General features: G+C 39.0%; 4 protein-coding genes and 1 long non-coding RNA gene across 9 annotated transcripts; 3 read left to right on the top strand and 2 right to left on the bottom strand.

The window, feature by feature from the left end:
* The first annotated feature begins 29,161 nt into the window (after nucleotides 1-29,161).
* On the top strand, nucleotides 29,162-33,910 carry LOC121975680 (solute carrier family 25 member 44-like). Of its 2 annotated transcripts, none has more exons than XM_042527476.1 (6): nucleotides 29,162-29,384; nucleotides 30,231-30,612; nucleotides 30,811-31,007; nucleotides 32,482-32,626; nucleotides 33,111-33,264; nucleotides 33,436-33,910. In XM_042527476.1, the coding sequence occupies exons 1-6, from the start codon at nucleotides 29,317-29,319 to the stop codon at nucleotides 33,465-33,467; spliced, it is 978 nt and encodes a 325-aa protein (XP_042383410.1). In that variant the 5' UTR covers nucleotides 29,162-29,316; the 3' UTR covers nucleotides 33,468-33,910. The 2 variants fall into 2 exon arrangements, with proteins under 2 accessions (XP_042383410.1, XP_042383416.1); XM_042527482.1 differs by having other exon boundaries at nucleotides 29,173-29,384; nucleotides 30,266-30,612.
* A 4,356-nt stretch (nucleotides 33,911-38,266) lies between these two features.
* Nucleotides 38,267-40,423, bottom strand: LOC121975668 (transcription termination factor MTERF15, mitochondrial-like). Of its 2 annotated transcripts, XM_042527462.1 has the most exons (2): nucleotides 39,847-40,423; nucleotides 39,542-39,677 (listed from the first exon to the last, which is right to left on the bottom strand). In XM_042527462.1, the coding sequence occupies exons 1-2, from the start codon at nucleotides 40,364-40,366 to the stop codon at nucleotides 39,673-39,675; spliced, it is 525 nt and encodes a 174-aa protein (XP_042383396.1). In that variant the 5' UTR covers nucleotides 40,367-40,423; the 3' UTR covers nucleotides 39,542-39,672. The 2 variants fall into 2 exon arrangements, with proteins under 2 accessions (XP_042383388.1, XP_042383396.1); XM_042527454.1 differs by having other exon boundaries at nucleotides 38,267-40,423.
* A 1,471-nt stretch (nucleotides 40,424-41,894) lies between these two features.
* LOC122041418 (protein LONGIFOLIA 1-like) lies at nucleotides 41,895-46,925 on the bottom strand. The gene is made up of 5 exons (XM_042601094.1): nucleotides 46,919-46,925; nucleotides 46,611-46,790; nucleotides 44,853-45,411; nucleotides 43,843-44,691; nucleotides 41,895-42,615 (listed from the first exon to the last, which is right to left on the bottom strand). The coding sequence occupies exons 1-5, from the start codon at nucleotides 46,923-46,925 to the stop codon at nucleotides 41,895-41,897; spliced, it is 2,316 nt and encodes a 771-aa protein (XP_042457028.1).
* Nucleotides 46,926-61,745: 14,820 nt separating this feature from the next.
* Nucleotides 61,746-64,044, top strand: LOC121975656. 3 transcript variants are annotated; one of them, XR_006110389.1, is made up of 6 exons: nucleotides 61,746-61,937; nucleotides 62,069-63,112; nucleotides 63,203-63,264; nucleotides 63,356-63,439; nucleotides 63,555-63,681; nucleotides 63,837-64,044. It is a non-coding gene; the product is annotated as an uncharacterized LOC121975656 (long non-coding RNA). The 3 variants fall into 3 exon arrangements; XR_006110388.1 differs by having other exon boundaries at nucleotides 61,746-61,975; XR_006110387.1 differs by having other exon boundaries at nucleotides 61,746-63,112.
* Nucleotides 64,045-66,658: 2,614 nt separating this feature from the next.
* Nucleotides 66,659-69,381, top strand: LOC121975650. The gene is made up of 2 exons (XM_042527428.1): nucleotides 66,659-67,467; nucleotides 67,652-69,381. The coding sequence occupies exons 1-2, from the start codon at nucleotides 67,309-67,311 to the stop codon at nucleotides 67,916-67,918; spliced, it is 426 nt and encodes a 141-aa protein (XP_042383362.1). The 5' UTR covers nucleotides 66,659-67,308; the 3' UTR covers nucleotides 67,919-69,381.
* Nucleotides 69,382-71,743: the final 2,362 nt, after the last annotated feature.

Here is a 71,743-nt window from a genome sequence, read left to right as displayed (position 1 = left end):
TTGAGAGGATCAATTCCGGGTACAGATAAGGCCTATTTGGGACACCCGTTTAAGTGAGGAAATGTTTTAATTATATATTTCCTTTTCTTTTTATTCCTTCCCCTAAAAACACCGACCCGACTTCCCCCTCCTTCCTTGATCTCCCCTCTCTTCTTCTCTGTTCTCTCCCTCTCTCGCGGATGAAGCAAGCCGAGAGCTCCGGCGATCTCCCTCTGCCGACATCGACACCCTAAGATCAGATCCGACTGGGGTTCCTCCTCTCCAGGCCATCTTCGGTCCAGCGGTCGCTTCTTTGGTGGTGCCTGCGGCCGATCGTCGGCGGCGTCGTGGCTAGGGCACGGTGAGGGGCCAGATCTGGCATCGTCTCCCATCGGTAGACCTTCCCTCTCCTCTCCTCGTGCTGGACACAGGGCGATTACTCTCTTCGCTAGCAGGATTGGACCGAGCGGCGCCACCTAGTGGCGACCTAGGAGGTAAGGTATCGCCGGATCTTTGGTAGATTCTAGGGTTCTTTTCTGTGTTGATCCTTCTTGCTGGAATTGTGATCGTCTTCCGGTTCTGGACTAGGAGGAAAGCATCGGATCAGTGGACCTCCTCCCTGTTGTTGATTGGGATCTCGGTTAGAGGTGAGTTCTTGTTAGAATTAGGTATTTCTGGATTATAGTTCTCCAATTCTTGTTGATATGTGGTCTTTGCTGGATTCCTTATTGATCCGGTTGATTCCAGTAGGTGATGAGGTTCTGTTCTATGGTGTTCTTGATCTCACCTTGAACCGATTGAGTGAGGAGGAGTTCCAGGAGAGTTGCTGTGGTTTCTTTGATCCAGCAAGGAGATTACCTCTCACTGTATCGACAACACTTCAACCAGTAGCTTCTCTGGTTCTAGCAATCAATAGCAGCTCAATTGAGGTATGTTGAGGAGTAATTGATTACATGATCATGTGTAGATTTGGGTTAGGGTGTATGACTAGATTGATTTAGGTATGTTTTGGAATACATGATTACTAGATGGTTAGTGATTATGTTTAGATTTATTTGTTTATATTAATCTAATGAAATGATTAGGGTTAAGGTAATTAACCCTAGTCAACCGTTAGATTTATAATCTATTGGTGATTAGGGATTAGTTAACTAACCCTAATTGACCGTTAGATTTAATTAGGTGGGTTGAGACTGTATTGATTAGGGTTTTGCCCTAATTTAGTTTTAGGGATTTTATTTAGCCATTCATTTGGATTTAGCTAAATAAAATATATATATTGTTTGATACAAGACTTTGATTCGAGACAGGCGTCTCGACGTTGGATTTGGCGTGATACTGTACCTTCTATTTGAGGCGGGTACCCTTTGACTTATCTTTCGATACTGTCTTATGATATGTATAGTTTATATATAATTACTAGTGGTAGATGGTAGATTTATCTCTTACCTGGTCTTAGCTTAGTTGATACCTATCACATGCTTCTTCTGTTAGTTGCTTTACCTTAGAACTGGATGCTTTTATCTTTTGCCATGTGTATATATGTTTATGGAGATGGATAGGTACATTTAGTGTTACTTTCCACTAGACTAGTTGTTGTAGGTACTTGTTATATGTTGTTAGATTTATGTTGCTTATATCTCTGTTATATATGCGTTTACCTTTTTGGCACCAACGGAGGAGGATATGTTCAGGTATGACATACTGTAGCCGCACGCACCATATTGCATGATTGCATGCTGGGTGATTGACGACTCCATTATTGTTGAGCTCGTTGGCCGGCTACATGAGGGCCTACACACAGCGTGACCACTGCATGGGTAGTGGCACAGCACTCGGGGTGTGTATGGCAGGTTGCTCGGTGGTGCACCGCCGGGGTGCTCATGGGTAGCACGATACAGCGGGGTTGCAGCCGGGATCCCTCCCCGTCATCGCGTACCGGGAGTTGAGAGCATTGCGCTCCCTCACTATGTTTGAGGTAGGAGGATAGGTGTACTCCGACAGCATCCCATCCACTCGGCCACTCTTCAGGGGCAGTGATGGCAGAGTGCACGGTGTCACAGCCCTACCCACTCAGTCTCACCATTGTGTGTGAGATGGCTGACTGGTTGACAGAGGTGACCATGTCATATTGCATCATATGCACGGATTGCATTCTTTATGATTGATGCATTTTGGTGATTGCATATGATTGACATGCATACAGGATACATGCTTTTGCTCTAACTATTTTTATCTCTGTATGTTGACAGTCAGTTGCCCAAGCCTCGCAGGTGAGTACAGTTTATTTCAGTTATGCATTTTCTTATTATTCTTGCTATAGACTGTACTTTATGCCTATTGCTGGTTATTACAGTTTATTTCAGCTATGCATATCTGTTATACTGTTAGGAGACCGTACCGTAGGTTGTACTGTTAGGAGACTGTACTGTAGGCTCTATGGTTTAGTGTACTGCACCATAGGATGTTACTGGTGGTTATATGTTGCTGTACATATCTATTGGATTACCTGCTGAGTTCTTCGAACTCACCCCGTTGTTACTATTTTCAGGTTGAGGCCGTTGGGAGATATTCCAGTCGCTAGCCCCTTTGTCGCGAGGATTTCTAGATATCGTTTTCTGTATTCGCTTTTATACGTATACTTGTGATGTAGGTTTGTATTGGGGACTTTATATCGAACATTCGGGTTTGTTACTTTGTTTTCCGCTGCGAATATTTCATTACTTCGTGGATTTCGTTTCTTCGTTGTAGTGGAGTAGGATGTGTACGTATATCTTCGTTGATTTCTATATCATCTTTTCTTTATACAACTGCGTGGATTGTTCATATTATATCTGTGTAGAAATGTTGAATAATATAACTGCGTGGATTGTTTACTATTTGTGTGTATTGTTCCGGCCGAGTGTGGCCGAGGTATAGATATATATATACTGAGATTCATATTGTCACCCGTACAGGGGAGATGCTGCCGGAATTTCTTCAGACAGGGACTACCTGGGGCGTGACAATAACTTAGGTAGTTTTAATTAAACCTAAGGTGGGTTTCTCAATCAACTCCCACAAAAGGGTTATTCCAAACAGACTTTCCCTACACCGAATAACTTTATCCCCTTAAACAGCTCATACGAACTCTGTTTAAATCCCAGAAAATTTTTAAAAATTCCAATAAGATTATTTGTCAAATAATCTTATTATTTAATTATTATTTGAGGATCGTATTTTACAAATTTTTTTAAAAAATAATTAATTAATTAAAAATATTATTTTAAATTTTGATAAATGCGATAATTTGTTAATACTAACCAACGGTGAAAAGATGACAATGAATTTTTGAAAAATAATTTTAGAGGGAAAAAAATGAAAGGGGTAGCTTCGGTCAGATTCACTAAGTCTAGTGCACCAGGTAGAATACACAAGATTCAACGTAGACATGCATTCGACAAATCTTCCTTGACATACTATCATCCCAATCCATTCTGGTGCTATGTTATAGGGTTTAGTAAACCTTTTTAACTAATCATTCTAAGCTAAGTAAACTAAACCTACTCCTAATCATGGAAGGTAGATTGATTGTAACGACCCACCTTCTGGGTACTGGCTGTAAGGCCAGTCGCTACAATTACTGCTGTCTATATGCTGTGCGGAAAACTGGGTTTATTAAAATTTTGCTAATCTAATTGCTGGGAACGCTGAAACTGATTGTTCTACATGTACCTAATAATTGTACACATCAGTGGTGCGCTGTTCGCGATCCAACTATCGGGATTCTTTCTGTTCGCGGCTGGATCGATCTGCCGAACGATCCAGCTGCGAACAGAGAGTTAGGACTGCCGAAACCAGCTCCCTGATCGGTCTACCGACCGATCCGAGACCCCCTGATCGATCTGCTGACCGATCAGGGGTTTCTAATTTCGTATCAGAAACTCTGATATCAGCACTGATACGTGCCAAAATCATTATACAACACTATAAAAGCTAAATGAACGTTCTACTAGATAATGGCTAACATACTAAACATGATGTGGAATATGATTCATTACTTCATGATAAATAACCACGCTAAGTGCAGAAAAACAACTAACAATGTTCTGATAGTTAACTCTCTAAAGTTGTATGACAGTAAACTTGCTAAATATTCCAAACATAAGATAAATTTGCTAGATCCCTCAGATCTTTATTCCAGGTTCCTTCCACACACATCTTGATCTGCATTGCCCTCCAGCCTCCACTAGTCCACTTTTCTTTTACCTGTATCTGCAGTATAAGAAAAGTAGCATCTGTAAGCTAAAAAGCTTAGTAAGAAACCATCTACCTCACAAAAACATACATACGGTGCAGATATGGTTTTTAAAACATGCTATTTGAAATATACTGACTAGGCTAAACATGGCATGGCATGTGATCATACAAGCATAGCAATCAAGAACTGAACATAAGCTATCATAATGTATCAACAAGGAAGAGCTAAACTGAAGCTGAAACTGAAACTAAGTTGATCTCACATAACTGATTGTGAATTTGAAAAGCTATACATATAATAAGTGAAAATACTAAACATGCTGCTAAGGGGCCCTGGCAACTGTACTTGATGTGCGTGCATCCCTATCTAAACCCGGGATTGCAAGTTCCGAATCTAGTAGGGTTACTAGGTTGGCTAAACCTAGGGACGATTATGGGAGTCCAGCCCAGTGGATATCTAATCCAGTACAGTGTCACTGCTGAAAGTAAAATACTGAATGCTATATACTTATTTTGCTGAATCTAGGTTATTTGAACCTAGAACTAGGTTGTCTGAACCTAGAGGCTACTGTGGGAGCCCACCCATTGGACTGTAGTCCTACATAAGTTGAAATAAAACTAATTGCTGTTTTAAATGCTTCTAGTGCATTTAATAGGTTAATTAAATTGTCTATTACTGAGCTAGACCTTTAATCGAACACCTAGGATACTCTAACTCTTCTCCCTATTAGGGAGACCACCTCTAGGCACCCGACAACGTCTAACCTCCTATCTGAAGAGGGAAAATGTGCCCGGCCCATCTAGAGGTGCTCAACTACATCCCTAATCTGCGAAGAGAGTTAAACACACCCTAGATATCAATAAAAATCTGCATACATCCTAACTAAAGCATAAAAACTCAAACGGAAGCTATTATACTGCAAGTGAGGGGTTTCTTACCTCGTATGCTAGATTTCTTACAAATCTAATCGCTAGAAATTCCGGTGGGGACGACTTCTCGACGATTCGCTCGCGTCCACGTGCTCTACTCGCGGAGGGAAACGTCCTCGTGCTGAAATCGTCGTCGAAAAGTGACCTTGGGACCCTAGGGAGAGAACCCTGGGTCTTCCTTTATGTGGCGCCGAGAGAAGGAGAGAAGAAGGGGTTGGCGTCGGTGAGGGTTTTGGAGAAAAAGTGGCGTGAGGCTTGTGAGGAGAGGGCTGTCGAACCAAATTATAGACCAAAACCTACTTAAGTTTTTAATTTATATTAAGTGGGTAACTAGGCCCAACTCAAATATAAATATAAATGTTTCCCTTCTCTTTCAACACGGCCCTGCTGGGTTCACCGGTCACTAAGGCTAACTAAAGGTTTAGCGGACCCGAGAGGTCCCGGGTTCGATTCCCGCTTAAACCATTTTACTTTTCTATTAGTTTTGCTACTTCCGCTACTCGGAAAATTCCGGAAAAATATCTAAAAATTCCAGGAAAATCACAGAATAATTCTAATGCAAGTTTGAGAATTTTCGGACGTTACAATCCCCCATACCTTAATAAAAGTTCATCCTCGAACTTAGAACAATTCTGGGTACTTCTGTCTCATGTTGGCTTCTGTCTCCCAAGTTGCCTCTTCTGCTGTGTGACTGTGTCAAATGACTTTGACTAATGGTACTTCCTTGTTCCGCAATTTCTTAACTGCTCGGTCTATTATCTGAATAGGCCGACTATCATAGCTGAGGTCCTCGCGGATCTGTACCGACTGGGGCTCAATCACCTGGGTGGCATCTGGGGTATGCTTCTTCAGCATAGAGACATGAAATACGTTGTGGACAGCTGACATTTCCTAGGGTAGTTCTAGCTCATATGCTACCTTGCCCACTCTTCTGCTGATAAGGTATGGTCCCACATATCTGGGACTTAGCTTGCCCTTCTTCCCAAAACGCATTACTCCCTTCATGGGAGCTACTCTGAGAAACATTGAATCCCCAACTGAAAACTCCAAGGGTCTGCGCCATGTATCAGCATAGCTCTTCTAGCGGCTCTGAGCTGTCTCTATCCTCTGGCGGATCTGCTGTATAGCTGCTGTGGTATCTGCTACTAGATCTTTCTGAAGCTCTAGTTCTTTCTGTTCACCACTCCCATACCAGCAGATTGGAGATCTACACCTCCGCCCATAGAGAGCCTCGTAAGGTGCCATGCCGATAGTGGCCTGATAGTTGTTGTTGTATGCAAATTCTGCTAAGCTCAGATATTTGCACCAACTTCCCTTGAAGTCTAGGGCACACGCTCAGAGCATATCTTCGAGTACCTGATTTACTCGCTCTGTCTAACCATCTTTCTGAGGATGGAATGTTGTGCTGAACTTTAACTTAGTGCCCAACGCTGACTGTACACACTCCCAGAAGTGTGATGTGATATAATGATGGTTCGTGGGACTCCATGAAGTCTGACAATCTCCTGGAGATATAACTGAGCTAGCTTCTCCATGGAGTAGGATATCTTGATAGCTAAGAAGTGGACTGATTTAGTCAACCTGTCGACTACTACCCAGATGGCGTCAAAACCACTCGTGGTTCTGGGCAGTCCCACTATGAAATCCATAGAGATATCCTCCCACTTCCATTCTGGAATCTGTATAAGCTGCAGAACTCCTCCTGGTCGCTGATGTTCTGCCTTGACCCGCTGGCAGGTGAGGCAGATGCTAACATATCTGGCGATGTCCCGCTTCATCCCGGGCCACCAAAAATGGTTCTTCAGGTCTTGGTACATTTTGGTGGAACCTGGATGCATCGCATAGGGGGTCTTGTGAGCCTCATCTAAAATCTGTCTCCGTAGCTCCTCCTGATCTGGAACACAGAGTCTGTCACCAAAATACAACACCCCGCTATCGGACACTCTGAATTCTCTACTTTCTGATTCTGCTAGCCCTTGCTTGATTTTCTGAATTTCAGGGTCCTGCTCCTGAGCTGACTGAATATCACCAACCAAGGTAGACTCTAAGGTCATAGTAGAGAGCTGTCCAACGATGAGTTCAAGACCGAAATCTACGATCTCCTTCTGTAGAGGCGGTGACATGGCTATAAGAGATGATAGGGTAGCACTGGACTTTCTGCTGAGTGCGTCGGCTACCTTATTGGCTTTCCCTGGATGGTAGAGGATGTCTATATCGTAGTCTTTGACCAGCTCAAGCCATCTGCACTGTCGCATGTTCAGATCCTTCTGAGTGAAGAAGTACTTCAGACTCTGATGATCTGTGTACACTCTGCACTGAGCTCCATATAAGTAATGTCTCCAAGTTTTGAGAGCGAACACTACTGCTGCAAGCTCAAGGTCATGAGTAGGGTAATTCTTCTCATAATCCTTGAGTTGTCTGGAGGCATAGGCGATCACCTTGCCGTTTTGCATCAGTACTGCTCCTAGTCCCAACTTGGAGGCATCACTATAGATGTCAAAGCTGCTGGTGTTGTCTGGTAGAGCCAAAATGGGAGCACTGGTCAATCTCCTTTTTAGCTCACTGAAGCTGTTCTCACAGTCCTCTGTCCACTGAAATTTCCTGTTCTTTCTGGTAAGAGCTGTCAATGGGGAGGCTATCCTGGAGAAGTCCTCTACAAACTTTCTGTAATATCCTGCTAATCCCAGAAAGCTCCTGATTTCACTGGCGTTCTTTGGTCTCTTCCAGTTACTTACTGCTTCTATCTTGCTGGGATCTACCATAATGCCATCCTTTGAGATGATGTGACCCAGGAAGGACACCTGATCTAGCCAAAATTCACATTTCGTGAACTTGGCGTATAGCTGGTTCTGCTGAAGCGTCTGCAATACTAGTTTCAGGTGCTATGAATGTTCTTCCTGAGTTCCTGAGTAGATAAGAATGTCATCGATAAACACAATAACAAACTTATCTAAATACTCCCTGAATACCCTGTTCATGAGATCCATGAATGTAGCTGGAGCATTGGTCACGCCAAAGGGCATGACTACGAACTCGTAGTGTCCGTATCTGGTTCTGAATGTTGTCTTGGGTATATCACCCTCCTTGACTCTGACTTGGTGATATCCTGATCTGAGGTCAATCTTAGAGAACACTGCTGCTCCCTTTAACTGGTCGAACAGGTCATCTATTCTGGGAAGAGGATACCTATTCTTGATCGTGACCTGATTCAGTGCTCTGTAGTCGATGCATAGCCGCATGCTTCCATCCTTCTTCTTCACGAACAGTACAGGCGCTCCCCATGGTGAGTGACTAGGGCATATGAAGTCCTTGTCAAGCAGCTCCTGTAGTTGCTCCTGAAGTTCCTTCAGTTCTGCTGGAGCCATGCGATATGGCGCTTTGGAAATAGGATTGGTGCCGGGGAAGAGCTCTATCTCAAATTCAATCTCCCTGACTGGTGCTAGGCCTGGTAACTCCTCAGGGAAGACTGCTGGGTAGTCACATACAACTCGGACCCCTGCTAGCTGTTGGTCCTTGTCCTGGCTGGTATTGACTACATGTGCTAGGTACCCCGTACAACCCGAATCCATCAACTTCTGTGCCTTCATAGCTGAGAGAAATTTTCTGGCTTTTCTCTTTGGTTCTCCGATGTACTCGAACTGTGCTTCTGCTTCGGGTTGGAATACGACTTTCTGTTTACGGCACTCTATGGAAGCACCGTATCTGATCAGGAAGTCCATTCCAAGGATGACGTCGTAGTCAGTCATTTCCAGCAGGATCATATCACAAAAGAGTTCCCTGTCTGCTATAATGACCGGCACTGCTCTGAGCCAGTGCGTGGATGCCATGATCTCTCCTGAAGGTAGTGCCGTCAAAAACTGACCACTGAGTACCTCGGAGGGTATTTCTAATTTTTCGGAGAACACCCTGGCTATATATGAATGGGTTGCCCCAGTATCAAATAGAGTAGCACTATGCTGAAAAATGCTAATCTGACCTGTGACAACTGTCGAGGCATTGGCTACGTCCTCTCTGGTGAGTGAGTAGATCCTCGCATTCGCCGTAGCTGGAGGGGCTTCTAATCTGCCCTGGCTGATAAGTGGACCTTCTAGAGCGGCCTGCATCTGATATAACTGAGTTGGCTGGCCTGCATACTGAATCTGCTGTGGCTGAGGAAGACCGGTCTTGTTCGGGCACTGCTTGGCCATGTGCCCTTCTTGTCCACATTCAAAGCATCCTCGTGTGCCCTTGCGACAAACCCCTGGGTGAAATTTCCCACAAGTAGCACACTTTGGATAACTGGGTCGCTTGCTAGATGGTCCTCCTTTTGGGTCACTCCCTGATTTGCGCTTGCTGTTGGAGTTCCCTTTCCAGTTAGAGTTGTGGCCTTGCTGTTTTTAAGTGTGAGAGTTTCCTTGGCCTTTGGACTCTGAGGAGACTTGCTTCTGCTGCTTTATGTTATTCTGGTAATGCTCTGTGGTCAAGGCACTGCTCACTAACTCCTCTGTGGTTTGTGGCCTATGTATGCCACCAGCCACGTTCACTGCTATCTCTGGCCTCAGCATCTTGAGCATCAACCGGATTCGTTCCTTCTCTGTGCTGACTAGCTCTGGGCATAGACGAGCCAACCTGTTGAATTTCTTCACGGCTTCCTCAACTGAAAGGTTGCCCTGACGAAACTCAGTGAACTCGTCGTAGTGGCGGTTTGTGACCCGTATGTGAAAGAACTCCTCGAAGAACTCCTTCTCGAAGTCAGCCCATAACATCTGGTTTACTGGGCGCTTCGTTCTGATTCTTTCCCACCACATGCGTGCGTCTCCTGTCAGGCAGAAGGAGGTACACTTCACCTTCTCGTGTTTTGGCCAGTCCAAAAGCTTCATCGTGCTCTCCAGTGTTTTGAACCAGGCTTGTGCATCCCATGGTTCACTAGTGCCTGAGAAGTTCTCTGGCTTGACTCGCTGCCACTGGATCAGATAGGCTTCCTTCCTTGGCTCAGCTGCTGGGACTGCTGGTGCTGGTGCTGGTGCTGTAGGCTGAGCTGGTGGAACCTCTAAGACTTCTGGAGTCGTCAGATTCGGTTCCGGGGTGACTGTGGGGGTACTCTGCTGATTAGCCTTTAAGGTGGCTATTTCCTGTTGCTGTTCAGCTAGCTGCTGCTGTAACTGAGCCACTAATGCTGTAAGGTCTGGAGGAGGCACTGAACTGCTTGCCTCTTGCTGGGGCTCAGTAGCTAGTGCCCTTCTAGCTGGGCGTCCTCGTGCCATTTCTAAAGACATAGAGAACATAACATAACTAATGTAATCACAGTTATATAACTACTGATATCATGTTTAAAAACTATCACATACTAACAAGCAGTAGGCATATAAACATGAACTGTAATAACAAAACAAGGAACATAAATTAAGTAGAGGTATTCTTACTTGGAAGCTGCAGGTACAATGCTGATGTGTGTGTAGGAAGTATGGAACACTGCTCTGATACCACTCTGTAACGACCCACCTTCTGGGTACTGGCTGTAAGGCCGGTCGCTACAATTTCTGCTGTCTATATGCTGTGCGGAAAACTGGGTTTATTAAAATTTTGCTAATCTAATTGCTGGGAACGCTGAAACTGATTGTTCTACATGTACCTAATAATTGTACACATGCTAGGGGAGGTATTTACCACTGATACCGGACTTCTGATCGGTCCACGGACCGGTCCACTGACACTGGCACGGGGAAGAACCTTTGGATCGGTCGACTGACCGATCCATGATTCACTAGAGTTTCTGTACGCACCTGGATCGGTCTGCCGACCGATCCAGGACCTCACTGATCGGTCGGACTGACCGATCAGTGGTGCGCTGTTCGCGATCCAACTATCGGGATTCTTTCTGTTCGCGGCTGGATCGATCTGCCGAACGATCCAGCTGCGAACAGAGAGTTAGGACTGCCGAAACCAGCTCCCTGATCGGTCTACCGACCTATCCGAGACCCCCTGATCGATCTGCTGACCGATCAGGGGTTTCTAATTTCGTATCAGAAACTCTGATATCAGCACTGATACGTGCCAAAATCATTATACAACACTATAAAAGCTAAATGAACGTTCTACTAGATAATGGCTAACATACTAAACATGATGTGGAATATGATTCATTACTTCATGACAAATAACCACGCTAAGTGCAGAAAAACAACTAACAATGTTCTGATAGTTAACTCTCTAAAGTTGTAAGACAGTAAACTTGCTAAATATTCCAAACATAAGATAAATTTGCTAGATCCCTCAGATCTTTATTCCAGGTTCCTTCCACACACATCTTGATCTGCATTGCCCTCCAGCCTCCACTAGTCCACTTTTCTTTTACCTGTATCTGCAGTATAAGAAAAGTAGCATCTGTAAGCTAAAAAGCTTAGTAAGAAACCATCTACCTCACAAAAACATGCATACGGTGCAGATATGGTTTTTAAAACATGCTATTTGAAATATACTGACTAGGCTAAACATGGCATGGCATGTGATCATACAAGCATAGCAATCAAGAACTGAACATAAGCTATCATAATGTATCAACAAGGAAGAGCTAAACTGAAACTAAGTTGATCTCACATAACTGATTGTGAATTTGAAAAGCTATACATATAATAAGTGAAAATACTAAACATCTGCTGAGGGCCCTGGCAACTGTACTTACTATGCGTAAACCCGGGATTGCAAGTTCCGAATCTAGTAGGGTTTACTAGGTTAGCTAAACCTAGGGACGACTATGGGAGTCCAGCCCAGTGGATATCTAATCCAGTACAGTGCCACTGCTGAAAGTAAAATACTGAATGCTATATACTTATTTTGCTGAATCTAGGTTATCTGAACCTAGAACTAGGTTGTCTGAACCTAGAGGCTACTGTGGGAGCCCACCCATTGGACTGTAGTCCTACATAAGTTGAAATAAAACTAATTTGCTATTTTAAATGCTTCTAGTGCATTTAATAGGTTAATTAAATTGTCTATTACTGAGCTAGACCTTTAATCGAACACCTAGGATACTCTAACTCTTCTCCCTATTAGGGAGACCACCTCTAGGCACCCGACAACGTCTAACCTCCTATCTGAAGAGGGAAACATGCCCGGCCCATCTAGAGGTGCTCAACTACATCCCTAATCTGCGAAGAGAGTTAAACACACCCTAGATATCAATAAAAATCTGCATACATCCTAACTAAAGCATAAAAACTCAAACGGAAGCTATTATACTGCAGGTGAGGGGTTTCTTACCTCGTATGCTAGATTTCTTACAAATCTAATCGTTAGAAATTCCGGTGGGGATGACTTCTCGACGATTCGCTCGCGTCCACGTGCTCTACTCGCGGAGGGAAACGTCCTCGTGCTGAAATCGTCGCCGGAAAGTGACCTTGGGACCCTAGGGAGAGAACCCTGGGTCTTCCTTGATGTGGCGCCGAGAGAAGGAGAGAAGAAGGGGTTGGCGTCGGTGAGGGTTTTGGAGAAAAAGTGGCGTGAGGCTTGTGAGGAGAGGGCTGTCGAACCAAATTATAAACCAAAACCTACTTAAGTTTTTAATTTATATTAAGTGGGTAACTAGGCCCAACTCAAATATAAATATAAATGTTTCCCTTCTCTTTCAGCACGGCCCTGCTGGGTTCACCGGTCACTAAGGCTAACTAAAGGTTTAGCGGACCCGAGAGGTTCCGGGTTCGATTCCCGCTTAAACCATTTTACTTTTCTATTAGTTTTGCTACTTCCGCTACTCGGAAAATTCCGGAAAAATATCTAAAAATTCCAGGAAAATCACAGAATAATTCTAATGCAAGTTTGAGAATTTTCGGGCATTACATTGATCAAGTTGGTTGTGTTGGAACCCCAAGGTTGTTTTGATGTGATCAACAAGTTAAGTTAGGTCCTGTGGTGTTTTAATCTTATGTCTAAGTGTGCAGGAGCTTAGAAGCACAGGGGGTCGAGCGGAAGACGCAGCTAGCGAGAAGGATGTGTTGGTGCGGGAAGCATCCGACGATTGAACCCAAGTTTTAATAATGGAAAAGGGATTCAAAGTTAAGTTGTTTTGTTATCTAACATGTGTGAATGAGGTTTTTCAGGAAAGTCCTAACTGTGGTTAGGCAGGCGGAAAAGCCTAAGGGGCGGTAGCCTTAGGTCCTAGGAGGTGGTAATCCTAGGTGGTGGAAATCCTAAGGGGGATAACCTTAGATCCTAGGGGGAGGCAACCCTAGGTGGCGAAAAACCCTAGGGGGTGGTAACCCTAGGTCCTAGGGGGTGATAACCCTAGGTGGTGGAAATCCTAAGGGGGATAACCTTAGGTCCTAGGGGGAGGTAACCCTAGGTGGCAAAAAACCCTAGGGGGTGGTAACCCTAGGTCCTAGGGGTGGTAACTCTAAGTAGAAAGTCCAGTCGGTCTGGAGGACCAGATTGACATCAGGTCTACTCTCCTAAGTGGAGTAGGTGAGGACGCATTCCCCGCTGAGGGAACAATAGGCGTCTGTTCGACCTAGGGTTTTCAGTAGGAAATTCGAAGTCAGAACCGGACAATCCGAAGACTGTCAAACTTATTTTTCTAATATATTATCTGTTATGTTCTAACTCTATTTTGCAGGAGACTAACATTTTGTGTAGGGGTAGAACTGACCGGGATCTGTCGACCGAACGTTTGGATCGATCGACTGAACCCCCCCCCCCCAAGCAGCAGGTTAGATTTCCAGCGAGTGGACCGAGCTCGACCAGGGGATCAGTCGACCGAACCTGGTTATCGGTCGACCGAACTGGATATAGGAGTTAACCAGATCAAAGCGGAGTGAGCAGATCGAGCGGATCGGATGAGGAGGAGATCATCTGATCGGTCGACCGAACATGGGGATCGTTCGACCGATCCGCCTCGGGTCAAACTTGATCCCGAGCTTTGAGGATCTGGATCAATCCTGTGGAGCCTATAAAAGTGTTGGAGTGTATACTGAAAGCCTAAGCTTTGTAAACATTCATTATGAATAAAGAATCACATTTGGTCAAATTGTCTACATTTAGTTGTAGTTGTTCAATTAATTTATATTGTAGATAACATAGTATGTGGTGTCACATGCAGAAGATAATGTTATCAGTACCTTATAAATTATAAACAGTAGCTCACGACCAAAATGGAAAGGAACAAACCATTAGAAGGTCATAGTGTAATTAGGTATTAGTTTATCTTGACTATATAATTACACTAGTACACTCAGAGTGTATTGAGTAGGACCATTTGAGGTCGTTTCTTTTATACTGACTTTATAAAGGAACAAAGACCTCAGTTATTATGGAAGTGTGTGCTCTTAATCCTAATATAATAACAAGCACATATATTTGATATTTATTTCTTTAATTTATCAATGGGTGAGATTTAGTTCGATGAATCAATAAACCCGATAAGTTGGGAAATGATATCACTTATAGTGTGTGTTGTTGATTATAGAAGGAAACTGTGTCCTAGAGATACTAGGTTGATAATGTCCTCAAGAGGAGCTCATAAGGATTATCATGTTAAACCCTGCAGGTGGACTTAGTCCGACATGACAATAAGGTTGAGTGGTACTACTCTTGGATTTAGATATTAATTAAATGAGTTGTCAGTAACTCACTTAATTAGTGGACATTCGATATCTTAAACACAGGGAGACTAACACACTCATAATAAGAAGGAGCCCAAAAATGTAATTTGGGATTGGTGCGGTAGTTCAATAATAGTTCTCTAGTGGAATGAATTATTATTGATAAAATTAAGTTGTGTGTTCGGGGCGAACATGGGATGCTTAATTTTATCGGGAGACCAAAATCAATTCCTCCTCTCGGTCCCTATCGTAGCCTCTTATTTATAGAGTACTATACCCACCTTCTATACCCACCAATAGGGGGCCGGCCAAGCTAGCTTGGGAACCAAGCTAGGGCCGGCCTAGGTATAAATTGGGGTGGCCGGCCCTAGCTTGAACTCAAGCTAGTGGGGGCCGGCCAAATTAAATTAAAAATGAATTTTAATTTTAATTTTTATTATGTGGAAGAAATAATTTATTAAAGAGAATTAAAATTAAAATATCCCTCTTATAAAAGATCTACAAAAGATTAAAGAAAGAGATTAGATCTCTTTCCTTATTTGTAGATTGGTGAGATATTTTATTTTCTCTTTAAAAATTATTCACATGTTGTAAAATTAAAATTATAGAAATTTCCTTTTATCAACCATGAAGAGATTTTTGAAGAGAAATTTTTTTTTTTTAAATTTCCGGAAACAAATTAGGAAGTTTTAATTTGTTGATTAAAACTTGTCTAAATTGTTTCCCCTTGATGTGGCCGGCCAATATAGATTAAATTGGGAAATTTTATTTTATTTTTCTCAATTAAATCATGTCAAGAAAATTAAGGAAATTTTATTGTAATTAAATTTCCTAATTTGCCTTGGCCAAGGAATATAAAAGAAGGGGTGAGGGTGCCTTCACTAGACACAACCTCTATTATTTTCTCTTCCCCTTTTCCTTGGTGTTGTGGTCGGCCATCATCATCTCCCTCTCTTCCTCTTGTGGTGGCCGAACCTCTCTCTCCCCTTGGAGCTCTTGTGGTGGCCGGATACTACTTGGAGAAGAAGAAGAAGAAGGAGAGAAAGCTAGCATCTCTTGGAGCTTGGTTGGTGTTTTAATCTTCTTCCTTGGTGAAGCTTCTTGATTGTGGCCGAACCTAGCTAGGAGAAGAAGAAGGTGGTTGGTGTTTTCTCATCTCGGAAGATCGTTGCCCACACAACGTCCGAGGTTAGAAGAGGAATACGGTAGAAGATCAAGAGATTTTTCTACAAGGTATAACTAGTAATTTTTCTTTCCGCATCATACTAGTTATTTATGGAAATAATACCAAATACAAGAGGCTTACGTTCTAGAATTTCGAATATGTTTTTCGATGTTGTGTTCTTTTATTTTTTTTTTCCTTGTGATTTGATTGTTCTCTTCGGTTAACCTAAAGTTATTTTAGGAAATTAAATATTAGATTTCTATAAAAGGTTTTGTCTAGTCGGTGGTGGTTGCTCCCATATCCAAGAAGGTCGTGTGCCTCGCCACGTCAGTACTGGGAACCAATTATGGAAATTAATATTTAATGGAATTAATAACTTAAGGTGGTTTGGGTCGAACGTGTTAAGTTCCGCAGGAGATCCAAGTCAAAACCTAAAAGAACAAATAGATTAAGTTTTGGATCAAACGTGTTAAGTTCCGCAGGCGATCCAAAATTTAATTTAAAAGAACACATGGTAGCTAGGAAAAGGTTCAGACCTTTGTACAAAATTTTTGTACAGTGGAACCTCTAGGTTTTCCGAGTAGCAACCAACAAAAAGGAGACTCGAGAAGCAGCTTCAACATCAACTCGAACAGAACATCCTGTGCACTTGTACGTTGCTCCGAATGCTTAAACGACGCTCCGCTGCTCCGACAACTGACGACGAACTTTCCTCATCTTTTGTGTTGTCGGTATTGTAATTCTTTATTCAGCACTTGTAATTTTAAGTTGTAAAAGATTTACGGATTGATAGTGATTGCCCACCGAAAGCGATCAACGATTGCGGGCCTTGGAGTAGGAGTCGCCCAAGGCTCCGAACCAAGTAAAAAACTTGGTATCTTTGTTCTTTGTGTTTGTCTTTATCTTATTTTCGCTGTGAGTTTTTCGAAACGCGGGTGAAAGCCACGAGCACTATCCACCCCCCCTCTAGCGTTTCTCGATCCAACAATTAGTATCAGAGCGGGGTCGCTTCGAACAGGTGAAACCACCTTTCAAGCAAGTTTTTCGTGGTATTTTCAATTTTTCAGAGTCGATCGGAATTAGTATAATTGCTATATTCAGATCTATCTTTATCGAATCGATTTTTGCTCGAAGTTGGTACAACACCACTCGAGTTCGTTTGTTTTCTTTTTCTTCCCGCACTACTAATCCAAGACCAATTCTTGGAACAGATTTTTTCTATTTTTATGTGTGCAAATTTTCAATGGCTCAATAAGAAGACTACAGCACTGTCCGCCCACCGCTCTTCACCGGAGAGGACTTCGGCTACTGGAAGGGCCGAATGGAGTCATACATGCAGACCCAGTTCGAGATGTGGATGATTGTCAAGACCGGACTCGAACTTCCAATTGACGGTGTCGGCAAACCGATACCTTGCGAGAACTGGGATGCAACCCTAATCAAGAAGGTAGAAGCAAATGCCAAAGCGACCTACACCCTCCAGTGTGGCCTGACAAAGGAGGAACTCAACAGAGTAGGACCTTTCTCAAGTATAAAGGAGCTGTGGCAAAAGCTGATCGAACTACACGAGGGTACATCAGACACAAAGGTAAGCAAGAGAGACCTTATTTTAAATAAACTATATAACATTAAATTGCAGGAAAATGAAACGACAAGCCAACTGCACACCCGCATACAATACCTATTGAACATACTCCACACAATCGGCCAAAGGGTGGAGAATCGCGACATATTGAGGTATGCCTTAAACGTCTTTCCGAGGAATACCTTGTGGGCATCCATGGTTGATGCGTTCAAGGTTTCTAAGGATCTCTCTTCAATCAAGTTAGATGAGTTATTTGCAGAATTTGAATTACATGAACAGATTAACTCACGTCTGGCCAAGAAGGGTATAGCTTTGGTTGCAAGTACAAGCAGAACCCGAGAAGCTAAAACAAAGTGTAGAACCAAACCAGAATCAGAAGAAGAACCAGATTCAGACGACGACGACGGCGAGCTCACGGCCGAACTCGTCAACCTGGTGAGGAAACTCTACAGAAAGAAGAGTGGCTTCAACAAGAAGGATGTCAAAAAGGTTATCCAGTCCAAGGAGGCCTAACCAAAGGTGAAGTTCGAGGTGACGTGCTACGGATACAACCAAAAGGGGCACATCAAAGTCAACTGCCCGAACCAGAAAGATGCGAAGAAACCAAGAAGGAAGAAGGCCCTGAAAGTGACTTGGGATGAGTCTTCTTCAGAAGAGTCCGACGGTGAAGAACTCGAACAGACGAGTTTCCTCGCAATGATGGCCCGGTACCAAATCAATAAATCCGGAAGTGAGGACGAATCGGAAGCTGAGTCCGAGAGAAGCCACGGATCCGTATCCATTTCTGAAGGGCCGAACCCCTCTGTAACTACATTTCGTTTGTATAATTTAATAAATTACTTAATGCGTAAACTAGCTAAGTCTAATGGTCGGATCAAGTCACTTCTAAAGGAAGTAACATCCCTTAAAGAAGTGATTAATACCGAATCCTTGGCTGACCCTGTTCAGACTGGAACCTCAACTCAAGTCCAAAAACTTGAGGAAGAGAATTCAAGCCTAAAAATTCAAGTCAAGGATTTGAAAACTGCATTGGAACTGTTTACACTAGGTTCCAAGAATCTTGACTTAATTCTTGAAAAATAAAAAGTCGTATACAATCGATCCAGACTAGGATTTAAAGCTAAAAAGAAATATCAATCTTATTTATCGCTTGTTAACAGACCGAATAGAAAGATAGTCCAAGCATGGGTACCTAAGTCCAACTTGGTCAATCAAGTTGGACTTTGTCAATATTGGGCCCCCAAGGATCAAGTATATTATCTTGATAGACCATATCGAGGCTATGATCCAGAGGGACCAATAGAAAAACTATCTTAAAAAATAGATAAAATTGCTTGATGTGTATTTACTTTTTTCTTGTAATAAGCATGTTTAAACTAGGATAGATTAAGGACCTAGGCATAATGTACACTTGTTTAGTTAAACCTAGGGGTTTCAAAAGGGAAATTAAATATATATTTTCTTTGAAAGGCTCTGTCTAGAAGTGGTGGATAATCCCATACCCAAGAAGGCCTAGTGCCTCGCCACAATCTGGGAGCCAATCTTCGAAATGTATATTTAATTAATCAATTGGAAAACCTAAGTTTAACTCAAATGTAAATTAATCCTTAGAAATAATCTAAAATAAGATAACCATCTCACAAAACTACTCAAGGTTCCCTGATTGATAAACTTAGAATCGGGTGAGATAGATCTTGGTTGAACTTAATCTAATCTAATTAAATAATTTAATCCAATCCAATTAATTAACTTAATAATTTAATCTAATTAATTAACAATAATTTAATCTAATTAATTAACTTAATAATTTAATCTAATTTAGTGAATAATTAACTCAATAATTTCTAATTAATCAATTTAATAACTTAATTAACTTAATAATTAACTAAAATCTAATTAATTAACTTAACTAATCGACTTAACTAACGAATTAACTTAATCAACTACTTAATAAACTAAAATAAATTAACTTAATTAACTTTATAATTAACTAAAATCTAATTAATTAACTTAACTAATCGACTTAACTAATAAATTAACTTAATCAACTAAATAAAATAAATTAACTTAAACCAATTAACTTAATAAACCATCTCACAAACACTCATAGGAATACCATGGTTGATCATCTAAACTAGGTGAGATGGAACATTAAGTTAATTTTAGTCAAACTATTTTCTAAATCCATCAAATTGACCCAAATCAAATACTTTATGTAGAAACATAAAGAATTAGATCAATGGATGCTAGATAGTGAATGCTCCAGGCACATGACTGGAGACAGACTGAAATTCACTAAACTGAAACTCAAGAACCTAGGGTCGGTTGCATTCGGCAATAACTGAACCCTTAAGGTAATCGGAATAGGTAATATCCAATTAAATTCTGATTTTTATATTCGAAAAGTGTTATTAGTTGAACAATTTAGTTTCAATTTACTTAGTATTAGCCAATTATGTGACTCAGGATACTTAGTCACTTTTTCAAAAAATGAATGCATAATTAAGAATATTAATAATCCTGAAATCACACTTAAGGGAATTAGGAAAAAGAACATTTATACAATAGACCTACCTACCTCTTCACAAGAGTGTCTATTGACACAACAAGAGGAAACCGAGTTGTGGCACAGGAGACTGGGTCACACTCATACTAGACTCATTTAAAAAATGAGTCAAAATGATTTAGTTAGAGGTTTGCCTAAATTAAAATTTATTGAAAATTTAACTTGTGATGCTTGTCAGCAAGGTAAACAAACCAAGTTAAGCCATAAGTTAACCAACCTAAACAGAACAACTTCTATACTTGAGCTCCTTCACCTAGGCTTGTTTGATTCACACGGAGCCAAGTCCCTAAGCAAAAAACCAATATTGCTTAGTGATAATCGATGACTACTCAAGATTTACTTGGGTAAAATTCATAAAAACTAAAGATGAAACCTTTGAAGTTTTTAAAATCTTTTGAAAATTAATAGAAAATGAAAAAGACACTCAAATAAAAAGAATTAGAAGTGACCATGGGGGAGAATTTGAAAACCATAAATTTATTGAATTTTGTGAAATTAATGGCTATAAACACGAATACTCATGCCCTAGGACCCCCCAACAAAATGGTCTAATAGAACAGAAAAACAGAATCCTACAAGAAGTCGCTAGGACCATGTTGAATGAATACAAACTATCTAACCAATTCTGGGCTGAAGCAATTAATACAGTCTGTTATATACAAAATAGAATTTTACTTAATAAATATCAAAATAAAACACCTTATGAAATATATTACAATAAAATTCCTAACTTAAACTATTTAAAAGTATTTGGCTATAAAGTATTTATTTTAAACACCAAAGACTATTTAGAAAAATTTATATAAAAAACAACCCCAGGAATATTTTTAGGGTACTCAACAACTAGTAGGCATATAGGGTTTACAACAAAAATACTCTAAAAGTTGAAGAAACTACAAATGTAATTTTTGATGAATTACCTAATGTAGTAAATGAAAATATCAATATATAGAAAATATTAACTCAAGAAATTTAGAAGATGATGAAGAAATTCCACTTGAACCTAGTGAATTACAAGAACCAATTACTGACTCAACTATAAGACCAACAAGAACAAATATTAATCACCCATCTGACCAAATTTTGGGTGATCCAACTCTAGGAGTCAAAACTAGGTCATCCTATAGGAACCTAAGCCAAATAGCCCTGATTTCCAAAATTAACCCAAAACTTTACACGAAGCCTACCCGACCCAGACTAGACACTAGCAATGCAAGAGAAATTAGCCCAATTTGAAAGAAATCAGGTCTGGGAATTAGTACATAAACCCATTAACAAGACCATAATTGATACTAAATGGGTTTTTAGGAACAAGTTAAATGATCAGGGTGAAATAGTTAGAAACAAAGCAAGGTTAGTAGCTAAAGGGTTCAACCAAGTAGAAGGGTTAGACTATGATGAGACCTATACCCCTATAACCAGACTTGAATCCATTAGGATGTTGTTGGCCTATGTAGCACATAAAGGATTCAAGCTTTATCAAATGGATGTAAAATCTGCTTTCTTAAACAGATTTATCAAAGAAGAGGTATATGTAAGTCAACCCCCCAGATTTGAGGACTTAGAATATTCAAATCATGTCTTTAGGCTAAAAAAGCCCTATTTGGACTAAAGCAAGCACCTAGGGCTTGGTATGAACGTCTATCCAATTATCTAATATCTAAAGGGTTAACCAAGGTCAAATAGATCCAACCCTATTTGTAAAAACCCTAGAAAATAATATTTTTATAGCTCAAATATATGTAGACGATATAATTTTTGGCTTAACTAATTCTAAATTTTTTTTAAAAATTACCAAATTAATGAAAAATGAATTTGAAATGAGTTTAGTAGGTGAACTTAACTTTTTCCTAGATCTACAAATTAAACAAACCAAAGATGAAATTTATATTATTCAAACTAAATATGCTAAGGAATTAATTAGAAAATTTGGAATGGATAATTCAAAAATTACTAATACACCAATGGCTACCAACATAAAATTGACTCAGACTTAGAAGGAAAACCTGTAGACCTGAAATACTATCGAAGTGTGATAGGAAGTCTACTGTACCTAACTTCTAGTCGACTGGACATTCTTTTTGCAGTAGGTATGTGTGCAAGATATCAATCTTATGCAAAAGAGTCACACTTCACATACGTTAAAAGAATACTTAGGTATATTAAGGGAACCCTAAATGTAGGATTATGGTACCCTAGATCTTTCACCCTTGATCTAATCGGCTATTCTAACTCAAACTATGTCGGGTGCAAACTAGATAGAAAAAGTACAAGTGATAGCTGTCAATTTCTAGGTCAGTGTCTAGTAAGTTGGTCAAGCAGAAAGCAACGCTGTATTGCTTTATCTACCACTGAAGCTGAATATATAGCCCTAGGAAAATGTGCATCTCAATTATTATGGATGATGCATACCCTAAAAGACTATCAACTATAATATTAGAAAATAAAATTTTCAATTGATAATATGATCGTGTAGCTAAGCGTGATATTGTACTTAACTATATTGAGTCAAAATCAAACCTAGCTGACATATTCACAAAGCCCTTACCTGAACTTGAGTTCAGTTCACTTAGAAGACAAATAGGGATGTGCTTAGTAGAATAGAACTTATTTTCTGCTTACTATATTTCTCAACTTGTTTTTAAAATTGGTTTTAAACTCCTAGAATAAATATTTTTCAAAATTTCAACTTTTGTTAGTTTTTCAAAAATCTAGTTTAGCCTAGGATTTCACCCTTAGAAATCATGTACCCCTAGTTTTAGCAAGAGCATCTCGCAAGCACCCTAGGGTTAACTTGCTTGTGTTTGAAAATACTTAGAATGGTGTGAGATGCATAGGGTACTGCCTGAACTTCAGTATGCTTATGTCTGTACATCGATATAAGTCTGGGTTATAAATACCTAACTTACATTAATCAAGTTAAGTTATCCAGACTTAGTCAAAAATAACTGGATCACTAACTTAACTTGACTAACCAAGTGAAAAACTGTTGTCCTCTATGTAGACAGCTAGTAGCTAATGGTTATACATGTGGCCAAGAAATTAAGTATTGAGTTTTATTTTTTTTACTCATGCTTGGACTATAGGATTTTTTGAATGTTTTTTTAGGGTGGCCTTAGCTAAAATTATTTAAATCAAGTGGTGGTGCTAAAATTTAAGCTAAATTTAAATCAACTTCTTAACCCAAAAAAGTTCTTTTCTAGAAGATTTTTTTTAACATTTTATATACTTTAAAGTTTTATCATCTACAAACTTTTTAGCTAAGTTACTTTTCAAATCAAAACTTTCTCTGAGCTAAATCTATTTCTAAAATCAAGTTTTGAGATTTTGAGTTCACTTGGCTAAAAAATCTTACAAGAAAATTTCCTCTAAAAAGCTAAATGTTCTTGCAAAAAGTTTTTCAAATTTAACTAAGTATTTTGTAAAAGCTTTTTAAATTTGGATAAGTATTTTTCAAAAAGTCTTTCAAAATTAGCTAAGTACTTCAAATTTGGCTAAGTATTTTTCAAAAGCTTTTCAAATTTATCTAAGTAAAAAAAAGCTTTTCAAAATTTAAAAGAAAAAGCCTTTTTAAATTTATGATAAAACCTTTGATTTCACTTAGCTAAAAGTATTACAAGAAAATTTATTCTAAAAAGCTAAGTGTTTATCAAAGTATTTCTAATTCTCTATGTAAACATTCTAAAAAGATAAATTATCTCTCAAAAAGAAGTTATTCTTAGCTAAGGCCATTGATCATTTTCCTATTTTGTCTTTACTTTCTTGCTTATTTTGATATATGGCAAAGGGGGAGAGTATAAGAAAATTCAAAAGTATTCAAAAGTATAAGAAAATTCAAACAAAGAAATTAAAATTCAAATTAAATTTTTAAGAGGAGCTTTTATTAAGGGGAAGTTCTTTTTCAAAGTTTATGTTTGTCCTATTTTTATACTGTTATGATTATGTTGTCTTTGAAAATCCTTTATAGTATTGTTTTACTTAACTTTGACTTTTTGTTGTCATAATCAAAAAGGAGGAGATTGATGGTGCGGGAAGCATCCGACGATCGAACCCAAGTTTTGATAATGGCAAAGGGATTCAAAGTTAAGTTGTTTTGTTATCTAACATGTGTGAATGAGGTTTTTCAGGAAACTCCTAACTGCGGTTAGGCAGGCGGAAAATCCTAAGGGGCAGTAACCTTAGGTCCTAGGGGGTGGTAACCCTAGGTGGTGGAAATCCTAAGGGGGGGTAACCTTAGGTCCTAGGGGGAGGTAACCCTAGGTGCTGAAAAACCCTAGGGGGTGGTAACCCTAGGTAGAAAGTCCAGTCAGTCTGGAGGACCGGATTGGTATCAGGTCTGCTCTCCTGAGTGGAGTAGGTGAGCACTCGTTCCCCGCTGAGGGAATAGTAGGCGTCGGTTCGACCTAGGGTTTCCGATCAGAAATTTGAAGTCAGAACCGGACAATCCGAAGACTGTCAAACTTATTTTTCTAATAGATTATCTATTATGTTCTAACTCTGTTTTGCAAGAGACTAACATTTTGTGCAGGGGTAGAACTGAATGTTTGGATCAGTCGACCGATCCCCCAAGCAGCAGGTCAGATTTCTAGCGAGTGGACCAGGCTTGACTAGGGGGGCAGTCGACCGAACCTGGTTATCGGTCGACCAAACCAGAGATAGGAGTTGACCAGATCGAAGCGGAGCGAGCGGATTGGGCGGATCGGATGAGGAGGAGATCATCTGATCGGTCGACCGAACGTGGGGATCGGTCGACCGATCCACCTCGGGTCAAACCTGATCCCAAGCTTTGAGGATCTGGATCAGTCCTGCGGAGCCTATAAAAGGAGCCTCGGGAAGCAGCTTCGACATCAACTCAAACAGAACATCCTGTGCACTTGTACGCTGCTACGAATGCTCAAACAACGCTCTGCTGCTCCGACAACTGACAACGAACTTTCCTAATCTTTTGTGTTGTCAGTATTGTAATTATTTATTCAGCACTTGTAATTTTAAGTTGTAAAAGATTTATGGATTGATAGTGATTGTCCACTGAAAGCGATCAACGATCACGGGCCTTGGAGTAGGAGTCGCTCAAGGCTCTGAACCAAGTAAAAAACTTGGTGTCTTTGTTCTTTGTGTTCGTCTTTATCTTATTTCCACTGCGAGTTTTCTGAAACGCGAGTGAAAGCCACGAGCGCTATTCACCCTCCCCCCCTCTAGCGCTTCTCGATCCAATAGGACGGCATGGGAGAGTGCGTCTCAGGGACGAGGCGCTACTGAAGAGTACACCGGCAGACGAAAAGGAAGCATGCGGTGTTTCCAAGGGATGAGAAGCTGGAGCGGAAGATTGCTCGGAGAGCAAGAGATGCAGCTAGCGAGAAAGTCGGCACAGGGTGCGACCGAGGGACGAAGAGCTGCGGATGAGTACACTGGCGGACGAGAAGGAAACATGCGACGATTCCGATGGACGAGAAGCCGAAGCGGAAGTCTGTTTGAGAAGGCTAACATTGGATTTGGGTGAGCCTTATTTCGGTTGGTTGAAATCACCCAAGCGAGCCGGAGCGGAAGATCTGGACCAAGGCGAACGGAACCGGAGCAGAGGGCCCGAACCAGAAAAAGTCAACTCTATTGACTTTCTTGGTCCGGGCGCCTGAATCTGAAGTTTATCAAGATCGCGGTCAAACGCGATCTATGTGAAAAGGGATAAAGTTTTATCCCCTCCCAAGCGTCTGGAACCCTTTCAAGCGCCCCGACCAAGGCTATAAATATATCCTTGGTCCAAGAAGCTGATCAACTCAAACAATTAGCATTTCCAACACATGTGCGCTCCATTTGTAGTTTAGCTTCTTTATTTTCTGTGCTTAAATGTTGTAAGAGACTTCTCCGCCTGAAAGAGATAGTTAGTGCGCTTCAACTTCCTTGGATTCACAACCTCCCCGGTTGTAACCAAGTAAAACCCCTTTGCCTCTTCTTTCCTGTTTTATTTGTTTACTTTATTTATGGAAGTGTTATTTTGAAAGATCGAGAAGGATTGTGTTTTTAATTTTTACAAGGCTATTCAACCCCCTTCTAGCCAGTCCAGCGGTCCCAACAGGTTGAACTGTTTTTCTACTTGCTCCCCCTGAGTCATAGCTTAGATATGATCTATCTAAGTAATGGATTTGACTCCTAAGAATCAAGTATAAATTTTGTTTGATTGGTTTGATTAAATATTTTATTGGAACTCATGCTTGGACTTGACTTTTAAATATTGTGAGTGTCTAATATTAATATTTTTAAAGTTTAGGAAATAATATTTAACCTAAATAAAATAAAAATAAAAAATATATTAGATTCTCATGAAGTGCCCACAAATGGATACATAAGATAACAAAATTTTTAGGAGGTGTATTCAATGTTGAACTTTTAATTATTTTGAATGACTTTTGTAGATTTTAAAAGTCTAGGCATATTCAATTTAGACTTTTATAAATTTTATAGAAATGTAGTAGTATTTAAATTAGATTTTTATAGAGTTTTAAAAAGTCATATGGTATTAAACTTGACTTTTTTAAAACTCTATGAAAATCTTTTGATATCAAAAGTTTCAATAGATTTTTATAGATTCTTTTAGAATTTCTTGGATACAAATTTTAACCAATAAGAGCTCTCCAAAATACTTAGTATAACTTTTAAAATAAAATAAAATAAGTCTGCTCCTCACCCTTGAGATTTCTATATACTTCAAATCTCCTACGAATAAGTCCTTTCTCTTCTCGATTTTAATTATTTCTTTGATCTTAAAGGACCTATCCTTTTTCAACCTCTTAGCAGCCTACATCACCTTTTGCATGCCCCAATCGTTCCACTCTTCGAGTTCCTTCTCGAGTATGTATTTTATACGAAACTGAGAGTCCTCTGAAATATTTTGTCAAGTGCTCTCACAGCTATATTTGCTCGCTCGATTGCTCGACAATTTGCTCATTGATTGTAGATAGGAGATTTTTCGAGTCCAATTGTGACTCGATTTGAGAGGTAATAAAAGTGTCCAATTGCTCAAGATTCCTAGAATAGGCACAACAAACATCAAGGTCGAGTCGCAGCATCAAGCGCCACAAAACCTCACCTTTACTAAGTGACTTGTTTGCCTTACTGATCACATCATTGACCATCTCTTTCGAGATTCTCATCTTCTTCTTCTTCTGCAATTCGTCATAAGCTTTCAGTTTATAAAAATGATCTGCATTAAGCATTTTTGTTAGGATAATCATGGGATATAAAGGCTTTAATTGCTGCTCAACCCACAACTTGTACCAGCCAACCCGATAATCCATAAGCTCAGATATTTTATTTTGAGTTTCTCTCTTTTTTCTCTTTACATGCATTTTTCTTTTTGGGTCATCGTGAATTTTATTGTTTGTGTTTATCTATTAATCTATTAATTTGAATTAACTTTTTGAATTCATTTTTTTTTTCTCTTTTCCCCTCGTACCCTCTCCTCTAGCAAACCCTTTATCCTATTTCTGTGCCTTTACAGTTGATTCACGATATATTAAAAACTATAATATATTCTATTTTTTCTCAAATTATGATTGTTTTTTTTCTCTTTCAATGCAATACTTTATTAAAAATTTGACCAAATTAAATAGTAGACCAATATTTCACGATAATTTTGATCAAATTTATAAATAAAAAATATTTAAAATTATTATAATATTATTGGATTTAAAATTATATTATTATTTTTTTAAAGTATAAGGTGAGACTTGATTCTCTTTTTGTTTTAGCCCAAGTAAATTAAAAGTATAAAAAGTTGAAAAAATTTCTTATGGACAGTTTGTTATTTATTATTTTATTAAAAAAATAAATTTAATCGTCGTGGAATGATTTCTCAAAATGTTTTGACAACTTGTAACTTTGATTTAGGATTCATATATGTGCTCAGTGGGTAGGAAGATCTATCCATAATTCAAATGGTTGACAGATGTTTTATCAAGAAATAATGGACTTAAAGTTCCGCAAAGTATATATATTTTATTCTATATATTACTTGCTTATTTTATTTTATTTTATTTTTTTAATTTTTCAAAATTGCATATGTTATTTAATTTGGTCTGATTTTATAGGTAAATATTTTTTAGTGGATAGTGGATATACAAATTGGCATCAATTTTTGGCTCACTTTGAGGTATGCGATATTATCTCCAGGAATTCACTGACCAAGGTCGTCATCCAGAAAATGAAAAAAAGTTGTTCAATCATCATCATGCCTCCTTGAGGAACATCATTGAGATGATATTTGAAATATTTAAATCGTAATTTAAAATATTCAGAACAACTCCTCTATTTTTATATACTATACAAGACGAGCTTGTTTTGGCTTGTGCCAGATTGCTTAATTTTTTTCGCAAAGAGTGTCATTCTGATGAATTTTTAGTTGAACCAGATAATGAAGCTTCATCGTCCTTGTCAAAACAAATTCATGCTGTTGATTATTTTGATCAATTATTTGATTCTCAAAAACAACAATGAACAAATGTTAATGCATAAAGAGATATAATAGCGAATCGAATGTGAAATGATATTTATCATATTGGCAATAACGAAACTTAAAATTTTTCTTTCCCGTAAATTCCCAAGTTTTCGTTTACAAATATTTATAAAAGTCTATAGAACTCCATAAAAAAAATTTCACAATTATATGAGATTTTATAAAAGTTAATAAAAATTTATTAATTTTATAAAACTCTATTATTAAAAAAATTAATAAAAATCATTCAATCTCTTAATTAAATACACTCCCTAAACTAACATTAAAGTTATATTTTGAATTTTTTTTATTAAAGACATGTAGATAATCCGTGGAACATCGAAACTCGAAAGGTCAATTTTAAATAACAATTAAATACATTTTATTTTAATATAATATCCATATTAATCTAGTCATATTATTTATATTTTCAAATATAATTAGGTAAATATTAAAATCTTAATTAGTTTTTTTTAATAATAATATTATATAATTAAAAAAAATAGACACTGAAGCTCATGGCTCCGTCTGGCTGGGGCATGGGCCATCTGGACCCAAGCCCGTTTTCGGGAAGGTCAAGAGAGTTTTGAGTTATGCCGGACAACCCGTTTAAAGCGTATCAGGTCATACGCAGCCTGAAAAACGCACCAGTACCCAACCCGACCGGCCTTACCTTTGGCTTCTTCCGGCGGTCAACTTCCTCCCTTTTCTTACTCTCTCGATCGCAGTGTCTTGAGTTGGAGCCATTCCTTCTTCTTCGGGGTTTCTTGATTTGAACTGGTAGCTTAGCAGATGGGTTCAAGAGAGATTGCTCGCCCTGCGGTCCCATCTTTCGATCAGACTGAGATTAACTGGGACAAGTAAGCTGTTATTTCCTTCTTTTCCCTTTGAGATTCGACTTTCTTAGTGCGATTGGATGTTGCTAACACCGTTTGTGTGTTTATTCTCTGTTGATACGCTGATCTTGTTTTTGTTTACTTGGGTGTGAGTTTGCCATTGGGGGTCTTCATGATGTTTTGTTCGGTTTTGTTTCCATCAAGTTTAGGGTTTCTGAGTATTCCTGGTTGTAATTGTCTTCTGGGTCCGGATCTTGCTGATAACCTGAATATGTTCTTGTGAGGTTTGTTCATTTAGACCGTTCTTGTTTTTCTATTTGAAAGATTCAATATGTTTGGCGTCACCCTAGATCTATTACATGTTGAGGTTATTTTGCTGACAACATTTACGCTTCTTGCGTATTGTGCTTGCTGTTATTTTTCTCCGCCTTTTCTTTTTTGAAAAAAAAAAAGTATTTAAATAGATGTAATGATGGAAGCTCGGTCTATCTGATGAAATAAAATGCTCTATTTTGTCATAAACAAACAACTATGATTGAATCATTAGGTTTGAACCTTGAGATGTTATATTAAGAAAAGTTTGTTCTGAAAGATGAGATTTGAGATATAATGTTTGGCATCCATGGGAAATGCTGCAGATTAGAACAAATTGATCCACTTCATTTTCAATTGTACGGAGGTTATTTTGCTATGATTTCCCTACAACTTGCCCATTTCATTATTGTTGAAAGGTGTTCATGCCAAGAACACTGATTTTACTCTCTTCCTAATTTATGTGTCGTAGTTATGTTTCTGTTTGTTTATTACAACCTACGTTTCTTCATCATTCTAGTTTCTTGTTATAGTTGCAACTTGTGTTTTATTCTGCAGGCTTGACAAGACCAAATTATATGTTGTTGGAGCAGGAATTTTCAGTGGTGTTACTGTGGTACTGTATCCTCTATCTGTAATAAAGACCAGGATGCAAGTGGCTTCAAAAGATGCTGTGCAGAAGAATGCATTTTCGGCTTTCAAAAATATTCTGAAGACTGATGGCATACCTGGTCTCTATAGGGGGTTTGGGACAGTAATAACTGGAGCTATTCCTGCCCGGATCATTTTTCTCACTTCTTTGGAGATGACAAAGGCAGCTTCGTTAAAGCTGGTGGATCCATTTAAGCTTTCTGAACCAGTTCAAGCTGCTATAGCTAATGGCATTGCTGGCATGTCAGGGTCTCTATGCTCGCAAGCTGTGTTTGTTCCTGTAGATGTGGTATGAAATTTATTCCAACAGGCAACCACCTAGGGATTTCATCTGCATGCTTTGCCAACATCTTTGTTAGTTTTAAGATTCTATCAAATCACTTCAGGGATTATCTACATTCTACTTTAATGCAACTCTATTCATCTTTAGTACTACGAAAAGGAAGTATCTTTTACTGTTTTTCCTGATAAGTTGGATATCTGTTAGGTTAGCCAAAAGTTGATGGTTCAAGGATACTCTGGTTTCGCTAAATATAATGGTGGATTTGATGTTGCTCGTAAAATTTTGAAGTCTGAAGGAATCAGGGGACTTTACAGAGGATTTGGTCTGTCTATCATGACATATGCTCCTTCTAGTGCTGTGTGGTGGGCAAGTTATGGATCAAGCCAACGGATTATATGGAGGTTTGATGCTGATTCCCTCCCTTTTTAATCATTTGAAAAGCTTATTCTTTTTGAACTAATAGACGAGTGGATAATATACTGCTTGCTTTATTGTCGTAACTTATGTTCATTTGTTGGCATTTCCTTTTGATTGCATGTACAAGCATACCTGAGATAATGCTTTCTATGCTCATTCTTTTTGGGAAATTATGATTCATCACTCTTCCTACGTCCACCAAAGATGCCTTCCTTGATCTTGTCCACTCATGTATTGTCTGGCTTGTTTAAATATGCCAATTCAGGCTTTTTCCCCAGCATGGGTGGACTTAGAGGATTAGATCCAACATCAATAATGTCAATCTGTGTTTGTCACTATCCTCCTATTCTAAAAATTTACATTCCGGGAATCATCTCTATTGCTCTTTGGCATCACAAACCTTTTTATATCTTCTTTTATTCTCTTGAGACTCTTTAGAATTCTATGGATGGCTTGTGATGCCTTTAACAATGAGCATGTTTGTCTTTATCCGTCCTTATCATAGTTGACCACATCGGCAGCCATGTCATCCTTGCTTCTCTCAAACTAAGCATCATGAAATGATTCATTGCTAGTCATTGTGGTCTTCTTTGATAGATTGCATAATGGTTCATAGATCAGGTGGCTCATCCAATATGACATTACGTGGGATTCTGGGCTTTAGTATTGTGGAGATGCTGCATAGATTATATCATCACAAAGTTTGTGAAGGTCATCTTCTAGGCAAGTTGTCTCATACGAGCTGATTTGGTAACCTGGAAACACCAATGTCTGATGCACGTCATATTGTTCAGTTTGAGGGAGAAGAGAGTTGTTAACAACTACAGTGAGTCCATAGTTCAGAAATTATCTACTTTCCCATAATGCTATTGTTTCATTTTTTTTCTCATGATAATTCTGTAGTAATTGGGCTTTGCTCAAGCAAATAAATAATCCAATTCCCCTATCCTGTTGATTCACAAGTCACAACATGCGATAATATTGTAGGTCCCCTATTCTTTTCACAAGGATTTCTTTCCCACAAGAAGGGGAATTCTCCATTGATATCCTCTCTGGTCTCTCTTTCCTATAGCAGGGTCTGGGACATGTTTAAATTCAGTCCCTAACCCTAGGTCCCCTGACCACATCTTTGTTAATCTTTAGTCAATCAATTTTCTTCTTATTTTGCATGTCATGTTTCAACAGTTCTAATTTTGTTGGATGATGACAGGTTTTTTGTCATTGGCTTGCAAGGAAAAACCTCTCATGTTAGAGATTCTCCTCTTGATACAAATGTTTAACCTTATATAATCTGGAAGTGTTATGTTATATTGGCTATACCATTCTACTGCTAATAGCTATAGGATTCTCTCAAGAAAACCATTTTCCTCAGGAAAAATCTGCTTCTTTTGTTGATGCATTGTATCATAACATCTCTTTTTGATGAAATGATCAGTCTATGCTGGATCAATTTTGCAGATTCTTAGGTCATGGCAATGACAAAGAAAATGTTCCTCCTAGTCAGTTGAAGATAATTTGTGTCCAAGCAACTGGCGGTGTTGTTGCAGCTTCTATAGCATCATGTATCACTACACCACTTGACACTATCAAGACCCGACTGCAGGTAGCCATCTTAACTTTAACAGTTCAGATTGGTTTTTAGTACTTCAAATAGTTTATTCTCACTGATAAAGTTTAGTCATCAGATCATAAACTGAAATTGAATGTGTTTAGAACATTCTTGATCCCTACAATACAAACAAGGAGCATCACCTCTTTAATCTCAATTAGTAAATGAATTATAGATCTTGAAATTATATTTTGATTTGTGATAAAGATGCCATACACTGGGATTCACCTTAATTGTCTTATGAATTGTTTTATTGTCCAGTCAGCCTTTTTCATGCTTCTACATTAGTTATTTTCAAGGTAGTTCAGTCAAGATTTTTTTTTTTTTAAGGTTATGGAAATACCCAGATACCTCAGTTGAATCATGAATGTTCTGTTTAGGTATTGAAATACCCATATAGCTCCTGCTCATTCAAAATTTTTGTGTTTAGATTATGGACAATGCCTGTCTCCAGTTTAATTAATAATTTTCTGTTTAGGTTATGGACAATACTCAGAAACCAAATGTAAGACAAGTGATTAGAAGATTGATTGCTGAAGATGGATGGAAAGGCTTTTATAGAGGGCTGGGTCCCAGGTTTATCAGCATGTCAGCATGGGGTACTTCAATGATTGTAGCATATGAATATATGAGTAAGGAGATTCATCTTTCTCTGAAAATGATTGAATATTTTAGATAGGCCATGCATTCGGACTGTAGGACTTTATTATGGTTCACTAAGCTTCTTCCTAGAACATTGATCTTGTTTCTGTTTTTCTGTTAGTGCAATTATTTTTCTAATTTTGATCTTCTTGGTGTTTCAGAGAGGCTTTGTGCTATAACTGAAGAGAGTTGAGTGTGAGAATCCTATTTGAAAAAGCAAGTTATCTGCATCTTCAAAGTGGAGATATACGAGGATCTGATACTATTAGCGTTGTGCGGTAGTGAAATCTCTCTTAGACCATCATTATACCTTAAATTCATTTTCTGAGGGATCCTTGTGAGATGCATTTACGGTCACTAAACAGCTGAGGCCTCATTTTGTTTCATCCTTTTGACGAGGAATTTTACCCAGTTTAACTCTGGTAAGTAATTGATTCTCATACAAAGATATGATTTTTTCCCCCCAACTCAGGATCGTAGTATGAAGAATTCCATTACGGTTTACAGTTGAACCATGTAATAAAACAACTAACAACGTTTTCTTCCTAACATTATTCTTGGTGTCATTATGATGTTTGTTTCTTATTATCGTTTTTAAAAAAGTGATTAAAATAATATGTTACCATTTCATACTAATTTCATTTTCCGATTCATCTCCTTTCAATACCTAATTCAGCTTTGATTTTTTTTATTTGAAATGATATATTTTCATTTAGCACATTAATCTATTATCATATTTAATTTCATTTTCCTTATCATTATGTGCAATCTTTGTGATAATCACTTCCGTCCATAGGTTTTTTGCATAAGATAACCACACTTAAGCTTTTGCTTTGCTTCTTGCGTATAACTGAATTGACATTTAGATTTATGGTTGCCTCTAAAACGAACTTTCGAATGCCTTTCGTGGGACATTTCCTATCCATCTTTGGCACTTTCAAAGCATCTTCTCTTGCGTGGTATCTGTCCATTATAAAATGTCGGTCTTGAGGTGAAATAGACGATGCGTAAAGGGCTGTTTACCATGTTGACAAACAAAAAACATGGTACTGCCATGTTAGTGGTCTCTAAATTGACAAATATATGAGTGGAGATATATAGATTTGATAAAATTCTCTATCAAATTTTGATCTCCTAACTACTGCCATCATTATCACATGTATTTATCAACTGAGTCAGCCCTGACCTAACCTCACCCCTGTTGACAAATAATGGTAGTAAAAAAGTGAGATCCATTATTGACGCAACGGGTTGGTAAGAGGAGAGGGATGAATTACTTGAAATAAAAAAAATATTATCTTCGTTCTTTCAACTCTTAAAATACAACAATAAATAAAAAAAATAAAAGAGTAGACTTAAAGAAGAGACTTAGGGATTTATTTGGTTATAACATACGTGGTTGTTAATCCAAGGCGGTTACAAAGCTCAGAAAGAATCTTCTTCTCTGAAGGCGGAGAAGCTTTTTACACATAATGAAAGCTTAATAGTTGTTAGGAATTGAGTACAAGAGTTATGATTAATTCCCTAGTTCTAGGGCCCTTTTTATAGGGCCTGGAAACTCTATCTTCAGTTTGAGGGCGCCTCCCACAAGTATGGAGGACGCTTCCAGCGTGACATTTGGATAAAGTTTTATCTAAATGCGAAACGATCACTTTGACTGGTTTGAGGACACCCTCAATGGAGGGCATTGAGGCCCTCAATGCTGCAGCGTATAAATAACTCCAACTTTCCTTTAGATCTTCCATTGCTCCGTTCGCTTGGGTGATTGCGGTCAATCGAAATAAGGCTCACCCGAACTCAATTTCCGGCCTTCTCCTTGAGCAGGCTTCCGCTCCGGCTTCTCGTCCCTCGAACGTCGCGTACGTTCTTCTCATCTACCGATGTACTCTTCCGCAGCTCTTTCGTCCCTCGGACGCACCGAGTCTGTCGGCTCCCTTCCTGTGTCGTCCTTCTCGCTAGCTGTGTTTTCCGCTCGACTTCTTGTGCTCTTAAGCTCCTGCACACATAGACACAGGGATCAAAATCAAATAGAACTTAACCTAACTTGGTTGGGGCCCAACAATCCCCCTTTTTTTTTATGTGCATCAACCGATGTTCAAGTTAAGGTAAAAATTGATAAGTAGTAATTGAAAAATAAATATTTTAAGCATAAATTTGCAATAAAAGAAATTACAACATAAAATGTAATTCAAAATTGAAAAAAAAAAATCTTGAATAATAAAAACTTAACTCCCCCAAATCCCCCTAGAACTTGTATATATTTCTCCCCCTTTGATCACATCAAAAAGAACGGGATACAAACATAAAAAAAAAAATGAAATTTTAAAACATAATTGACAAGGATTTAAAAGCATTATCAATTTGTCAATTAAACATTCAATTCGATAATCGGCTTCCAGGCTGTAGTGAAGCACTAGGTCTTCTTGGTTATTGAATCATCAACCATTTTTAGACAAAACCTTTTAAGGAATTTAAATATTTAATTTTTCTAAAAGCTTTAAAAAAAATTTAAACTAAGTACGATTTCGAAATCCAATATAGGTTTCTTCCTATTGAGTTGGTTAAATATCTGAGGGGTACATATCCTCTAGGTATTTTTTTTAAAGTTATCTTTGATGTTTTCTAATATACCAGTTTAATTTTCCATAAATTCTAAGTTTTGATTTTTGAGAGTTATTTGATTTTAAGCATGCATTTGTTTTCAAACTTTCAATTTGCATTTTTAATTTATCATTTTATGAATTTAAATTATCTAGCTTTCTTTTTAAATCAACAATCTCTTTTTCTGAATTCACTAAATCTTTTGTAAGAACCTTGATAAACTTAAAAGACTACTTAGAAGATAGAGCACGTACCTTACTTACCTCAATTTCTGATGCTCCCCGTTCATCGCAGTTTTCTTCTTCTGATCTCCCCTTTCATCGATGCTCATCTCCGAGTTTGTCTCATCTTCTACTTGGTGATTTGCTGTTAGGGCAAGTCTAACATAGGCTTCGACTTTAGATTCGGAGGACGACAAATCATCCCACGTGACTTGGAGGTTATGTTTGGGTCGAACTAGTTTCTTGTTCTTTTCCTTATCTTTGCTCTTCAGTTTTGGACAGTCATTTTTGATATGCCCTTCTTCGTTGCAATTGTAGCAACGGACCGTCTTTTTATTTTGATACTGCTTTCTCGACCGTGATTTAAATTTAATAGTTTTAATAAATTTATTGAACTTTCTTATCAGTAGAGCCGCTTAATTTTCATCGATCGATGTTTCGGAGTCAGGATCGTCTATCTTGACTTTTAGGGCAATATTGAGATTTGACTTTTCTATTTCTTTAGGTTCTGCAATTCGAGATTCATGAAGTTCAAAAGTAGAAAACAAATTTTCTAGCGTACTTACCTTAAAATCCTTAGAGATATAGTATGCATTTACTAAGGAAGCCTATTCTGAAGTTCTTGGGAAGGCGTTGAGCGCATATCGAATTAAATCTCGATTTGTTACCGATTCTCCAAGATTATTTAGTTAAGTAATCAGTTCCTTGATTCGTGCTTGGAGTTGCACTACCTTTTCTCCATTGTTCATCCTCAGGTTCGTTAGCTAGGTTCGGAGAATATCTCGCCTTGCTAACTTTGCTTCCGATGTGCCTTCGTAGAGTTCTAGGAACTTCTTCCAGAGATCTTTGGCGGAGTCGTAGCTACCAATTCGATTGACCTCCTGGGGTGGAAGAACAGTAAGCAGATGGAACTCTGTTTTACCGTTCGCCACGAAGTCAGCTTGCTTCTTCTTCGTCCATTGATATTCTTCTTTATCTTTTGGAACTACAAAGTCATATTTTATAATTAACATAATTTCAAAATCTGTTTTGAAAAATGTCTCCATCCGACGTTTCCATTATCCGAAGTCTCCGTCGAATTTTGGAGGGTGAATGCTTGCACCGGCCATCATCTTGATCTTGATGCTTCAGTCGACGGTTAGTCTTTTTGAGGCGATTGGGCTTTGATATCACTTATTGGCGCAACGAACCGACAAGAGAGGAGGGGTAAATTGCCTGAAACAAAAAAAAAATACCCTCGTTCTTTCAACTCTTAATGTGCAACAATAAATAAAAAAATAAAATAACAGAATTAAAGAAGAGTCTCAGGGATTGACTTGGTTATAACCTAAGTGGTTGTTAATCCAAGGCGATTACAAAGCTCAGAAAGAATCTCCTTCCCTGAAGACGGAGAAGTCTTTTACACATAATGAAAGTTTAACGGTTGCTAGGAATTGAGTACAAGAGTTGATGATTAATTCCCTAGCTCCAGGGCCCTTTTTATAGAGCCTGTAAACTCTATCTTCGGCTTGAGAGCGCCTCCCATAAGCATGGAGGGCACCTCCAGCGTGGCATTTGGATAAAATTTTATCCAAATGCGAAATAGACACTTTGACTGGTTTGAAGGCGCCCTCAACGCTATGAAGGGTGTCCTCAATGCTACAGCATATAAATAGCTCCAACTTTCCTTTGGATTTTCCGCTGCTCCGTTCGCTTGGGTGATTGCGGCCAGCCGAAATAGGACTCGCCCGAACTCAATTTCCGACCTTCTCCTCAAACAGGCTTTCGCTCCGGCTTCTCGTCCCTCGAACGTCACGTCCATTCTTCTCAGTCACGGGTGTACTCTTCTGTAGCTCTTTCGTCCCTCGAACGCATCGAGCCCGTTAGCTCCCTTCCCGTGCCGTCCTTCTCGCCAATTGCGTCTTCCGCTTGACTTCCTGTGCTCCTAAGCTCCTGTACACTTAGACACAAGGATCAAAATCAAACAAAATCTAACCTAACTTAGTTCATCACATCAAAATAAGGATCCAACATCCATCTCCCAAACATAGAAGATCCTATACATGATTGATGACAAGAATCGATTATTTAAATTCCTGTTAATTTCTGATTGAATCCGTTGGCATATGATTTACTTCATGTCTCAAAGATAAAATATTACTCCTTATGGCACACGCTTCTCTTGGGAGGAGACAAAAACCAATACGCATTGTAAACTTGCGAACCGCTGTGATCATAACAGGTTAAACCAACAGAACATTCTGCAGTAGACCACCAAGGCATTCTGCAGTAAACCACTACGAACCTTAGTGGAGCTAATGAAAATAACTTATGCTAAAAGGTGAACAATATTACAGACTAATGAACTTGTAGAAACTGAAGCTGCAGTTGTTCGTGATGCAGAATGGACTTGGCAAGTCACTCATGTCGAATTTATTCTGGCAACCACAGATGAAAGTAGTACAGATTCAGCAAAACTTATCAGCAACAGGATGCAACACCAGACAAATAGAATATTACAGCATCCTTAAAAGATTGAATCAGAGATTAATTTTGAAGCATTGCTGTGACAACCACCTGGCAACCCTTCCTCCAAAACCAAATTGCCTCTATGACCTGCCACAACCCTCAAAACTTCCTAAGACGACCTTCATTCAAATGAACTTAGAAATGAATACAAATTTCCATTGAAGAACAAGGCTTGAACTCACGAGCATGACCCCCTTGCGAAGTGGATGCCCTCTAGTTAAATTGGCGATTTACATAAATGAAGATCTCCAGATGTCTTTAAGGCCACCAATTTCAGATTATAAAAGTTCAATGCCAGTCTTACGTGCTAATGTCAAATCTCTTATTTTTTTTTCTCACTAATCAGACCTTTATCAAGGAGGATTCCACAGCGATACTAAACCAGAGATTTCATCAAAAGCTTCATATTTTTCACATCCTCCTCTGTATCTGTGAATTTCTGGGGCTTTAACAGTTTCCACATGTCAACTGGATGTCTCGGTTTAGCTTCCCTAACAGCTTCCCTAACAAGTCCCCCAAAAATCTTCTCACACTCTGGATACGGCTTCACAAAAAAATTATAAAACTTATGCCTGCTGAGCCTCACTAGATGCTTCAGTCCTACATTAAAACCTAGTCCTCCTCGTGATATTAGATGCTCAACGACATTGAAGCGTGGGATTATTTGCTTGTCAAAATTCACACCCAAGTAATCAGGAAATTCAACCAGGTGCTTGATGCACAAGTTTAACTTGGAAATCAGAAAGTCTATCTTCTTTTCTACATCTTCTAAGTCATATATGAGCACTCTTGGTTCAACAAACAATATCTTGAAAGCTTCGCGACAGATCAAACCATATTGGCACAAGAAATCCACTCTGAGCTTCACGTTGATGCATGCGGCTAATCGTCCGTTACTCAGGATCATCTTCTTGATTGGCACCCTGCATTTCAAACTATTCAAGAGATCTAGGTACCGAGTCAGTTCCCCATGTTCCATGCTTAGAAGCAGTTTGGGGTGGTTGCGAAATGCTTGCTTTACCTCATCCAACCTAAAGTTCAAATCTTGAAGCTCTCCAAACAAAAGTCTCAACCTGCCATTAATATTACATGCTAAGATTCCAGGAAAGAGATGACAAATCCTATCTATATCTTCGTTATTGAATCCAACACTTTTTAGCATATCCATCGTGCGTCTAATATCTCCGGAATGCTTGATGGTCGCCAAAGGAAATTCTTCCAGAACTTTAAAAATGGTCTTACCACTCAAGCTCAGGCTTTTCATCAACTGCACAGCATAATGAAGGTCACTCGGTTCAGTTTTGAGCTTTGCAGACTGCTCAAGTGTTCTCTGCACGAACGAAGGAGCAAGATTCTGACATTCTAGCTCCGAGAATCCCACCTTCCATTTCGTGAGGAACCCTAGTTCTAGAGTTTGAGGGCAGGATGAAATGATCGAGACCAGAGAATTCTGATTCAGACCGTAGGACAGGAGGATCCCAATGCACTTCTCGACATCAGAAGGCGACGAACTCATCAAAAATCGGTGCTTTCGGAAGAACTCGTGCAGCTGGCTTTGGGGGAAACCGTACCTCAGCAGCAGGCTGGCGATGGAAATTTGCCGAGAGTAGTCAGAGGCTGACGAGGATTCTGACAGTATTGCTCCATGACGAGCGGAACTTTCCGAGAAGAACCGAGTGTTATGGGTTGAAGTTGAACGAGTAGGGAGAGATTCGAGGAGGATGCGAGAGAGATGGAGCTTGACAAAAACCCTAATCGACATTACGGCACGACCGGACTCCGGAGCCAGGCGGCGATTTCGGGAGTCAGGATAGAATTGGGCCGGGCCGAAGCTAATTAACAATAAGATAAAGGGTTAATAATTTTAAGTCCCTTGAATTTTATAGTGAGTTATATTTTGTCCCTCTCTATTTAAAAAATTATACTTAACTTCCTTTTGACATGAAGTAAAAAAAATAATAATAATAAATGATCAAAATAACCCTAATCTAAATCAGACTTATAAGAAGAAAATGAAAAATAAAAATAAAAAAAATCTTATAAAACAGATGAAAGCTTAACCTTAACTCAACCTGATTTATATAAGTTCAAAATCTCACTTGTTCCTAAAAAAATATCCTCATAAAATTCATATATGTATTAGCATAAACAATAGAAAATTAGTAACTCTGAATTCTAAATTAATGAATCAAAATTAAATAAAAATAGAATAAAATTTATTATTAAAAATAAAAAATGAAGACCATTTATGATTTAGAAAAAAAAAATCATCCATTTAATTTTTACCCAAAAGTAAATTTTCATTTCAAAACAACACCCTTTTGAAACGAAAAGTATTTTTAACTGCTTTGAAATGAAAATTTACCTTTGGACAAAAATTAAAAGAGTGATTTTTTTTCTAAATCGTCAAAGGGTCTTCATTTTAATTTTTTAATGATAAATTTTGTTCCATCTTCATTTAATTTTGACTCATTAATTTAGAATTTTAACTCTTTTTTATTTGGTAAAATGAGTTTTTGATTGATTATCACTTTCAGAGTTGTTGTTTTTCTGTTGTTTATACTGGTGCATGTATTGTAGCATAAAAAAAAGGCGAATATGCTCCCCCCAGCGTCCCCGCCAACCCGTCCCAGGGCCAACACGGAGGAGGTAAATTTATACTGGTGCATGTATGAATTTTGTGAGGATATTTTTTCTAAGAACAAGTTAATTTTGGACCTATATATAAATCAAATTTGGTTAAGGTTAAGCTTTCAATGGTCTTATGGGATTTTTTTTTTTTTTTTTTTCATTTTTTTCTTAGAAATCTGATTTAGATTAGGGTTATTTTGGTCATTTATTTTCAGGGGGACTCAAAGTTATTAACCCTAAGATAAAATACAGACACCGTTTGATTAATTTTTGACGGTTGATAAAAGTAGAGCAACGAAACCCGGGAAGGGTAGAGAAATACTACTGCCCCCAGGGCGTAGCACAGACGGTGGGCGCATGGTATCTCTGGCGTAATGGCCAGGGGTCGATTCTCAGGAACTGACGACCTGGGGTTTATCCCGCCATGCGCCTATGGCCTGTGTACCTGCATGAACCTCCCTCCATATCCGTGGGGCCGGCACTAGGGGGGCCGCTAAGGTAGCGGATCTACCTTTTTTGGTAGAGAAATACTACTTTTTGAAGTTCTATTCAACAACAACAAAAAAACAAACTTCTAACAAAACTGATAATGCTTTGAATTCGCTAGTTAACAGTCGCTTGGAAGGGAAGCAGATAGCAGAAGATTCTGGTATGCTTGCTTAGCACCAAGCTCTTTGTTTTCTGCTTGCCTTTTCTTGACAATTAAATGCACCTTCCTCACCAAGAACTTCGTCGATCAAATCTCTGAATATACACCTCTCTACCTCTAGGACTACCGTCTGTAATTCAGCACTAGAATAAAGCCAATCTTCTGATTGCCACAGTAGTTTTTCCCATGATATCATAGCGTCACCCTTGTCGTGGTTGTCAGTATTGAAGCTCTCAGATTTGAGGTGTTCGATTTCTGAACACAGCTCTTTCAGTAATCGTTGGCCATTGGCAAGCCTGCCATGCCTGGCTTGAACAAGTTTGTTGGGCAGAGAGCTTGAGCTTGCAATCTTCAACTTTTGAATTAGAAGCTCATTCACCAAATCAAATACCAGCTTCCGGTGAATCTTCTCTGGATTAGTATTTTCTTCTGCAGCCTTTGTTTGCTCTAAGACGTGAAACAAGTCGGGGTGTAACTGGATAGGCATGCTCATGGGCTTGGTCGTTTGATCTAACATGAGAAGGCCAGAGGTTAGGAGTATCTCAGAAACATATCGATGGTCCGTGTTCAGGCTTTCACACAACAAGGCAACGTGGTCAATTGCTGGAGATTCTGCAGGATCTGGACTTTGCTGCTTCGGCTTCTGAACCAAATCTTCAACCTTTGAAAGCCTTTTCTGATTCGATCCAGAGCTTGAATTGGGTGATGGAGCATCATGCTTTCTGTTTGGACTGCAACACTAAATCTTGAATCATGTTGTCTGTAAAATAAAAAAAAGTTTGGTTATTCCACAAGTTTGTATAATTCCTGTGGTCACATGTTAATCAGTATTTGGTGCATGGAGTATAAAGATATTTAATCTATAACTATGTGCTTAAATAGTCTTCATAGATTGTAATCACCTTTTGATTCTCCTTTAAAAGAAAAGAAGTGATAAAAGAAGAAAATGACAATCTAAAAGTAAATATCTAAAGTGGCTTCCCATGGAAGTGGCAGGACATATGTTTATGTTCACAAGTTGTGTTTGATTGAGGCTATAAGCATATAACTAGAATTTGTTAGTTGCTTTGTCTGTAATTCTATAATCTTGCAAGATGGAACGACAGCATTAGTTGCTAGCGTTCTGAAGGAGGATGAGAGTTGACTAGCAATAAAGAATCAATGGAACTAAAAGATTAGCATAAATTAATCAATCTTGTCTGCTTTGTATTTTTCATAAGTTGGACACTTTCATCTAGTAAGAAGTTTGAGAAAGGGCGCCACATTTTCTCTGTCAGATTGAAGAAGCCTAACAAAATACTTGCGACTACAGTTTGATGTGGTGAAATAGATTGTATCGTATTTAGGATATCTGGTATGCAGACTACCAATTTCTATTGTTGAAATAGAAAGAGTAAACTGATTGACTTAATACCTTTGAGTGCATTAGAAGATGTTCTCTCAGGAGGCAACTCATCCCAGCATACTGAAGGATCAATGACAGAGATTGGACCTGACTTCTCATGAGCAGCTGTTGCCGGGCCTGCCCCATCTCTTGAAATATGTGATTTCTTCAGTAGGAACCGGTGACACCCAAGAAAATTCAGTATTACAGATTCATAAGCAATGTCCAATAAGAAATAACAACGTTGTTTCTGAAGTTTATTGTGAGTTAATGGTCTCTTATGTCTTTGTTTCTAGTGGAAATAAACAAGAGAAATTTATTGGCTAGACTGTAATTTTAGACATTAAAACTTTGAAAATAAGTACAGGATAGTTAACATGCAAATGTAGCCACAATTTTTATTGAGGTTTCATGTGCAAATGTAATACTTAAAAAACATGCAGAACTGAAAACATTTGGAGATGGAATCATGGAATGACTCATTTACTGTTAAAATCAAAATATGACCATACTGTAAGAAAGTTTCCAAGTTGTTTTCCTCTCGCAAATGGGAGTAAATCAGGGACAGACTTACCTTTGTTTCAAGGTAGACGAAGCATCTTTAGCAGTTCTTCTAGATGGATTCTTTTTACCTTGAGAAGAAAAGCGAAGTTCAGCAGAGCAGTAGGAGCTTGTTACTTCCACATCCGATTTTTCATCAATCTGCTGAGTTAGACTTCCTGCCCCACTGCTAGTGTCACTCAGTTGATCATCATTTCGTTGTGCTTGGGCTGGTTTTCTTCTGAGCCTGACTCTAGGAGACTGATTCTGAAGAATATACATTAGCAATCTGTTTTCTCTTTCCAGCTGTTTGTGTTGTAATCTAGGGCTGATAGAACTCGATGAATTTGCTAGAATTCCATTTTCTCCTCTAATTTCCCTCAGCAGCCTAGGCGAGGCATGAAACGTACTTGCACAACGTTTATGTGTATCATTTTCATTTTGTGCACATTTCCTGTATGTGGACTGAAGATATTGATTAGTAGATTCTCTGTCAATTGACTCAGGAGCTTTGTCTTCACATATTCTGAAGTTAAGTGAACCAATCTTTCTGTCATTATGAAGTCTTGTCTGTAACCTTTTAAGTTCCCGTAAGCTATTGAGAGGAATAATGGGAGATGGCAATATACCTGATCTGCTAAAAGATCTTGAAGGTTTCATGACGACTATTGGTGATTGAAATGCTCTTGGACTTTTTTCTCCTTCCATCAATGTAGGATGACTAGCAACCATGTTTTGGGGACCAGTGGAACCTAAACACTGATCACTTCTTAGTGAAGTACTGTGAATTGAAGTTCTGGAAGGTTGATCCTCACCTTTATCATTCTCTAATAGACCCTTTGCATGCATAGCATCCAATATGTGCTTAAGTGCTCGAAGGTCCCTGTTGGATTGCTAGAACTCAAGATCCTTCAACTTTTTCTCTACCTCACTATAGACAGACTCTACTTGCTATTTTATGTGAGCTTTGCGAACACCAGATGTCATCTTTTCAGGAGCATGGATCTTACTATGATGCCTCCAAGGAGCAGGTTCAATTGGAACCTTTGAAACTGAGATTTGTTTGATGACAGAATCAGGCCTTTTCTGATGTGGCTTAATGGGTTCCTTGTTGTACTTGTGACTGAATGACAGCAGATCCTCTTTGTCATCTTTCGTGGTTGTGATTTTCTCGGATCAACTTGTTTTAGAGCAATGTTTGGTTTAAAATCAAGATTAGAACTCTTGGGAGAGCACTCCCTGCTATCCAATGACAGCCTAGGAAACTCTCTGAGTTTGGGTGAGAATTTGCTGCTTTCTTGGGAATCCAATGAAGGATGTGAGGCTCTTCCATCATATGAAAGTCTCGGAGCTACTTTTGTAACTGGATACAATGAAGTCTTTTTCCCTTCATAGGATCTTCTTGGTGGTTCATTAGTTTCTGTAAAGTATTGGGAAGATTGTTCAGGCTTAACTAGGATTCGAATAGATTTTCCAAGATCCACATGCATCTTAGATTTTCCATCAAAACCAGTGGAATCCAAAGCATCCATTGACTTTGACAGCTGAATACTCCTTGGGGAGTCTTTATGTTTCCGTACATGGTTCTTAGTATCCTCCTTCACTACATCTCGAAAATTCAAAGACTGGCAATTGGATTGAATTGGTAAATTATGTGGAATAACTAGTGGCTTTATAGCTCATTGCTTTTGCATCAATGTGATGATCCTTGCATTTTGGTGAACCCTTAGTAGTGCGCTCTATATACGAAATTTGATCTCTGGAGGGATGCTCTCCTTGAATAGACTTGTTACAGTCTAGAGAAGAAAATGATGAACAAGACGAAGAAGAGAACGAAATTCTTGATGACTCCATTGAAATTCTTCGATTCTCACTTAAACTCTTCCTCGGACTTCTCCCCTAAAAGGGGTAAAAAAACACAGTCACGACGAACAAGTAATTTAGCAAACAGAAGATCTTTACCAGGAATCATACTAGAACAACTTGAGGAGAGTATCCATTTTTTTCGTCTCCAGCTGAGTTTCTGCTTGAAAGAGCATGTCCTACACAAGTAGAATATTTGACTTGGATAGTTGATCGATTATGAAAAAGTTTATTCCCTAACTAATTCAGACAAGCAAAACATTTGTGCTGAGTATCATAACAAAATTACAGGGTTTTTTTTTATTTTTCAAGAAAGTGAAAAACCTTGGCTTACATAAATAATGTGAATAATGGCAAGAAGTAATATGTATGTACCACGGAAGGTGCATTATGTACAGTTTATACGTGGTGTGAAAGAAAGCGTAACAGCAATTGCATGTGTTTTCACATATCTGATAGGTCCATAGAACTGATGTATCAAGCAGAACCTAACAAGAATACACATCTGGACCATGTAACAGATCAAATTCAGCTTCCATCAGCATTCATATGAGTTTTCAAACTATTACTGCAAAGTTTTAAATATAAATGAGAGAGAACAAGAAATGTCACATTATGATTCATGAAGAGTAGTACCAAGTAATTAAGGACAAAAGGCAAACATTTCAGGTTTAGTGCTTTAGATTTTCAGGCTACAATTTCAGAAATACATATTCTCATAATTTCATATTCTTTAATTGCAAAGCGAGGTGATAATCCTCCCCATTTAAATCATCATCTCAAAGTTTTGGAATAATGTACACTGTGGGAAAACTTGCAAATAAGGATTTAACAGTACCCACAGTTATTGAAACAAACTGCTTCAAACAACAAAAGGAAGGGAAACAAAAAACTAGAACAGTTATCCCTCTGCTGAAGCAGAAAAGAACAAAATGTTACCTGAACAATGACTTTTGTGGTTGTTGCTATTAGAATTCAGGTGCCTCCCGGCGACGATGTGTTGCCGGTACAAGATTTGGAAGATTCCAGTCATGCACCCTATTTGCCTCTGCAACTCTGGATTGTCATCCCCAATTGCTTGCAGAAATTTTGCTGACATACTTCTCTTCGCAACAAAATCTGCAATAGAACTAAAGCACTGGGACTAAGAATTAGGCTTTAGCAAAATGCTTACACCCTTGTTCTAAGAATTCCCTAGGCAGAACTTAAACTGTTCGATAATTCCTGACAACCACGCCAGAATTTACCCTTCATCGTCAATGGCCCTAACGCTGCCTCTACCAAAACAGTCCTACTGCATTAGAATTTTTTTGATGAAAGGCAACCTACTGCATTAGAATGATTCTATAAGAGATGCTCTTTTACAATCCACAGCCAAACTCAGGCTCCCTCCAAATAATGGAAGCTTCATGATCTTCCTTCCATGGTTGAACTCCCAATCCCAACCACAACAAAAACAAAGGATAAGTACCCCTCCACACAGAGAAAGGTACATGAGAAAAAAACTATACAAAAAGAAGCAACTTTGGCCCATTAGTCGCTTCCTGTGAGAGGTGCAGTACCATAAACAAAAACGATAAAGAAGGTGTTGGACACAAACAATTTAATGCCGGAGATTTATGGGTATTAGTTGAGTTTAAGTTATACTGAATTAAATTCAACTTACAGTTGAAATGACCTGAGCGGATAATCTCAGGCTGCCAGCAGGGGATGGTTTCTGCTACGTGCCAAAGAGCGGTTGGGCAGGTCTACAGAACGGTAGAGCAGGTCTGCAGAGCGGCAGACTAGAGCGTCAGAGCAGGTCTGGAGAGCGGCTGACCAGATCTGCAGAGCAGAAGACCAGGTCTGCAAAGCGGAGCGACAGGGCTGGTTTGCAGAGCGGAAGATCAAATCTGCAGAGCGGAAGACAAGGTCTGAAGAGCAGAACGACAGGGCTAGTCTGCAGAGCGGAAGACTAGATATACAAAGCGGAACGACAGGACTAGTCTGCAGAGCGGAATATCAGATCTGCAGAGCGGAAGACAAGGTCTGAAGAGCGGAACGATAGGGCTAGTCTGCAGAGCGGAAGACCAGATCTGCAAAGCGGAACGACAGGACTGGTCTGCAGAACAGAAGATCAGATCTGCAGAGCGGAAGACAAGGTCTGCAAGCAGAGCGGAAGACCAGAGAAGGTGACATGTGGAACCATGAACATTTTGTAACGGTTGTGGACAATCATGTGGAGGGCAGATCTTTTGGTCCGCAAAAACTGGACCAACTCATGGTCCCGCCTTTGCATTGGTGGGAGGCAATGGCCCCCCACCTGTTAACGGGTGGGGGTCGTGGCTCGTGGCCTCCCACCAATCCCCTTATCCTGGTCCAGGTGCAGATCAAGATAAGGAGATCGAGGATCCGGTCCCAATCATGTGGCAGAGAAATATATGCTTCCAATTGAATAAAATCACAATCTTTCCTATTTTATTATTGACAAATAATGAAGTAATAGATGTCATGAGAGGAAGACTATTGGGTCTTCCTTGACTGCCATGGCAAAAAAAAAAAAAAAAATTATTGACTAATCCTGAGTTAACCGATCCAGTCCCATAAAAGTTTCCACCGTTGGGAAGCACCTGTTTCAGGCACCTGTCATTAATCAGGGCATTGCATGGAAGAAGTTACCTAGCAAACGAGACCTACTACCATTTAGCACCTGCTGCAAAACCTTCAGCCTTCATCAATGTTTCAAGAATCACACTGAATCAACTGATTAAATTTAAATCACTGTAGTTATTTAGCCATCATTTCAACTGGAAGATTTGAAAATCGGAGGAACAACCAAGTCACCCTACCCTTTTACAGGGTTCAGAAACATCGAGCTTGTAGCAGTGTCATTTTCGAACGGATAGAAATAAATGATGGGTTTTCCATTTGCCTAGCAATTAATGATCCGGATTATAAGATCATGGAGTTGTTCCATTCATGCAAAGATTATATAATTAGCAAGCGATTTGGGGACCGCATTGCCTCAAGAACCCTAGACGCCCACCTTCTCTAACAATAACATGGATGGGAAAAGGACACTAGCAGTTGCATCTTGCTATGATGAGGAGGGTTGGCCATCAACATATACCTTGAAATAATCCCCAGAAGGAACCGGAGAAGAATGAGACAGAGCAGTTGCAAGATAATATGGTAAAAGGTAATTTACTCATTCCAGTGTCCTCGTCAACTTGTCCATAAGTCAACACCTGTCAATCTGTCCCTAAGTTAACACGGAGGAAATAAATCACGGATCTCTACTAGTTATTAGTGCAGGTGACAAGGCATGCTCGGACACGCCGAGTGTTGACCCCAATATCTCATGTGATAACACTCCATGTCTTAACCATCGCACCCGGAACCGTTGCAGCATAACAGAGAATATAGAAAAGGAATAATTGTTGAATTTACCATGAACTTTTGACAATATAGAAAAGGAATAATTGCTGAATTTATCATGAACTTTAACAATATAGAAAAGGAATAACTATTGAATTTATCATTGTGGTAAAAAAGGTGAATATGCTCGCCTCCAGCGTCCTCGTCAACCCGTCTTAAGGCCAACACGGAGGAGGTAAATCACGGACGACTACTAGCCTTTGGAATAGTGACTAGCACATAAGGGAGGCATTTACCTTGACTTTATCGAGATTCGAACCTAAACATCATTGTGACAACACCTCATACGCTAGTCATTAGACTCATCATAAGGGACAACTGTTAATTTATCATGAACTTTTGATTAGGAAAGAAATAATTGCTGAATTTATTATCAACTTTTAATGAATCTACAACAAATTTGAATTTTAAAAGAACTTTTAATTTTATAACAAATGAACATATTGTTAATTTGAAACATAAATACATCTTCCACAGTTTTTTGTCAATAAAAATATCAATCTGATTGCCTATTTCATGAAAAAGGTATATTTTTATTCTTCAATAATCAAATAAGTCATACATTGATGTCTTCAATTGATTAATTTTTTTTTAAAAGTATCATGTAATATATTAAGCCGATATTGTAGTAATGTTGTTATTGAATTAAAGGTACATGTGCACATTTATTAAAACTAACATTTTTACTAGATTCAATGAGATACTAAATTTAACATTTAATCCAAAAAAATACATGAATTATATGGATACAAGTATATCACTTTGGATTTCAAGTTGGCCAACTCGATGTTGCTACTTTTGTTTATTTGTGGAAGGCATGTTGTGGTCTTTTCTGGACGGTACGATGATTGAGACATAAAATATTACTATATAATTTTTGAGATCGAAACTCAATACATCTGAATACCTTTTCTCATATTTTGACTACCTAATCTAGGAACAAATTGATTAGAGGCTGAGATCAACAAATCACTTTTTACTATATGAACAACAACATTAGAAGATTTTAATTGGACCTTGGACTATATGCACAGAAACCGTCATAAATTAATGTACACTTCACATGAATGTTCTTAACTTTCAAGAGGACTAGTGGCTACAAAAAAATCCAGGAGCCTAACAAATCTAATCGTACCAAGAACAAGTCAAAAGGCAGCTAATGCGCTGCAATTGCGTCTCCTTCCACAAGCACATTATTTTTCACCCCTTTTAATTGTTCCACATGTACAAATGTTTTCAGTTGAACAATCGATTATCAATCATACCTCCTAAACTAAGAGGCGTTTGTGTCCTATGTGATTGCTGACACAGATAAAACTCATTTATTTTAATCAAGAAGCACATGCATAGATGCCTTCTGAATTTTTTTTAATCCGCTCTTATCATCAGCATAATTCAAAAATCACAAATAAATTCTAACAAAGGGTTTACCATCATAAAATTTTCAAACTCTCCGTATATAATATAATATAATATAATATAATTATAATTATAATTATGTGAGAGTTTATCCCGTCCATTTTTTATCATAGCACCATAACTCCTAAAATAAATGTCTTCTAATTTTTTTAGTTTAGCAGATATTCAGTTCCGTCGATTAAATCTGATCGACTCAATTCAACAGAAATTTTTTCATCAGCTATTAAAGTAAATCAGGAAGCACTTTCAATGAATGACTCATAAGCTCAATGTTTTTAAGTCAATCATCCATTAAAAAAAAATTATCCATTAATTTACCGAAGATGAGTCTCACGCCTAAAGTCGTCAATTTAGGTTGGATCCATCAGATTAATTGGCTCTGTCAAATAATTTAAGCAGGTTAGGTTAAAATTTTATTAACCTAAGCCCGTCATGGGTCAACCTGCTAAAGACTTGGATTTACCCGTGAATTAAAAAACACATATAAACTAAAATTTATGTCAATTTATTATTTTTCTTTATTATAATTTTAGAATAAAAATAATATTTTTTTTATCAAATATCAATATTTATTTATATCCATTTATATTTAAAATATCTATTTATAGATATATTTAATTGATAAAATCTTTATGAAATAAAATGTTAAAGATACATTTTTTTTAATTTTTTTTTAAATTTTTGATGGATTCATAAGTTGGCTCACAAACCCACAACCCATTTTTGTATTGAGTTAAGAATTTTTAATATGCTAAGATAATAAATCAGCTCGTCTCATCCTACCAAATGACTAATCTATTATGGGCCAATCCACTCACCATGTATTAATCCGTTTGATAGCTCTACTCGTGTAAGCAATTGAGAAAGCGTACTGCTGCACTATTATTCCGGAAATAGTGCCTTCTAGTACTCTCGAATCAGGCACCATTATTTCATTTCCCAAAGACCCAAATCAAAATAATATAATATGTTTCTACCATTTGCTTCGATCTCGAGATGTGTAGACTTTATCTTGAAACTTATTTTTTATTTCCCCGATTCAAAAAAAAGGAAATCCTTCAATTTCTAAGTTATAAGAAATTCAAATTGTGAGGCCCATTAAGATCAATCTGAGTTCCAAAAAAATTATATTTTATTTTTGTATCTGAATATTTGGCCTGTACATATGATCCAAACGCATATATAACATATGTTACGTGTCATATATGTGTGGACATATGCATGCATATCAAAAAGGAAAAAAAATATGGATATGGTCGAATGGTAAAATTTCTCTTTGCCAAGGAGAAGATGCGGGTTCGATTCCCGCTATCCGCCCGTGGTGAAGTAATGTAGGGCATCTTCAATAGTTAAAGCTTTGAATGAGCTTTTTTGAAGATTTCAATATGCCACATCAATATTATAAAAATTCATTGAAATATTTTTAATAGTTAAAGCTCTAAGTGAGCTTTTTTGTAATTCTCTCCACATGTAATTGCATGACTCATGCACATTAATCCTCTCCATAAGTGGACTTATTATTAATTATTTATAAAATGAAATATTATAAAACATTATGACAATCATTGGTATTAATTATTAGCTCTATGTTTAAGAGAAAAAAGCAAGTTTGAAAACTCAAACTTGCTCTTAAATTAAAAATCCCAAACCTTATATACACAACCATAAAAGCTCTTTTTGGTGAGGTTTTTCAATTTTACAAACCTCTAATAAAGCTTGCATTGGAGATGCTCTAATGGATGTAATCGGAGAAAAAAGTGATATTATTTGATTGTGCCTAGAAACGATGGAGACTATTAGTTGGGACGTGATTTCTTGATTGTTTATGTGAAAACTTCACTCTCCGTTATATCATAAATAATGTCAGATATGTTGGTGCAACATCCCTCAGGTCAAGGTTGACCTAGTTGGCCAAGCTGAGTCTTGGTTTGAGTTTAGATGTTTGACAATAAGAAATTGATTGAAGAAGAGTCAAGTAGATCAAGGTTGACCGGATACTTGACTGAGAAGTCCTAACTGGGATGTTAGGTAGAATGGAAGTCCTGGTGAGTGAAGCCAGGCAGAAGGAAAGTCCTAGTGAGTGAAGCTAGGCAGATTGAAAACCCTAGTGAGTGAAGCTAGGTGAAAGTCCTGGTGAGTGAAGCCAGGCAAGGGAAAATCTAGATGGATCAAGGATGATCGGACATCTGGTGTTGGGAAGTCCAAGTAGGTCAAAGGATTGACTGGATACTTGGCACGAGGAAATACAGATAGGTCAAAGGTGTTAGGACCAAAAGTAGCTAGAGGGGGGGGTGAATAGCTCGTCGCGTGCTCGTTGCTCGGTGTTGCTTGTTTCTTCAAGAATGCGCAGCGGAAAATACATAAACAAACACAAACACGCTAACACTAGGAGTTTACTTGGTATCCACCTCCAACGGAGATGACTAATCCAAGGATCCACACCACGCACGCACCCTCCACTATGAAAACACTCCTTTTCGGTAACTACCGAGGGCGGAGAAGCCCTACAAGACTCTCACTACAAGAAGAAGAAAGGGTAGTAAAGAATAAGCAAAAGCTTACAAGAAATGCAGTAAAAACCCTAGCTTCTTCTTCTTCTCGTTACAACTCGCCTCTTGACTTGGATGAACCTTCAAGAACCTTCAAGAACTGGCGGTGAGGAGCTTAGAGAGTGCTGGGGAGGAGCTGTGTTGAATCGGTGAAGTTCTGCTGAAGAAATCGCACGCCAACAGCTATAAACGACGCCAACGGTCGAATCCCAATCGATTGGATTGCTCCCAATCGATTGGGGAGGCTTTGGATCGATCCACGGATCGATCCAGCACTTATCGCGCGAAGCAGCAGCGTCCCAATCGATCCACTGATCGATTGGGACCTCTGGATCGATCCACGGATCGATGCAGAGAGGTTCTGTTCGTGGGGACTCACCGGATCGATCCACGGATCGATCCAGATCTTCTGGATCGATCCAAACCTGCTGGATCAATCCACGGATCAATCCAAACCTGCTGGATCAATCCACGGATCAATCCAAACCTTGGTTTTTGCCCAAAACCAAGCCCAAAGCCCCCTAAACCAACATCTAGTCAACCATGACTTGTTGGTACATAAGACCTAGCATCCGGTCACCCTTGGCCAGCTAGGACTCTCTCACCAAGTGTCTGGTCAATCCCTTTGACCCACTTGGACTTTTCTCTTCTTGCCAAGTATCCGGTCACTCCCTAAGACCTACTTGGACTTTTCTTCCTCGTGCCAAGTATCCGGTCAATCCTTTGACCTACTTGACTCTCACCGGATGTCCGGTCAACCTTGACCCATCTGGATTTCTCGGCTTCACTCACGGGACTTTCCCAATTGCCTAGATTCACTCACTAGGTCTTTCACGGCTTCCTAACTCTTTCTTCTGCCAGCTTCACTCACTAGGACTTCCCAATTGCCTAGCTTCACTCACTAGGTCTTTCACCGGCTTCACTCACCAGATTTTCTGCCTAGCTTCACTCACTAGGACTTCCCAATTGCCTAGCTTCACTCACTAGGTCTTTCACCTGGCTTCACTCACCAGGATTTTCCTCCTGCCTAACATCCCAGTTAGGACTTCCCAGTCAAGTATCCGGTCATCCTTGACCTACTTGACTCTTCTTCAATCAATATCTTATTGTCAAACATCTAAACCCAAACCAAGACTCAGCTTGGTCAACCAGGTCAACCTTGACCTGAGGGATGTTGCACCAACAAAAGGGATTGACCAGATATCTGGTGGAAGTCCGAGTAGGTCAAGGGAGTAACCAGATACTTGGCATGAATAGAAAAGTCCAAGTGGGTCAAAGGGATTGACCAGACACTTGGTGGGAAGTCCTAGCAGGTCAAAGGAGTGACCAGATGCTAGGCATGATGTACCAACAGGTCAAGGTTGACCGGATGTTGGTTTGAGAGGCTTGGAACTTGGTTTTGGGCAAAAACCAAGTGTTGGATCGATCAGTGGATCGATCCAGGATCTGGATCGGTCAGTGGATTGATCCAGACCTTTTCTAGCGAACAGAGAGCCTCTTGATCGATCCGTGGATCGATCCAGATGTCCCAATCGATCAGTGGATCGATTGGGGCCTCTGGATAATGGCCGGATCGATCCATGGATCGATCGGCGCTCTGACGCTGGATCGATCCTGGATCGATCCAAAGCCTCCCGATCGATTGGGAACATTCGATCGGGATCCGGCCGTTGGCGTCGATAAAGGCCGCAGCGCACGATTCCTTGGCATCCTTTCACCGATTCACTCCGGATCTCGCTCCTCCACAGGACTCACAAAGCTCAGATCGCCAGTTCTTGAAGGATCTTGGAAGTTCTCCAAGTCAAGAGACGGATCAAAGCCAAGAAGAGAAGCTAGGGTTAGGGTTTATACTCATTGTAAGCTTGTAAGCTTGTATTTCTTGTATCCTTTCTTCTTGTATTGAGTCTTGTAGGGCTTCTCCGCCTTTGGTAGTTACCATAAAGGAGAGTTTTATTAGTGGAGGGTGTGTGTGTTGGTGTGGATCCTTGGATTAGTCACCTCTTGTGAGGTGGATACCAAGTAAACCAACCGTGTTAGCGTTGTGTGATTGTTTGTGTATTTTCCGCTGCCATATCTTTGAAGAAACAAGCAACGTCGAGCACAGAGCGACGAGCTATTCACCCCCTCTAGCTACTTTTGGTCCTAACAAGTGGTATCAGAGCAAGGCCGCTCTTCACCGGAATCATCGCCGGAAGGGTCAAGCATAACAAGAAAAGCTAGAGGGTGAAGAAGTTGAAGCAAATTCATCAAAAGTCAAAGATTTCAAGAAGCTCAACTTCAAGATGCAATTCCAAGATGGACTTGGATTTGACACAAGGGTGGCTCCACCGTACACTTCCACGAGCTTCGATTCTTGAAAATCAAGAATCGAAAACTTTCTTATGATGGAGATAGAGCAATGGTTTGCTCTAATGGAAGGCTTCAAGACTCCAAGAAATTCAAAGGGCAAAGTTCTCAAGAGGAGCAAGTGGAGCCAAGAGCAAGTCCAAAGGTGCGAGGCAAATGACAAAGTGACCAAACTTTTGGTCAATTTATTGCCAAGCATCATCCTTTGCAAAATTGGAGAATTTGAAGATGCAAAGGAATTATGGAGCAAATTGGCCAAGCTTCATGAAGAGATCCCCTCCACTGTACAAGAGCAAGAAGTATCCAGAGAGGGTGACTCTTTGGAGCAAGACCAAGAGGAGGACTCCGAGGTTGAGAGATGCTCAACCTCCGAAGAAGAGGAAATCCAAGAAGCTTCATCCTCAAGGGAATGCAACGAAGGAAACTAGGAGGGAGCATACTCCTTGTTTCATATTCAAGATGATGAAGCCTCCACCTCTAGGATTGAGGGGGAGCAATCCTTGGTGACACCGGATCAAGAAGAAGGAGAAGCTTCTACATCCGGGTCAAGAGACGAAGAGGAGGAAGAAGATTCTACCTCCACAAGTCAAGAAAAATCAAATGGAGGAGAATCAAGGTCCGATCAAGAGGAAGCTTCTACCTCCGGATCCAAAGGAAAAGATGTCATCCCTACACATAAAGGTAAAAACATTTCAATTAATAATAAAAATCATATTATATGCTTTGAATGTAGGGAACATGGGCACTACAAGAGCAAGTGCCCTAAATTGGCCAAGAGAAACGGCCAAGTGGCACAAAAGGGCAAGGTGAAGCCCAAGGAGACCACCCCCGGGACAAAGAAGAGCAAGGAGCACATTGTGTGCTTCTTGTGTCAACAAAAAGGGCATTACCGAAGTCAATGCCCTAAGGGGAAGAAGGTGGTCAAGGCTCATGGAGGAAGCTCAAGTCAAGGGGGAGCCTCCAAGGTAAAGAAGAAGGTAACATTTATTGAGCCTACCCCTTTACATTATGGTAAAAAGCATGATAGTTCAAATTTTTATCATTTTAATGTAATTTACCATAAGAATAGAAAGCATGAGGGCTTTAAGGAAAAGCATGTGGCCCTACATGCTAAAACTACCCAACCTAAGGTTAGGAAGGTAGATAGACACTTGGGCGGGAACACTAAATATAATAGATACATGCCCAAGAACAAAAATGCTCATGGACCAAAACCTAAGGATTTAATGATAGAAAATCAAGTCTTGAGGTCAAGGCTTGATAAAATGGAAAAGACCCTAAAAAGGATGGAAAATATCCTAAAAGGGCAAAATGAGCATAGCCTAGGTCTAGGAGCACAAAGGTCATCTAATGGTCATAGAGGTTTGAGATACAAACCCAAGGCTAAGAAGGATGTGCCCTCTTACCATAGGGTTCCATATAGTTATGGAACCAACCCTAGGTCTAGTGGTCAAGTCAAAAATACTAGGAAGGTTATTCCTAAGAGTATTTTTGCAATAAATGTGACTAAGACTTCTAAGAAGTCTAAGAAAGTCACTAACAAGGTCACAAGGGAAGCAATCCCTAGAGGTAACCTAGAAAATGTGACCAAGGCTTCTAAGAAGCCCAACAAGGTCACTAGGAAGGTATCTAGGGAAGTTATCCCTAGTGAGTACCTAGAGCATCCAAGGAGCACCAATAGGTGTTGGGTTCCTAGGAGCATCTTCTCTACCCCATAGATGGGTTAGAGAGTGTCAACTCCGATTAGAAGGGTAGTTAATCCAACTTTGAGGAAATTGACACTCAAGGAGCATTTTCAAGGTTTTTGTTAACCTTTGAAAATGAAATGAAATTATTATTTACTCCTTGAAAGAGTAAAATGTGCCTAATGGTGGAAAATTAATTTTATCTTAAAAAGGCATAAATTGGGAAAACCTAGAGAAATACCAAGTTGGGATTTTGGTATTCTCTTGAAAATTTAAGGCAATCCGGGCCTTGATTTACGTAATCACTCTTGAGGAAGAACGAAATATGCCAACATTTGAGGAATAAGCTTAATTTTAATTGGCATAAGTTAATCAAGAGAACTACAAATGCAAATTTAGGCTTTGGCATTTTCTTGGAGCATTTAGAGGGCAATCTAGGGTTAAATTTTAAGTTAGCTAAGTTTAAGGACACTTAGATAGGTAATCTAGGTATATTTTATTTATGCTAAATTTTGCCATGATTGGTTGCCCATAATATGCTATGACATCATATTTTATTTTAATTTGTATTTTGCATTCATGACTTATCATGAAAAATACAAAAATATCATGTCATGTCATACATACATCATGTAGTTATAAGAATCTTTCTTTTGAAAGTTATTTTATTTTGATGTATGTCATAACATTATCATGCATTAGTTTAATTCCTTGTAATTAAGGACAAGTGGCATTTGTTTAAAAGTGGATCAACAAGTAACATCCTTGGTGGATGTTTACCACTCCAAATGCCTAGATAGATATGCATGATCCCTAGATTAGGGCAAAACCAATCTTACATCTCACAAAGACCTATAAGATGACTTGTATGTGCTTTAGTGCACATTAGATACAAGTGAGGTGTTAGGATGATGAGCAAAACTCAATATGTTGATTTAGTGCATTCTTTTGAGTTTTTAGATTCATCAAAACACATAGTTATGTGTTTTCCCATCATTGGGAAAGCTAATGTACAAGTCATGTGCATTATGCCCAAGGAACATGATGGGATATTGGTTTTGAAAATGTTTTTTTTTAATGCTTTTGGAAAACCTTGGTGAAGGCTATCTTTTGATAGTAATCACCATTGAATAGTTAGACACAAACTTGAAGAAAACACAGAAGTTTTTGCAAGTTCTCAAGTTTGTGTCAATCTTTGAAAATTTAATGTATTTTCATAGAAAACTATTTTTCCATGATTAAGTATGCCCTAAATAATGTCTACACGAAATTTCATGATTTTTGGATATTTGTAGAATTTTCTAGGGGTTTCTGAAGTTGACTGAAATGAAATTTCAGCAACTATCAGAGCTCCGATCGATCCATGGATCGATTAGAGTGCCTGAATCGATCCGTGGATCGATTCAGAAGGCAAGTCTCCCACGAGCAGAAGCTCCCTGGATCGATCAGCCGATCGATCCAGGTAGTCTGAATCGATCAGTGGATCGATTCAGAGAGGTTCAATCGATTGGAACCCAACTCCAATCGATTCAAGTTGCTGATTTTGGCTGGGAAGGCCTGATTTCAGCATCTTTGAACCATGTTTAGTCTAGGTAACCATTCCTAACCCCTCAAAATACATTTGTATACATAAAAAGGGTGTTTTCGTGTGGAAAACAAGGATGGATTGGTTAAGGAAGGCTAAGTTGAAGTTTAGGTTGAGGTTGTTTCAAATTTTGAATGTTTGAACCTCAAAACTTCTCAATTTGGGTTTCCTAAAGGTTTAGGGATTCCAAGTCATTGTTGGTGCAATGACAGAAGTTGCCACCATGTCTTTAGGGGGAGAGACTCTTTAAAGGCATGAAAATTACTTTTCATAAACCTTGGACGGTGGTTAACCTTCCGTTGAGAAAATGCTCATGGATGAGTGTTTGAACTTGATATGGGGAGTGGATATCCTCATTATTTCAAGTGGGAACTCAAGTGGTTAGAAAATGCTCAAGGTTGGGTATTTGTCTACATTGAGGGAGAAGTTAAGGATAAATGAAGGGTATGGGACTTTCATTATCGTGTTGATCACAACGAGTGATGCTGTGAACAACGATGAGCAACTCTTCAGGGGGAGAGTCGTCAACAAATGAATTTGTTGATGTGTACCCAAAATTGGGGCATGGGTTGATGTGTACCCAAAGATTGGTTGATGTGTGCCAATAGGGGGAGAATGAAAGGACCTGTGAATGAGTGTAAGTTAGGCTTTCATTACCTAGAGGGAGTGTGCCCTCTTAGGGGGAGAATGAAGAGCTTAATTTATGTGTTCATTACCTAGTGGCATGAAGATTGAGGCTATAGGATTAGCCTAACTTACATGTGGTATTGTAAGTGTTATTGTGGTATTGTCAAACATCAAAAAGGGGGAGATTGTTGGTGCAACATCCCTCAGGTCAAGGTTGACCTAGTTGACCAAGCTGAGTCTTGGTTTGAGTTTAGATGTTTGACAATAAGAAATTGATTGAAGAAGAGTAAGTAGGTCAAGGTTGACCGGATACTTGACTGGGAAGTCCTAACTGGGATGTTAGGTAGAATGGAAGTCCTGGTGAGTGAAACTAGGCAGAAGGAAAGTCCTAGTGAGTGAAGCTAGGCAGATTGAAAACCCTAGTGAGTGAAGCTAGGTGAAAGTCCTGGTGAGTGAAGCCAGGTGAAAGCCCTAGTGAGTGAAGCTAGGTGAAAGTCCTGGTGAGTGAAGCCAGGCAAGGGAAAATCCAGATGGATCAAGGATGATCGGACATCTGGTGTTGGGAAGTCCAAGTAGGTCAAAGGATTGACTGGATACTTGGCACGAGGAAATACAAATAGGTCAAAGGGATTGACCAGACATCTGGTGGAAGTCCGAGTAGGGAGTGACCGATACTTGGCATGAATAGAAAGTCCAAGTGGGTCAATTGACCGGACACTTGGTGGGAAGTCCCAGCGGTCAAAGGAGTGACCGGATGCTGGGCATGATGTACCAACAGTCAAGGTTGACCGGATGTTGGTTCGAGAGGCTTGGAACTTGGTTTTGGGCAAAACCAAGTGTTGGATCGATCGCTGGATCGATCCGAGATCCGGATCGGCCGCTGGATTGATCCGCACCTTTCTAGCGAACGAGAGCCTCTTGATCGATCCGTGGATCGATCAGATGTCCCAATCGATCGGTGGATCGATTGGGGCGTGCGCGATAAGCGCCGGATCGATCCATGGATCGATCCGATTTTCTCGCGCTCTGGATCGATCCGATCGGATCGATCCAAAGCCTCCCGATCGATTGGGAACATTGAATCGATCGGATCCGACCGTTGATGGCGTCGATAAAGGCCGCAGCGCACGATTCCTTCGGCATCCTTTCACCGATTCACTCCGAGACTCTCGCCGGCTCCTCCACGGACTCACAAAGCTCAGATCGCCAGTTCTTGAAGGATCTTGGAAGTTCTCCAAGTCAAGAGGCGGATCAAAGCCAAGAAGAGAAGCTAGGGTTAGGGTTTATATTCATTGTAAGCTTGTAAGCTTGTATTTCTTGTATCCTTTCCCTCTCTTCTTGTATTGAGTCTTGTAGGGCTTCTCCGCCCTTGGTAGTTACCATAAAGGAGAGTTTTATTAGTGGAGGGTGGTGTGTTGGTGTGGATCCTTGGATTAGTCACCTCTTGTGAGGTGGATACCAAGTAAACCAACCGTGTTAGCGTTGTGTGATTGTTTGTGTATTTTCCGCTGCCATATCTTTGAAGAAACAAGCAACGCCGAGCACCGAGCGAACACGACGAGCTATTCACCCCCCTCTAGCTACTCTTGGTCCTAACAAGATAATGTCAGTGTCGAATTAATTCGACAAGGGATCTTCGATGTTAATCCTCTCACGTTTAAGTCAGACATTAAAATAGTAGAAAAGATAACAAATAATTATAATAATAACATGAGCTCTAGCACAAATAATACATATTTTCATCGGTGCATGAACCCACCCCTTTATATAGTGCTCCAGTGTGGATGTACACATTTTCCTAACTGCCCCTATGAAAAGATATATCAGGAAAGTATCTTTGACATCTACTAGAAAAGTTACTTTTAATGATGAAAATTAACGACGATATCAAATACCGTCGTTATTGGTGGTTCAATAACGACCAGATTTTGTGCCCGTCGTTGATGTATATGTATTAACCACGATATTTTCTCCCATCGTTGGTGTTTTATCATTAACGATGGTATTTTTTGTTTCGATCATTAATATCATGCTTTTAACGACGGGATTTTCGCTCGTCGCTATTGTAAAATTTTAATCATGATTTTTTTTTTCTCGTGAAAAAATGTTACTTTTTTGATGTTTTTTATTGAACTAGAAATTTAAGCTATTTTTTTTTTAATGGGCTGAAGCCTAAATTTTTTAAAACATAAAAACATGATTTAAAATAAATAAATAAAAATAAATCTAGTGCACTAAAATAAAAATAAAAAAATAAATAAATATATCAATTTTAAAATTAGTGATCATTTACCTCTCACTTTTAAATCATTCAAACAGGGAAATTTTGAAAAAAAGAAAATTGAGGAGTTTGAATTTAGAAATTTGAATACATAAAGGCTTTATTCGGTCAATATTGAGCATTAAATTTTTTTAATATATGTACATATCTATTAGGTTGCTCTAATCAATTTCTTTTTTCCTTTCCCTCAAATTTGCTCTTTTTCGTAACCGAGCCTCTTCACTCGAACACGAGGCCGCCCGGGCGACTTCACATGGCGATAAGGACGGTTACGGCGGCAAGGACGTTCGCGGCCACTTCAAAGCCTCCAGTGCTCAACATCTCCACCTTCTCCAAGATCGAAAGCGACCAAAACAAGTTGTTTTTTTTTCCCCAAATCGCATTACAGAATCTAGGTTTTTAAATCCTAATTTTTTTTTTCACTGATTCACAATGGTTGCAATACTTGAGATGAGGTTAGGATCTAGGGTTTTGTTCTTATTGCATAGGGTTTCTTTTCAACTGTCAAAGATGAGGCTATCTTTTTCAAATCTGTCACCACAATACCACAAGAAGGTAACTCTACTCTAACAGCCTTATGTGAGGTTTATTTGTTTATTCAAGAGAAGATTTGATAGCTATCTTCCACATCTGTTGTGTTGTGAATGTTAGAAATGGAGCAACCGAGTAACTAGCATGACATCTTCACTTTCTGATTTGTTGATTGATATTGCCTTTTGACTCTCAAGTTTATATTATTAATTATGGTCTCGCAAAGAAGTACAGGCATTTCCAAACTCATAAGCACATACCTTATAGGTAATGAAAACTTGATCTTGATATAATAATTCGGTGTTTTTTTTACTTCATAGCACGTTTGGCAAATTCTTCTTTGAGGTTGATGTTTCAATAGTGACAAGTATGCAGAATCTTAGATGAATTTGTATTGTTTCTCTTAGTTTATAATTTATTATTTTTTATAAGTTTCTTCAAGTCCATACTAGCCACTGTTTGTGAGACTTTTCAACCCCTAAAAATTAATCTGTACTATATATGCTTTTTTATGAGCAGCTTGACAGGAAAGGTAAAGAGTGAAACGGAGGGTGAAAATAAAATTTGAGATGTTTGCACAGTTTTATTTCTGAATCAAGATTATTTGATCAATTTCAGGGTTTTTGTCATTTCTGAAAGGAAATGATTTCTTTTGGGGGTTGAGTTATAGTAAACAATCAATTAAGCATAACACTTTAGGATCTTTGGTGACTAACAAGAAATGTACAAACTAAATTGAGTAGAGAATTTTGTCTTTTCCTAAGCAAGTTTTGTTTTATGACTATAAATTGACTTTTCTTTGGAATCTTTTTCTTGTTTTTATTTACTCCATCCAGCCTAACAAATTTTGTTATATTTTACATCTTCCTACCATGGGATTTTGTTGAATTGTTTTATAGGCAATGTGTTTTTGGTTTCATATAGTGTATCCATTTATAGGGAGAATAAGAATCGTACAGGAACTGCAAGCTATGCCAGTGTTAATACACATATATTGATTGGTGAGTTCTTGATCCTTAAATATTAATGTAAATATTATGTACTTGACATTGTTCATTTGTATTTATTAATACATGATTGTTTACCTACAGAGCAAAGCCAAAGATGATTTAGAATCTCTGGGTTACGTTCTTATGTATTTTTTAAGTGGAAGGTTAACATCTGTCCATCTACTGTCTTTCTTTTCATTTTTGTTTCAATTGGATAATTAATATGATATCTCTGGTGGTTTTATTTTGCTTCAGCCTTCTTTGGAAAGAGCTTAAAGCTATCAGTAAAAAGCAAAAGTATGACAAAATTAGTGAGAAGAAAGTGCTTACCCCTTTGAGGTAATTCAAAATCCTTCTTTTACATACTTGAGAAAAATTTAGTCAGCCACTTTTATTTTTATTTCAATTTGCATAATGATTGTGAGAGAGTTTGAATTTTGATGATGTAAACCAGGCACTTTGTAAATCATATCCTTCAGAATTTACAGATTATTTCCACTACGGTTGATTCTTGAGTTTTGAGGACAAGCCGGATTATTCATACTTTAGGAGGCTATTCCGTGAGCTATTTATTCGAGAAGGTTAGCAAAATTACAATTATTGTCTATTGTTCTTATTCTTTTTTGCTGAATTAACATTCCACTTTATACTCTGTCCATGTTAATGTGGTATACAAATTTGGTCCTTAAGAATTCTAAGTTCTAACACTCTTTTTTTTTTTGTATATTTATTATAGGTATGGGAGAGTTGAAGCGAAATAGACTTGGAGCTTTTGAGGACTACAACATTTTGCATATGAAGACTTTAAAGAAATGAATACTTAGCTTTTTGATGTAAATAGATGTTAATTTTACTAGACATTTGATATCTAGTTTAATGATGTGTAGAAACAATTATCATAAATTAATGATATTTTAATATATATGGTGGTTTAATTTTTAATATATTGTGTTTTAATTTTTATTAGTATTCATTAATATATTTATTAAAAATATATACATTTTGACATGTCTGAATTAATGTTAATGGTATACTAAATTATTGTTAAACGGTATACTAAATTGTTGTTAAACGATAAAATGATATTAAATTATTAATAATGGTACATAAATCGTCGTTGTTATTAATAGCGGTATATATTATCGTCGTTATTGTCATTAATGATGATATCTAAACCTGATGTTATTATCACCAACGACGGTAGTGTATACCGTCATTAAGAGCTATTAACGATGGTAGTGTATACCGTCGTTAAAAGTTATTAACGACGGTATTTTGTTTCCCGTCGCTAATTAATTCCCGACGGGTACTTTTAGCTACAACTTCCTACAGTATTTAATACCGTCGTTAATGAGCTTTAACGACGGGAATTGGCCCTTTAATGACGGGAAATCCCGTCGTTAAAGGGCCTTTTTTTAGTAGTGGTAATTAACAGGATGTACAAATCCTTGACATGATAATAGAAGCTTCCGTGGTACGATTTATCCGTTGGTCATGTCCCTTTGTCAGCGGCACTGATCCTAGAACGATAGGATGAGATATGGAAGGGGTCCCACTGCTTAGCCGAGCAAGGAAGTTGCTCAGCCAGGATTTCCCACCCGGTTGCTTAAGGTTGTTCTTCTCCGTGGTCGCTCGACTCAGTAAGTCATCCCTTGCCTGGCCAGATACGCGGTCCGGTCGAACTAGCATTCACTTGGTTATAGTTGTGAGCATCTGATGTCCTTTCTATAGTCGTCCCGACTGGACGAGCAATCTGCTCCGATGAACCTCCGGGTCAATCAGACCCTTTAAGTCCGCTCGATTCATTGGCATCCGCTTGGGTGACTTTGATGAGCCAGCGATTTCCTGCCTTTGACCACCTTGACTTTAATCTCTATGTCGATTGTTGTTCCCGCTTATGATTCATACTTGGTGAGCTCCCTTTACCATCGCATCATTATTCATCCCAACCGATTCAATATCATCAATCCTACGGTAAGATACATAAAAGTAAATTATGGAAGATATTTTATCCTAGCACAGCGTTCCTTTGTATGGAGAAGTTAGGCACCAACGAGATATCTGCACCCGTTAAGAATTGTCTCTAAGATTTATTAAAATAAATACTAATGCAAGTATCAATTACGTCAATATGTAAGTACAACTATAAGATATAATTAGAACAAGAAGGTGCCACTTTAATGATCCTTTGAGAGGGATCCATATTATGTGGAACGGGATAAATTATGAAAATGATTTATCCTCATACAGTAATCTTTTGTAGGAAGAAGAGCAAATATTTTACATTGGTTAAAAATTGACTTCAAAATTGATTAGAATAATCACAGTGTAAATATCAAGAGTAAATTTGTTATGCCACTCAATTGGCACATGATGTACCATTTATTGTTTTTTCCCTGTGAATTATTCACCTAGCATGCATAAGATATCATGTGCTTAGGCAGTTGTGCGGTACGAATCATGCATCAGCACGAACATAGCAGATATGTGTGAAATAAAAAATTGCGAATTATATACAGGAAGATAATTAATTACACATGCAATTTTACTCTAATTATCAAATTTAACATGTTCGAAAGTGGGAACACATCAAAAGCAGGTAAACAATTCTACATGAATCCTGGATTTTCCTTATTTATTGTTTGTAGATGGATAGAATTTTGAAGAAGTCAAATGTTGTTTTCAAAATTTAAAGTGGAATGAAAATTTTAAGTACTTATAATTCTTTTTGAATAAACATGACCTCGAAAAACAGGTTCTGCAAATCATGATCTGGTAAAGAATCCACCAAGAAATTCATCTGATAATGGATAACTGAATAATTAGAGTTTTCTCACCCCTTCATCTGATTCTATCTCAAATCGTGCAAGATAATATACTGAATAGATAGTTTTAATATTGATAAAACTTTGAACTGGAAGTAGGTGACATTGAATAATTTTATGTGTCAAAAAAAAAAAAAATAGAGGGAAGAAAATATTAACAACTAGATTAGGGAGGGATCCTTGATATATGCACTCCGATGTTTAAATTAGACAAGTAGTCGAGACGAAATAGAAGATGATGAATAGTAAAAAATAAATAGTAGACTATTAGTGTGTAATATTGAGTACATGTATTTTTAGGAGGAAACTCTTTATATAATATTTAGTTTTTCTGTATGCATGAATATCGATGTCTTTCTGTAGCACATCATTAACGGCGTGCAGTTAGAGCATGTCATTAATAATAGTTTTTATGGCGTGCCTAATTATGTGTCCTGTGGATAGTGTAATATTTATACAAACGACGACGTGCAGAAAAAGTACACTGTCAATAAATTTTTCTACAGCATTAAAATGCGCTGTTAAAATTTAATATTAACGGCGTACATAATGCATTGTTAATATTATTATAATTATATAAATAACGGTGTAAACAATAAATATTATTTATTAAAATAAAATATTAACAGCAACATACTTTTGTACGTTGTAAATAATTTGTTAAAGATTGTATGAATTCTTTCCGCCCACATATCCTTTGCCTTTCAAAAAAAAAAAAAACCAAATTCTTTCTCCTCAAATTCTTTCCGTCGAATTTTTCTGCAACCCCTCTCTGCCGCAAACCCTCTCTACCCGCAAACCTCTGCCAATTGACTACGAGGAAGAGGATGCGCACTGTAGCTTCCATCGGTGCCCACAGTGAAGTTAAACTCCCTCTCCACCTCCTCCCCTCTTCTCTCCCGACGCATCCTCTTCCTCGTCATCTGTAACAACAGCGAACTCAAGGTCGAAGAAAGACCCCTCGTCATCCGCTATCGTTGTCCTCCTCCTTCTTGTTATGAGCATAGGACGAAGGCTACGATGGTGGAGCCGGCGCCGGTCGGGTTAAAGGCAGGGGAAGAGGCCTCGCCCCTTCGCTGTCTTCCTCTTCCCCGACGTCAGGGATCTCTCCCTCTTCTCCACCGAGGGGGTTCCCTTGTCCTCCGTCCACCTCGTCGTGTTCGACGACACATGGAGGCAAGCCAAGAAGATGGTGGCAGCGAGCGCGTCGTTCCTCGAGTGATTTGTTGTTAGGGTTTCACTAGGAAAATGTGATCGACTGGTGGAGAGACCGAGCACGTTCGAATCAGAGCTGATGCTTAGGGGTTGTGTGAGCACAATGGAGGTAGTGGTGAGCATGTTGTGAGTGATGGAGCCGAGTGGAAAGGGGTGAAGGTGGAGGGCATGTTGTTGTTGCTGAGAGCCATGGTGGGCTTCCAGGCGCTCCACCTAAAGCCGACGAAGCCTCGCACCAAACTGAAGAAAAAGAAGGAAATCATTGTAGAAATGTTGGCAGCTAGAAAGTCAAATGAGAAGAAGGGAGCTGTCGAGGAACACAATCTGGTACAATTCTACGCTCCAACCTGTTTGTTGTTATTAGTCTTAGAAAGAGCAATATTATTTAACCTGTTTGTTGTTCTGAAAGAGAATTAGTTGTTTAATAACCTGTTTGTTGTTTAAAAGCCTTTCCGTTTTGAAGCTATTACTGAAATTGAATTGTACAAATTTGCCCCTTGGGATCTCCCAGGCAAATCTCACTTGCATAACAAAGACCTTGAGTGGTACTTCTTCTGTGCTAGAGATAGAAAATATCCTAATGGCTCTAGAGCAAATCGCACAACTGGAAATGGCTACTGGAAAGGATAAAGATGTTGTTCACAACTCTTCTACTATTGGGATGAGGAAATCTTTGGTTTTTCATGTAGAAAAGCTTCCAAAAGGCAGCAGAACTGACTGGATGATGTATGAGTACAGACAAGAAAGCAAGGAGCTGGTTGATGCTGGATTCTTTTAGGATGCATATGTTGTCTGCAAAATCTTCCAGAAAAGTGGTTCAGGTCCTAAAATTGGGGAGCAATATGGTTGCACCTTTTAACGAAGAGGATTATGATGATGACACAACTACTGAAGATTTTTTTCCTCTTGGTCCAGAATCCTTAGATTGTCAGACTACTTTGTTCAATCCTATCACTGAGCAAGCTATGACCTCTGCTGTCATTGAGACATCTTCCAACCATGATCTTCTTGAATTTGATGGAATATTGCTGGATGAATTTTTAGAGTTTCTTAATAACTCTCCACCTAGAGAGAATGCTCATCATGAGGTCCCTAATTCAGTTGTTCCCAATAAAACTGTGAATGAAACCTCTTCCATAGATCTTGAGGAAATCTCTACTGAATTAGAAAATATATATTCTCATGAGCCGAATTCTAACAACAAGGTGTCTGGAGACAAGCTCGAGGGAACTGCTTTATCTTCTATGCTATTAGAACTTGAAAATGACTAGTATCAGAGCTCACTGATTTTTGGTTTACCGAGGATAACAGTCCATATCAATCTACCATGCTGATTGATGCATTAACTTCCATGAATAATAATCTGGTTCCCATGCCTGATTCAGTCCCTTGCTTTTCTAATGATGGCAGTACTTCAATGCATTATGCTTCTTATGCAGGAGCTGAAATTACCAATGTACAACCTACAATTACTGTACAGACAGAAGATGTTGGAAGATTTGCCTATCACCCAGATGCTCTTGAATTTGAATCTCTTCTAGCCAGTTTCACCAACCCTTTTCTTTGATACCATGTCAGATAGACAGATTAAGATTTTCCAGAACTCTTGAAGAATAAACTGCTCAGATACCTCTGCTGAAATCGAGTTGGCCTTCTTGATTCTCAACCTAAATCTACACTCTACATGGCAAAATTTGGTTCATTGAAATGTATTCAAGTTTTCATGCTGGTCGTATGCCTTCTATGCTTGTTGTATAGCCAAGTAAGAATCCTTGAAAGATGCCACTGTGTAAAGCAACTTGATATTGCAACCGGAGTATTGGATGTGCTCCTTACCAGAAAATATGATATCCAGATGAAAGCTTCCGTTGCCCTATAGATTCATCTAAATATTGTACCACCTACGCGCAACAGGATCACAACCAAACATAGACGATCTTATCTGTTGCTAAGTCTATTGGCTCAGCATGCACACTACACCTTTCATAACTGATCAGTCCTAGGGTTCTTTACTACTATACACCATTAGTTTCTACACTTGCCTGGCAAGAGAACCAATAGATGAAATGTCAACTTATGTATTGATCTATAATCGAATTCTAAAATAATATATTTATCTCTTGATTAGCTCAAAAAACAAAAGATGGAAGTCTTGAGAATGATATGAACACTTGTGGCCAGTGGAACACGGTTGGATGCATATTAGATTAAAATAGTGTTAGAACATTATTGATAGTGAAATATTTGATTGTTAGCGATTCATGATTTTTGTAGTTGATTTAGAGAATTGTATGAGTTTGTGAAATGATTATTATATGAATAAAAATTATCTATTCACATTTTATAATTTTTTATTTATATTTTAAGTGATAGATGAATTGTGATAATATCTAAATTTAAAATTTGAATTGTATATTTTAAATAAATATTAGTGGTAATTGTATGATATTTTAACTGCAGCATGCATCGTGCGTTGTGAATGTTATTAATCGTAGCGCACGGTGCACACTACAACTGCTCTTAATTGCAGCGCACAGTGCGCGCTGCGACTGCTCTTAACCGCAGCGCGCAGTGCACGCTGCGACTGCTCTTAATCGCAACGCACTGTGCGCTGCGAGTGCTCTTATCCGCAGCGCGCAGTGCACACTGCGACTGCTCTTAACCGCAGCGCGCGGTGCACGCTGTCAATGTCTTATGACTTTCAACAGCTTGTAGTTGTGCAGCATGCGATGCGCGCTGCAGATAGCATATCTGTGCGTTGCGGAAAGTCAAATTTGTTGTAGCGCACCTTTTTGAAAATATTCCCACCACTTGTATGCTTTGCAAGGTAAAAGCTTCCATCGTAGAGATTGCACATGGAGTATTCCCTTGATTGTCTGACAATCATTACACAAAACACCAAAAAAGAATATTAGGTTATTGGGTAGATTGACCATTAATATGATTTGATGGTAGGCTGATTGAGTTCCCTTTTACCTTGTCCACCTTGTCGTCCATTGGTTATTTGATCTTTTAACAGTAGGTTGAGATGACTGCATAGAACTCGTTCATCCTCGATCGACCCAAAAATCACATTGTATGTGGAGGACGTGCCCATCACAATAAAGGTCGATCAACGGGTCCTCATTAGGGGCTCCTCCCCCAGAGAGATGACAAATTTGATCTATCTGATCAGTTGCACTTCGTTACCTTTGAATCCGTACCAAGGTGTCACCATGGGCTGAAGTTCACTCCTCTCGATCTGCAACTGATGGAATGCCTTCTTGAAGATAATATTAATAGAACTATCTGTATCAACAAAAGCCCGATATATATTATAATTGACTATAACAACTTTAATGATCAAGACATCTTCATGGGGCACTTTCACCCCTTCTAAGTTATTGGTGCCGAAATTGATCTCTGCCCCTGTTCTTTGTCTCGGTTGCACCCCACCACGTGGATCTCCATTCGGTGCGCATGCGACTCCCTGGCTTTGTTGGAGTCTCCGTCAGTCGGGTCGCTTGCTATCATGCCTATGTCTCCCCGCGTGGCATTGCTGCGGTTTTCTTCTTGCCGAGTCGGGGGGCACTTAGGTTGAGTTTGAGCGAGGGTTGGGGCCCTGCCTTCTTGATGTTGCGGTCTCTATTGTGGCCTCTATTGGGGTCGATCGACATGTGCGCTGCCTACCTTCGGAGGACCATTTAGTCTCTAGTAGCGCTTATTATCTTGAGGGGGAGGTCAATGTTGAAATTCCTAATCAGCTTCCCGGTGCATCTCCTGGTTATACTGATAGTACTCTTGGATATTGTGAGTCGTCGACCAGTGGTAAGTGCAGAAACTAGGGACCCACAAGTGGGGTTCAACGAATGAAGTCCAGACGACCTCCACGTGTTGAATCATGTTTGGCCTCAACTCGTCCCCTCGGGGCGGTGCGATGGTTAAGACATGGGGTGTTGCCACATGAGGTCTTGGGGTCGAAACTCGGCGTGACCGAGCATAACCTCCCCCCCATGTCTTGGCCATTTGCACTAATGGCTAGTAGCCACCCGTGATTTACTTCCTCCGTGTTGGCCTAGGGACGGGTTGGCGGGGGCGCTGGGGGCGAGCGAATCACTTTTTTGCCACATGTTTGGCCTCAACTCGACCCCCAGTCACCCTTCCTGCCCAGCTTAACCGTGATTTACCCCCTCTGGATATCTGTGGGGTCGGACCCAGGGGGCCGCTAAGGTGGCGGTTCCACCTTTTGCAATGTTTGGCCTCAACTCATGAGCATGCGACTGAGGACCTGATTGGGGTCCTTTGTACGAAGGAGGAGGGGGAGGAGCTCAGTGCTCTAAAATAGGGACAAGAGCAGGCGTATCTACCTCCTTCTTTTGGGTGAACTGTGCCTCCTCCATGTTGATGTACTTGGTCGCTCTTCCTAGTAGATGGTCGAAATACCAATGGGGCTTCTTGATCAGGGACTGGAACAAATCCCCATCTGTGAGCCCTAGGGAAAAGACACTCATCAAAATTTCTGGAGTGACCAATAGGACGTCCATGACCACTTGGTTGAATCATTTGATGTATGCCCTTAGTGCCTCCTTTGGCCCTTACTTGAGGGAAAATAAGCTTAATGTAG

Source organism: Zingiber officinale, chromosome 1B, assembly GCF_018446385.1.
Source record: "Zingiber officinale cultivar Zhangliang chromosome 1B, Zo_v1.1, whole genome shotgun sequence".
Classification (NCBI taxonomy): domain Eukaryota; kingdom Viridiplantae; phylum Streptophyta; class Magnoliopsida; order Zingiberales; family Zingiberaceae; genus Zingiber; species Zingiber officinale.
This window is presented reverse-complemented; position numbering and strand designations above follow the sequence as displayed.

Bases quoted from the DNA above. Each gene is read 5' to 3' on its own strand.
- LOC121975680 (XM_042527476.1), top strand. From the start codon at position 29,317: ATGGGTTCAAGAGAGATTGCTCGCCCTGCGGTCCCATCTTTCGATCAG. The intron at 31,008-32,481 runs GTTTGATGCTGA...TCAATTTTGCAG, and splicing joins AGCCAACGGATTATATGGAG to ATTCTTAGGTCATGGCAATG. The intron at 32,627-33,110 runs GTAGCCATCTTA...TTTTCTGTTTAG, and splicing joins CTATCAAGACCCGACTGCAG to GTTATGGACAATACTCAGAA.
- LOC121975668 (XM_042527454.1), bottom strand. From the start codon at position 40,366: ATGTCGATTAGGGTTTTTGTCAAGCTCCATCTCTCTCGCATCCTCCTC.
- LOC122041418 (XM_042601094.1), bottom strand. The intron at 44,692-44,852 runs GTTCCAATTGAA...GCAATCCAACAG, and splicing joins AACAAATCTCAGTTTCAAAG to GGACCTTCGAGCACTTAAGC. The intron at 42,616-43,842 runs GTAAGTCTGTCC...TTAGTGTTGCAG, and splicing joins TCGTCTACCTTGAAACAAAG to TCCAAACAGAAAGCATGATG.
- LOC121975650 (XM_042527428.1), top strand. From the start codon at position 67,309: ATGTTGTTGTTGCTGAGAGCCATGGTGGGCTTCCAGGCGCTCCACCTA. The intron at 67,468-67,651 runs GTACAATTCTAC...GGGATCTCCCAG, and splicing joins CTGTCGAGGAACACAATCTG to GCAAATCTCACTTGCATAAC.